This window comes from Anabrus simplex, chromosome 4 (genome assembly GCF_040414725.1).
Source record: "Anabrus simplex isolate iqAnaSimp1 chromosome 4, ASM4041472v1, whole genome shotgun sequence".
NCBI lineage: Eukaryota > Metazoa > Arthropoda > Insecta > Orthoptera > Tettigoniidae > Anabrus > Anabrus simplex.
The window spans coordinates 309,042,246-309,114,334 of NC_090268.1; positions in this window are offsets into that span (position 1 = coordinate 309,042,246).

A 72,089-nucleotide genomic window follows, 5' to 3' on the forward strand; every position below is an offset into this window, starting at 1 on the left:
TTGATGATTTAGCAACCATTACTAAGAGCAGAGATGAAACCAGATAGTGTACATCGTACAGAGTTTACACAATATAGCATCAAAGTCAGGCCTCCAGCCTATCGTACGAATGGAAAATCTACATCAATATAGCAAAAAACTCCGCTAGAGATGGAAAACGGGACAGTTTCAGATGTGTTCTCCTTCAAATACCTTCGAGAAATCACACTGCCATCGGGACTAGACAATAGGACCAACACAAAGAGCCACTAAACTCCATAAGGCGTACAGACTAACGTGGAATTTCTACAAGAGTGTCATATCGCGTAATGCAAAATTACATTACAAGACAGTTGTTTTGCTGGAAGCTTTATACGCCTCAGAAACCATTTCCCCTGGAGGTCACTGTAAAGTTATAGAAATTGAAGAGCAAGCGTCCACCTCTGTGGCGTAGTGGTTAGCGTGATTAGCTGCAACCCCCGGAGGCCCGGGTTCGATTCCCGGCTCCATCACGATTATTTTAAAAAGTGGTACGAAGGCTGGAACAGGGTCCACTCAGCCTCTGGAGGTCAACTGAGTAGAGATGGGTTCGATTCCCACCTCAGTCATCCTCGAAGTGGTATTCCGTGGTTTCCCACTTCTCCTCCAGGCAAATGCCGGGATGGTACCTAACTTAAGGCCACGGCCGCTTCCTTCCCTCTTCCTTGCCTATCTCTTCCAATCTTCTCATCCCTCCACAAGGCCCCTGTTCAGAATAGCAGGTGAGGCCGCCTGGGCGAGGTACTGGTCATCGTCCCCAGTTGTATACCCCTGACCCGAAGTCCCGCTCTCTGGGACACTGCCCTGAGGCGGTAGAGGTGGAATCCCTCGCTGAGTCCAAGGGTAAACCGACCCTGGAGGGTAAACAGATTAAGACGAAGAAGAAAAGCAAGAAGGGAAAATCTGCTTAAAATTCATGATCCTACGAGAGAAAATGGAATGTGGATTTAAAGGAAAACAGCGGACCTCGACTCATTAACTGACAAGTTCACTCTTGCTGTGGGCAAGATATGCTTGAAATTTTATGGCCTTATCTATAGAATGGACAGCGAGAGACTCATCAAAAGATTATTTAAAGTAATCAACTCAAAGAAGGTCAAAATCACTGGCGATAAGAAACTAAGGAGGGCCTCCAAAAAGTGAATATCACGGACGACATCATAGAAGATCGTGGATCCTTTAGTGCAATAGTAGTCAAGCACAAATTCGTGGAGAAACCTAGAAAGAAAACTGGTAGGAAGTGTTCCACGGAACGTAAGGTGCAACACAGTGTATTCATGACGAGTTTTTGGGGTGATAAGAAGGCGAAAATCATCAGGCCAACGAACAAGTTCAAACGCGCTCTTTGAATGGACATACAGAAGAAACAAGGAGAAGAAGAAGAAGAATGGCGAATGGCCTCCGGAGAGGCTTGGTTCAGGTCTTACGAGTTGACGCCACATATGTAGGTGACCAGCGTGTTGGTATGGATGGGGCCCTGTTTAAGGTGAATTATAATGCTACAGACGGCACAAATACCCAGCCCCCGAGCCAATGGAATTAACTTATGAAAGTTAAAATGCCCAACCAGGCCGGATATTGACCTCGGTACCCCTTGGAATAAAGGCCATAAACACTTAGCTATGGAGCCAGACAATAATAATAATAATAATAATAATAATAATAATAATAATAATAATAATAATAATAATAATAATAATTGTACCGGGCGGTACACCTCCACGCCGCTAATTTAAAAATTGCGCCAGGTGAAACTCCTCTGCTGGGGGAAGTCTGAACTTTATCTACGCTGTTAATTCTTTACCTTCTCAGAAGATGTCACCACGTGGAAAATTTTGAGTTTTTGAACTGTGTCATTTTTGATGTGTTTTTGTTTCGCTTGAAGTAAGAAGTGTAAACTTTCTCTCCTAGAGGACACTACTGAAGATCAACAATAGTGCAACCTAGTGCGGAGTCAAAGAACTATTTTGTTGGAGAAAATTTAATTTCAAGAGTTTGTTCTTTGTTAAATTTCTTTCAGTCATTGTTTAAGTTGGCAATATTCACCCCTTCTTTCCCCTCGTGTTGAACCTAACCAATCCCGAATTTCTTAAATTAATTTCTATCCAATCAGATGTATCTTCCCCCAACTTGAATATGTTGCTGTGTCCTACCCAATAAAGTGTTTGTGGGAGGGTGTTTTCATTCCCCTAACGCCTAGAAACTTCCGCGAGAGTATTTAAACTGCTGATTTTTGGGTCTCTCGGCCACTTCTGTTCCATCTTTCAGTGTATTAAGTACATAGCAGGAGGCGGGAAGCGCCTCTTTCCTCGGCAGCGGTCAGCAACAAGGTAATGGCCGATTAATAAATTCTTTCTTTGCTAGCTCAGCAGTTTAACTTTCGGGGCGGGTTCTAAGCGTTCCACTATGTAACCTTTTCCTAAAATGTAACTTCTCTTTTCATCCATTTTCTTGTAAAGCTACATACTGGGATAGAGAGTGCTAACCCTCTCGAGCTCCCACTCACATTGTCTGGAGGTGAACTTATTTTCTCAACCAATTCTTCCGTAATGTAATGTAAATTGTTATTTTCTTAAGTCACCTCTGTAGTATGGGATTAGCCCTTGCACTAACGGCCTAAGGCCAAGTAGGTCTTAAACAAAGTGTATTAGGAGTGCAAGTTCGCCTCCCCTCAAATTGTATTTTAGAGGTCATGTATTAACCTTCTTGTCATTTAATAGACCTCAGTAGGTTGGGTATTTTACCCCTGTGTATATGTCCTTTGAGGACAGCTTAAAGGTGGAGTTTGGTGTGGCCTGGGAGAGGCTTAAAATTGAGAGCGAGTGGCTCTTTTGAAAATGGTATATTGTATGCCTCGAGGAGGCTTTTCAGTGTAATTTGGAGCAAGGGCTCCTAGGTATGAATGGGGTTTTCTGCCCCTCTGTTAAAATTGTGTTTGGGGTAAAACTGAGCTGATTGCCCAAGAATTATGTTTCTGACTTTTGAAGCCCCAAATGGGGTACCTATGTAAATGTATTTTTCAATTGTGTTTCGGCTACTAAGTACCTGTTCTATTGGTTGTTACCTAATTTTGAAAAGAAAATATAACCTTGTTAAATTTTAAAATTAATTTCACTTTAGTAGCTTGAGACCTATTCACCACCCAGCACCTTCTTTCATGCATAACTACCACCAAAACACGGTAACAATAATAATAATAATAATAATAATAATAATAATAATAATAATAATAATAATAATCTGCAAAGTTACAGGTAAATATAAATATAAAAGGAAAACTAACCATGAAATAAGTAGCCTACTAGTATAAATATAATACATAGAATAGAAATAGTGCTTTAACTGAATTCAAGATGCCTAGCATAGTGCGGCCATTACTTTAACTGTGTGCCTTCTTTAACAATTTTACATAATAATTGTAACTAACAGCAAAGTCTAAATTAAGATTTACCGAGCTCGATAGCTGCAGTCGCTTAAGTGCGGCCAGTATCCAGTATTCGGGAGATAGTAGGTTCGAACCCCACTGTCGGCAGCCCTGAAAATGGTTTTCGGTGGTTTCCCATTTTCACACCAGGCAAATGCTGGGGCTGTATCTTAATTAAGGCCACGGCCTCTTCCTTCCCACTCCTAGCCCTTTCCTATCCCATCGTCGCCATAAGACCTATCTGTGTCGGTGCGACGTAAAGCCCCTAACAAAAAAATGTATGGAGTATGATGTACCATGTAATTTCCACCATCTATAAACTCTGTAGCAACTAAATTACGGTATTCCGGTAGCCTTTAGCGACAGCTGAACATATTCCTTGAGAGGAAAAGTAAGGTTGCCAAATAATTTACATTACCAAACCTTTTACAGAGGATATAATTATTTAATGTACTACATCGTTCAACGTAGACTTCAGAGGCGCAGCACGCAAATGTTAATAAGTTAGTCTGTTCTGGATATATCACTACGCTTACATGAATCAATGGCCTGCGTTGTACTTGCAAACGCTACTAGTTGCATGGAATGTCACATGGCATAAAGGTAGTAATTTTACAATCGATACGAATAGCTCTCAGTGCATGAGAAACTAATGCTACGAGCTACCTTGTCATATGCTGGCATGGATTGTTTGCAATGAAACAACTTCACGTTGCTTGGCGGCAGATTACAAATAGGTAGCACTGGAAATAACAGTAGTAGAGGTGGTGGTGGTGGTGGTGGTGGTGGTAGTAGTAGTAGTTGTTGTTTTAAGACGAAGTACATTTAGCCAACCATCCTCTAATCAGAGAAAAGATCCCCCTTTGGGTGGCGGCGGTAGATTAACACCCACGGTATCCCCTGCCTTGTAACTGATCCCAGCTATGACATCTGTAATGAGTGCTTATTTTAATGTATAATAATAATAATAATAATAATAATAATAATAATAATAATAATAATAATAATAATATTAATAATAATAATAACAACAATAATATCCTGGCTTTTGGCCAATTACGTGGTATCGGCGCTTATGTGAATTAAGCCCATTTCTGACTTCAAATCTATATGAAAGGATGCATAATAATATTATCACAAAGAACCAGTCTTCGAGCCAGTGAGAAACTTATACGCAATTAAAAACGTCCACCCGGCCGCCAATCAAACCCGCTGCGCTATGAGCTAAGGAGCCGGTCAATAATAATAATAATAATAATAATAATAATAATAATAATAATAATAATAATAATAATAGGAACTATATTGGTTTTACCACGCATCAGAATGCTGGAATGTTTCGCTAAAAAGATATTCATCAATGTTCTAGCTAATTTAATTTAATTTAATTTAATTTCGTGTGGCTACTTCTAGCCGGGGGCAGCCTTTGTAAGGCAGACCCTCCGATGAGGGTGGGCGGCATCTGCCATGTGTAGGTAACTGCGTATTATTGTGGTGGAGGATAGCGTTATGTGTGGTGTGTGAGTTGCAGGGATGTTGGGGACAGCACAAACACCCAGCCCCCGGGCAATTGGAATTAACCAATGAAGGTTAAATTCCCCGACCCGGCCGGGAATCGAACCCGTGACCCTCTGAACCGAAGGCCAGTACACTGACCATTAAGCCAACGAGTCGGACTTCTAGCTAATATTCGAAGGACATGCCATCCCATGTATACCAACACTTAAGTGTCAAATGATAGCACAGATCTGGTCCCACAAACTTTCGAGAGCACTGAAGGCGAACAACTAACATGTTTAGTGATTGTTGCGGTGGTTTATTCATTTAAGAACTTAGGGTATTGCGACTTACCGCCGGAGTGAATCAACATCTTTTGCTGAAGTGCAGATTTTCTGAATAAAAATCCACAGACTGGTTCCGGTCATTCGACCTGGTCAGAAATAGAATGAATGAAGCCCCATCTAGCGGTGAGGATAGGACTTGTGCCGGCTGCCGAAGCACTCCTCTGACTGACTGACTGACTGACTGACTGACTGACTGACTGACTGACTGACTGACTGACTGACTGACTGATGAAATGAAATGATATCGGAGAGTGTTGCTGGATTGGAAGATGACATGGAAAACCGGAGTAGCCGGAAAAGAATCTGTCCCACCTCCATTTACATTTTGAACTTTCTAATTTCATATTCTATCAAAGATTATGGTCGTGTTTATTTCAGTGGGCTTGGCAGAATGATATGTAACAGCAACTTCTGGCTCAGTGAGGAAAGCAACAGGAAACTACCTCACTACTAATTTCCCAAGTATGCCTCTTCAGGGATGCCTAGGTCATCTATGACAGCTGATGGCGGAGATGTTGAGGACCAAGCCAGTCTTCGGGCTGAATACTGAACATACATGCATGCGTACATACATACATACGTGCATAGACTTAGCAATCTTACAAGAACTTCACATCTTCGAAAACAAACCCATAAGAATTCCAATCAGATATAAACTATTTTTTTCTCTGGAAATAGAAAATATAGGGCTGTCATTGTCGTACCAAACAATTCACTCGATTCTATGATTATCAAACAGTTATCTGATGAAGATTCAACTGTTGTTGAAATCAGAAAAGGGTCCTTAAGCCTCATTGCAGCAAGTTTTTACTTTGATATTTAGCGAAATATTGAACCCGATATGATTAAAATAAAGACAATTTTGGATTCTGCTAAAGGAAGAGGTGTAGTAGCAGCAATAGATAGCAACTCGAGGTCGTGTCCTTGGTTTGACGTGTTAACTAAGGGCAGAGGGAGAACACTAGAGGATTTGCTGATAGAAAAGCAGCTATATATTATGAACGAACACAATGGTTCTCCAGCATTTCAGTCTAGCATAGGTTCCAGAAATGCCGACTGAACAATATGCAATAAACATATTATGAAAGAAATACGGAATTCGAACTGCGCCAAAGAAGAGAATTGCTCCGAACATAGTATCATTACATTTACAATAGGTCTATCAGAAACTAAAACAAACTTCACTCATCAAGGAATCAGGTATGTGGTATAATAATAATGGTGTGTGGCCTCCGGAGAGGCCTGGTGCAAGTCTTTTGATTCGATGACTGTAGGCGACCTGCACGTCGTGATGAAGATGGCGCATACAGCCAGTTCTCGTTCGAGGGGAATTAATCAAATTAACAAAATTCCCGACCCTGCCGAGAATCGAAACCGGGACCCCTATGACCAAAGGCCAGCACGCTAACCATTTAGCCACGGAGTAGGACAGGTGTGTGGTAAGGAAAGACAATTACGAATGCTTTAACGTAAATTTCAAAAAAAGGTAAGAGAACAGTACAAGTGCGGAGCAGAAGATTTCGGTCAGCTGGACGAGGAATTACAGCTCTTAGCTTTCGAACAGGCAGACACAAAATATACCATTAAAAAATCCAATTCATCGTTACGACAATTTGCAACAAATCTTTTAAAATTCGCACACCTTCAACGAGAGCAATTAAAGCAATTAATGTCAAATCTGTTCCCTGGTGGAATATCGAAGTGACAATAATGAGAAAGAAAGTTAATGCTCAAAGAAGAACATTCGAGAGACAATCAGGCAATGACGAAGTGCACCGACAGAGGAAATTAAAATATCATGAAACAATATCAGAATGCATTAGACAGGAGTAAATGAAATCTTGGAAAGAGTTCTGTAGTAATAATAATTTCGTGTGGCTATTCCTAGCCAAGTGCAGCCCTTGTAAGGTATACCCTCCGACGAGGGTGGGCGGCATCTGCCATGTGTAGGTAACTGCGTGTTATTGTGGTGGTGGATAGTGTTAGGTGTGGTGTGTGAGTTGCAGGTATGTTAGGGACAGCACAAACACCCAGTCCCCGGGCCATTGGAATTAACCAATGAAGATTAAAATCTCCGGCCCGGCCGGGAATCGAACCCTGTACCCTCTGAACCGAAGGGCAGTACGCTGACCATTCAGCCAAAGAGTCGGACAGTTCTGTAGTAATACCACATCTTCTAATACAAATAAGCAGTCGAAAAAAGTCTGACACATGTACACTCTGTCCACAATTAAGAAAACAGATGGGACCTATACAACAGGTCTAGATGACACAATGAATTAGATTATGAATCACTTTACACCTCCAGATAATGATAAAACCGACAGTGAATACCACAGAAGCATAAGAATCAATATAATGCAACCACCTAACACAGATGATGACAGGTTATTTACAAAAGAAGAAATAAGGTCAGTAATGGAGAGTATGGATTGCAAAAGGTCTCCATGAGAGGATGGGGTGACAAACAATATATATATTTGCTATCTGTTTTCGGTCGCACCGACACAGTTAGGTCTTATGGCGACGATAGGATAGGAAAGGCCTAGGAATGGGAAGGAAACGGCCATGGCCTTAATTAAGGTACAGCCCCAGCATTTGCCTGGTGGGAAAATCGGAAACCACGGAAAACCATCTTCAGAGCTATCGACAGTGGGGTTCGTACCCACTATCTCCTGGATGCAAGCTCACAGCTGCGCGCCCCTAACCGCACGGCCAACTCGCCCGGTAAGCAATATATTGATACATGTTTTAACCATAGTACCCTTGTATATAACAGCACTGTACAACAAATGCAAGAAAAAGGGATATTTCCAAAAAATTGGAAAAGAACAGCTAAAATCATCCCAATAATCAAGCCTGTAAAGAGAACTCGGAAAATGTAAGCAAATATCAACTACTCAGCTTATTAAATATAGTGGCGAAGGTGTTACGAAACTGTTTTCAGAATTTGCTTTACGTCGCACATACACAGGGAGGTCTTACGGCGACGATGGGATAGGAAAGGGCTAGGAGTCGGAAGGAAGCAGCCCTGGCCTTAATTAAGGTACAGCCCCAGCATTTGCCTGGTACGAAAATGGGAAACCACGGAAAACCATCTTCAGGGCTGCTGACAGTGGGGTTCGAATCCACTATCTTCTGAATACAAGCTCACAACTGCGCGCCCCTAACCGCACGGTCAGCTCTCCCGCAAGATAAAATGTTCATAAATAGATTTATGCATCACTTAAACTCGAATAATAAGCTTCATGACAATCATTTCGGGTTCAGGCCTCAATCCAGCACAGTGGACGCAGTTATGGTCGCCAAGGTCTACATAGAGGAGTCGGTAAAAAATAAGGACAGCGTCGCTATCATCAGCTTGGAGGTAGAAGGCGCCTTTGATAGTGCCTGGTGGCCTGGGAATCTTAACGCCTTAAAGTAATTTCGTTGTCTTAAGAACCTCTACTGCTTGATAAGAAGTTACTTAAGTGAGAGAAGATATACGTTAACTATTAACAGATTAGAGATAGAAAGGATTTTTAATCAGAGGATGCCCGCAAGGATCTTGCTGCGGACCTGGTCTATGGAATGTTCAGTACGATTCATTATTAAAACTAAACTACAAGAAGGACACTAAAGTGACTGCTTCTGCAGATGATGTCTGGGTCCTGATTAGAGGCGAAAACGCACTGAAAATTGTAAACAAGGCCAATATTGAAATGTTAAAAACCTCCACCTGGGCCAAAATAAGTAAACTATCTTTCAACATAAATAAAACTGGTGTCTAGAAAAAAGCAAACAACATATTGTAAGCATATATCTCAACAATGACAAAATAAAACCGACTAATTTAATGAAATATTTCGTAACATTAATCGACATTACGTTCCGACTCAATAGTCGTATACAACATATAGCTGAAAAGTCTACGAAAATTATACACGTCATGTCAGTCAGCTAAACTTAATTGGGGATTGCGTTCCTATTTACATCATTTAAAAAGGATCAATACTTCCATTACTCTCGTATGGAGTTTCTGTTTTGGGTATGTGCCTTAAAAACAAACCATAATGTAGGAAATACTAAAGTTACGAAAGCCTATGGAACGACGTCACATGAAGCATTAAGCATACTAGGTGGAATGACTCCAATTAATATTAAACTTTTGGAAATTACTAATTATTAAGTTATAATTAAAGGAACAATTAAATACATGGGAGGTATAACTGAAATTGACTCTAGATAGAATTACAAAAATTGGCTTCACCCAGCCGAAAAAATAATGAAAGACCAAAAAAAAAAAAAAAAAAAAGGAAGAAGTATACAGTCCAGATGTACACAGGCGGCAGCAAAACCGAGTTGGGTGTTGGTTCTGGAATAGTTATAAACAGTATATCAACTCGGAACTAACTCACCAACTTAGGTTCAGATTATATAATAGATGCTCAAACAATCAGGCCGAGCAAGTTGCGGTACTAAGGGCCCTTGGGAAGTTACAAGACATAGACAATATACATTAAAAATCTGCTGTAATACACACTGACAGTAAAATAACCTTGGATCTTCTACGAAACAGCGCAAGCACAATACATTGATAGAAGAAATACAAAGTATTTTACGATATCTTCAGCAAGAAAACTGGATCATACACTTTACATGAATCAAGGCTCATGTTAGCAATAAAGGAAACGAACTTGCAGACCATTTAAGCCAAACAAGTTGCAAACAACCTGGGCTTAGAAGTGGTTTACTACTGAACACCCATCTGTACAATCAAACATGATGTGAGGAGGAAACCTATCGATTGTGGGAGAGCGAGTGGGAAAACACTACAAACACAATGTACGGAATAGACTTAAAATTCAACTAAACTCAAGTTATAATATGACAGCTATAACAACAGGCCACGGGAAATTTGGTGAATACTTCTTTAGGTTCAAAATAACAAAATATCCTACATGTGTGTGCGGTGAAACAAATCATCAGACAGTTGACCATATTCTTTGGGAATGTAAGTTACTCAACTCCGAGAGAGATGACATTTCTAGAAGTGTTATAAATTCAGCGGGCCACTTGTCGGTGGAGAAATACGAACTCGTGTACAAATACCTAAAGGATTTTTATAAGTTTGTTAACAAAATAAATGTTGACATCTTACAACGAGATAGCAGTTAAGTGTAATATTGCAAAAGCCATATGTAAATAATTGTATATATGGTATTAATTAGTACTGTCATTATGTATATACAAGCACGTAGCATTACTTTTTGTAAGGGAGCATGCTGTTAATAAATGATTGAAAAAACTACATACATACATACATACATACATATTGTCCCCTTCAAATTTGGCCTACAATAAGTATTTTATAGTGTCTGCAAGTACAGGGCTATTATTTCATTAACACGGGCGATATTTTCCAATCCTGTGTTATAGAGACGTTCTCGCCTGTACAGAACCGGTCTTACCAGCAAGGGAGCAGAGTATTGATTTTTTTATCGAGCTGTCAGCTGTCCTACGTGACACACTGAGTGTAGTCAAGGTCGCCCCGATCTAAATTACGCATGTCCAAGTCTCCAAATGAGAGTACTTTCGAGAACTGTAATAGCCTATCAGGTGCAAGACGACGACCAATTACGAATCACTGTGGTGACACGCCCTCATTGTGAAGTGCTTAAATACCCCAGTTTCCTGAATAAACACTCTCTTATTCACTTATTCTTTTCTTACGCTCTTATTTACGAACTTCGCTTGTTGCTGTTTTCGCCGTACTCTGATTTGCGACGCAGACACTCCGTCATTAGACCTGGAATATTTCTACTTGGCAGTGCAAATCAACCATCTTCCATAACACCTTAGTCAACGAGTCTGGCAGATTTTCGCAGGCTAAGTTACGTGTCATCCATCTTCAAAACTCAACGCGTGTGTGTGTGTGCAGAATATCTTCTAAAATTACCTGTCAGTTTCAGCCTCTACTGTGTTAGAAGAATGAACAGGATCGCCACGTGTTTGCTCGAGTGCGTCAAGATGTTTCTACACCTTGCAGAGGAGACCTACCACAATTCTGCATTGAACATCACGGCTATAATGGTGTGTTAAAATGTAGGTGAGTTCTGACATGGGGAAATGGCGACGGAAGCAGATAACCCACCACATGTTCCAGATCTAAGCACCATTTTTCTAATGTTTATCTGTTCATCTTTGTAGAAATAATGCTTACTTATTCATTAGTGGTAGTATTTCTTATAGTCTTGCAGTAGTCTTGAATATTTTCCATCCTTCTTTCAGATGGGAAATGGTAGTGTTGTCATTTGTGTGTGAGTGATTATTGGTCTCTATTAGAATAGTTCGAACGTGCGTGTGTTTTCTACGATTATTCTAACTGTCCCATTTAATAGTCAAGTGTGATTTAAAAGTCATTGTCTTCATCGATAATTAATAACTTAATTTAAAAATATTATTTTTTCGGAAGTCCTACGGGACAGATTTAGGGCATGATTTGTTACGCCGGATTTCTATATAAAATTTTCTTCTTGTGGGATTTAAGGTGTGTTAGTGTCATCTGGCATATTGTCGAACTCTAGTTTACGCGAATTTGATATCTATCACATCTAATAATAATAATAATAATAATAATAATAATAATAATAATAATAATACAATTTTACACCTCGGGTTAAATGAATGAGTAAGGGTCATGAGATTAAATATTGCTTGATCTTATGTGTAAGAGGTTAATGTGTTCTCAATTAGGATGAATATGAGCCTGGAATATGGCAGAATCTTGACGGATCATTTACTGTATTTTATTGACTTGTGAATTCATTTATTGAATTTTATTTGAAGAATACGTGTGGTTAGACGTAATTTCTTCAAATGGAGCACGTGTAAATTGATAGACGCGGTGTTGAGTAATTATAAATTTTATCATTTTTGACCAAGTGATCATCCAGACTTCATCACATTTCTGAGAGACGTGAATTGATTTTTCTTTACCCGATACCGTCATCTAGAGAATCCATATGCTTAGGATGAAGGTCAAAATATAATATTCAAAGTCTAGAATTCGTTGTAAATAATGTAAATAATTCTCGTGTGCCTTAGTGTGAATGCTGTGTGTGTGTGGTAGTAATTTCATTGAATGGTGATATTTTTTTGACTGTGGTTGTGACCCGGCCACGTGTTCGTCACATTGGGTCTTGGTATAATAATTTCGTGGGCTATTTCTAGCCGAGTGCAGCCCTTGTAAGGCAGACCCTCCGATGAGGGTGGGCGGCATCTGCCATGTGGGTCTTGGTTACAAGCATCGTTGTTTGAGTTGATCTAACATTTTGAGAGTTGAACCTTTATTAAATTTTATTTAGAAATTAAGTTGAGATAAGTTCAGGGTATCAGACAGTAATGAATAAGAAGGAATTATTTCAGTGGACAAGATTCACTATCATTGTAAAACTTACAGTGCTAAAATTTCTCAAGACGTCAGATGCTAAAGATTAACGTCACGTTTTGTTCAATCGAATATTAGAGACAGTTTCATAGTAATAATCACGTTTAATTCGGTACTCTAAAGGAGTAAAGTCTTCATTTGAGGTAATGAATGTTAACATAAATGGATCTGATATTTTAGACGCTTAAACTAGTATGAGATAGACAACTTTTTGAGATTGAATTATTTTTAACATGTAAATAATAACGACATTATTGAGAGGAGGTTCTCCCATAGAAAGTTTATTTTTGTGTGTGTTACGTTGGGCCAGGAGTAGGCTAATATCCATCTGTATATTTGCAGAATTAATGACGTCAAGGCTATTGGAGGAATTAAATGCTGTATTTGAATGAACTGGCAGGGAAGAACCCAAAATAATAATTTACCATCAAGATTTGTTTAATTTAATTTGTTAATTGTTTGAGTTCTAGTTGATAATAAATGTCAAAAATCTGTTGTTTTTGATATTTTTGTATTATTGTCGCTAGTCCTTGTCTCTTTCCCTGCCTTCAAAATTAAGCAAAGCCAGACAACGAACGTCCATTCGTGAGACTCTCGTTCTCAGGCTGAGCAAGCCCGGTACAAAGGGGGCAATACATACAGTTAATTTCCATCATAGAAGATAAAGTACGATGATGATATTGGTTTTAAGTCCAACTAACTACTTTTACTGCTCTTGGAGAGGTCGAGGTGGCGGAATTTTGTGCCGCAGAAGCTTTTTTCCACGTGCCCGAAAATCTACCTTGATATACCACTAGACTAGAGTGAAGCGGAATTGAATCCGTTGACTTGAGCGCGAATGACCACTGCTCTACCGCCTGAGCTACACAGTCCGACTAAGCAGCTAGAGGAAAACATCGGCAATGGGAAGCCCGTAAAAGGCGTGAAAAACGAGAAACTAAATGATATAATATTTGTCGAGATTACAGAAACCCGTTCTAAATGTTTGAACTAGTATTGTGCAACATGTAGGTATACTCAACGTTAGAAGATACCGTATTTTTATAGTTCCGGCTTTAATGGCTAATTAGCACACGATGAATTTTAATGTCCCTACAAATAAAGTAGTGAATATGTATGAGCTAGCCACAAGTGGCTCTATACCATTCACAACACTAATGAAACGACAGAATCGTAGACACTGGCTGTAGGAAGTTTATAGTCTTTTAAAGGCCATAGTCGTTAAGGTGACTTCCAGATGAAATCTGATGACTACCAATCCCGCAATAATAATAATAATAATAATAATAATAATAATAATAATAATAATAATAATAATAATAATAATAATAATAATAATGTTATTTGTTTTACGTCCCACTAACTACTTTTTAAGGTCTTCGGAGACGCCGTGGTGCCGGAATTTAGTCCCGCAGGAGTTCTTTTACGTGCCAGTAAATCTACCGACACGGGGCTGTCGTATTTGAGCACCTTCAAATACCACCGGACTGAGCCAGGATCGAACCTGCCAAGTTGGGGTTAGAAGGCCAGCGCCTTAACCGTCTGAGCCACTCAGCCCGGCCCGCAATTATAAACGGGCACGTTGGGCCCGGGTCTGGGACCGCAAACTTCGCAAAAACGTAACAAATTATTATTTTTGCTCCATAATGGAATAGCATTATGTATGTACATTTATCCATTTTTATTTCAAATGTAATTGAAACTGAAATTAACTGCAAGTTTAGAGCCCCTATTTTTGCTGATGATGACCCTTATTTTAAGGGGAAAAACTTGATCTGAGTCCTTCCTAATATTAAAAAACATACCGTAGTGATTACTGTGAGAAGAAATAAAACTGGGCAACCAACCTCTCTAACTCGAATCATGAAAGAATTCCGATTTGCTCACGTCAGCTCCACATTTATTTTCCTATCCGATCTCTCTTGGTCCACTTTTGTTCTCTTCCGACTCTGGCCGGCACTATCAGGTTTGCAAGATCATGGGAGTCTTTAATTTTCATTGAAATGTATTTTTATTTCAGATTTCGAAATAACTTTTGTGGATCAGTGGAAGAGTGTAGACCTGAGAATCTCGAGGTTATGGGCTCAAAGCTGACAGAGGTAGTCCGATTTTTGAAGGGAGCCAAAAATGGGAATTCGCAAATTCATGTAGTACATACAGTACGATGTTGGTATGTAAAACGTCTCTGGTGACACATTTGTTCTTTACCCGACAAAATTATTTAAACTTGGTCATCGATAACCCAAGAAAGATCTGACTTACATATCTGGTAGCAAGACTGTATTGAATTCAAATGCCTGCACCGTACCTGAGTCCATATTATTATTAGGCTATTGTTAGGCTGTTATTATTATTATTATTATTATTATTATTATTATTATTATTATTATTATTATTATTATTATTATTCCACGGGGGTCCTAAGTGAATAAGATATTATCACCTCATTAGTTTTACCAGGCTCTGTATTTTCGTATTTCCTCTCCGATACCAACCAACCAACCAACCAACCAACCAACCAACCAACCAACCAACCAACCAACCAAGCAACCAACCAACCAACCACCAACCAACCAACCAACCAACCAACCAACCAACCAACCAACCAACCAACCAACCAACCATGTGTGGTGTTGATGGTGATTATTGTTTTAAAAAGAGGTACAACTGGGCAACCATCCTCAGAGGACTTATTTAATACGATAGTAGGAAGGGAGAGGTGAAACCCGGTGCAACCATATAGCCTATTCCTGTCGAATAGCACCATCAACGGCGTCGAGCTTTTCGCACACAATCTAGTGATTAGAAATTGTACACCCCCACCTCACCTGACGGCAATGTCTTTTAGACCAACGGAACTCAAACCGGCGAAGCACGGTATCATCTAGGTATCATCGTCAGAAGATAATGTATTTTATCTTACTAGAAAGGTATCCAGCGTGCAGACGGAAGAATGGTGTTCTTTCAGGTGTATTATTCACTTTGTAGCTGCAGCAGAAGACTTTCGAACAGATCTGGTGCAGGTCTTCGAGTTGACGCCATAACAAGCGACCTTCTACGAGGATGGGGCCCTACCTATGATGAATTCTAATGATGAAGACGGCACATATATACAACCCCGACCCATCGGAATTAATAAAGCTTAAAATCCCGGCCGGGAATAAAACCCGGGACCGCCTGGATTAAAGGCCATCACGCTAATCGTTTAGCCATGGAGCCGGATCATATTATGAAGTCTGTCTCCACTCATCGGCCACACACACGCACATGGTTATAAGAATGTAACCAACTCACTGCCATAACTTTTCCTCTTAGAACACTCTAGGGAATGAAATGTCGTATGGCTTTTAGTGCCGGGATATCCCAGGACGGGTTCGGCTCGCCAGGTGCAGATCTTTCTATTTGACACCCATAGGTGACTTGCGCGTCGTGATGAGGATGAAATGATGATGAAGACAGCACACACACCCAGCCCCCGTGCCATTGGAATTAACCAATTGAGGTTAAAATCCCCGACCCGGCCGGGAATCGAACCCGGGACCCTCTGAACCGAAGGCCAGTACGCTGACCGTTCAGCCAACGAGTCGGACGCTCTAGGAAACGTAACCAACTCACTGTCATAGCTTTTCCTTTTAGAACACTCTAGGGAATGTTACCAACTCACTGCCATAGCTTTTCCTCTTAGAACACTCTAGGGAATGTAAATAACTCACTGCCAAAGCTTTTGCTCTTAGAACACTCTAGGGAATGTAACCAACTCACTGCTATAGCTTTTCCTCTTAGAACACTCTAGGGAATGTAACCAACTCACTGCCATAGCTTTTCCTCTTAGAACACTCTAGGGAATGTAAATAACTCACTGCCAAAGCTTTTGCTCTTAGAACACTCTAGGGAATGTAACCAACTCACTGCCATAGCTTTTCCTTTTAGAACACTCTAGGGAATGTAACCAACTCACTGCCATAGCTTTTGCTCTTAGAACACTCTAAGGAATGAAATGAAATGGCGTATGACTTTTAGTGCCGGGAGTGTCCGAGGACATGTTCGGCTCGCCAGGTGCAGGTCTTTCGAATTGACACCCTTAGGCGACCTGCGCGTCGTGATGAGGATGAAATGAAGATGAAGACGACCTATACACCCAGCCCCCGTGCCAGCGAAATTAACCAATTATGGTTAAATTCCCAACCCTGCCGGGAATCGAACCCGGGACCCATGTGACCAAAAGCCAGCACGCTAACCATTTAGCCATGGAGTCGGACACTCTAGGGAATGTAACCAACTCACTGCCATAGCTTTTCCTCTTAGAACACTCTAGGGAATGTAACCAACTCACTGCCATAGCTTTTCCTCTTAGAACACTCTAGGGAATGTAACTAACTCACTACCATAACTTTTCTTCTTAGAACACTCTAGGGAATGTTACCAACTCACTGCCATAGCTTTTCCTCTTAGAACACTCTAGGGAATGTAACTAACTCACTACCATAACTTTTCTTCTTAGAACACTCTAGGGAATGTAACTAACTCACTACCATAACTTTTCTTCTTAGAACACTCTAGGGAATGTAACCAACCCACCGCCATAGCTTTTCCTCTTAGAACACTCTAGGGAATGTAACTAACTCACTACCATAACTTTTCTTCTTAGAACACTCTAGGGAATGTTACCAACTCACTGCCATACTGGGCGGTCGACGTTATACTGTGAGTCAGATCACCGCCCATTTCAATGCTGGGAGTCAGAAACCCATTTCTACCAGTACTGTAAGGAGGCAACTGCACCAGCCGACGACCAACTCGTGTCCCTTTGCTGATAGAAATGGGTTTCTGACTCCCAGCATTGAAATGGGCGGTGATCTGACTCACGACGTGCATGGGCCCTCGAACGTCGGCAATGGACCATGGAACAGTGGCGGCGTGTGATAGAGTCCGATGAATTCCGGCTCCGGATATATCAAGCTGATGGGCGAGTGAGAGTGTGGCGTGCACCCCACGAAGCTATGGATACTATGGTGGCCCATATCTGGTCTGGGCGGTTTTCTCATGGTCTAATTAGGCCCCATTGTTTGGCTGCAGAGAGCGCTGATAGATGCACGTTATGTGGACATTCTTTTAGACCATCTGTATCCCTTTCTGTCTCTAGAGTACCCTGATGGAGATACCATGTTTCAACATGACAATGCGCCATGACACCGCTCTGTGGTGGCACGCAGGTGGCTGGAAGAGCACTCCAGTGAAGTTACGGCTATGGATTGGCCCTCTAGATCACCCGATCTTAATCCAATCGATCATTTATGGGATGCTGTCGATGCTGGTGTACGCTCCATGAACCACGCACCAACTACACAAGACCAATTGTAGGTCACAGTGCAAAATGAGTGGGTCTAGATCCCTCCAGAACAGTTCCAATACCTTGTAGAGTCGATGCCTCGCCGTACTGCTGCCACTTTGAGGGCTCGCGGAGGAGCAACTCGTTATTAACTTCACTTTCAGTGTCTTCCCACGACTTTTGGCAACATTACTGTAGAGGCATGGTTGTTGAAGATCGTACTTCTTATGTAGCCATGGGTCGGACCGTACAGGGAACTGAACCATATGAAAATAACATGTTTTTTGTTTATTCCGAAACGTTAGGTGTTTTCGGAGAAAAGAATGTATTTAGGGTTTTTCCATTTTGCAAATGAAATTCCTCACAATCAAATAAGTGCAGTTCTTTAACATGGAATATTATGGATTTATCATTGGGTATACTACAAGATTTTTTTCAATGCAATATGCCCTCTAACTTACGTAATAATTATTGAGAATGTTTTCATTTTCAAATAATCACGCTGTACTAATCTGTTGTCTTTTATTAGGCTCGACCTAAGGTAAAGTAAATAAAATTAGTTCAATGTCCCCATTATACAGCAATAATACGGTGTCAATAATAATTCAAAGAATAACAAAATTTCCATGGAAACTAACTGAAATATTTAGTTTCCGCTATATTATAATATGTAATTATGTAAGCTGTCCGCCTTTGTGGTGTAGTGGTTAGCGTGATTAGCTGCCACCCGTGGAGGCCCGGGTTCGATTCCCGGTTCTGCAACGAAATTTGAAAAGTGGTACGAGGGCTGGAACGGGGTCAACTCAGCCTCGGTAGGTCAACTGAGTAGAGATGGGTTCGATCCCCACCTCAGTAATCCTCAAATTGTTTTACCGTGGTTTCCCACTTCTCCTAAAGGCAAATGCCGGGATTGTACCTAACTTACGGCCACAGCCGCTTCCAATCTTCCCATCCCCCCACAAGGCCCCTGTTCAGAATACCACTTCCCCAGTTGTATCACCGTCCCAAAGCCTCGCACTCCAAGACACTGCCTTTGAGGCGATAGGGGTGGGATTCCTCGCTGAGTCCGAGGGAAAACCCAACCCTGGAGGGTAAACAGATTAACAAGAAGAAGAAGAATTACGTAAGCTACCTTGAATTCATATGGTATGATTATTATATTCACGTGAACTACAATTTCACTTGAAATTCAAACCACAGGGATGTGACGTTTCGATTCAAAAATATGTTATTAACATATTAACAGTATAAATATGGACCTGGGTTCGATTTGAACCGAAATCGCTTTGCTGAGATGCGAATGACGATGGCTCCAACATTTGCAATTAATTCAACTATTTAAACTAATGCAACCAATGACATCTACGTCGACTAAACGGGCTTCTTTCTGTGAAATTGGAATATCTGAATAAAGAAGTGGATTCAAATCTCACTCGCACCCTTCTTAAAGTCTACGTTATGGTTGTACTATTTTATCCGAACATACTGTACTGTACATCACACGACTGGTCTGTTTTTTTTTTTTTTTTTTTTTTCTGATACGAGCAATAAAGTAGTTCACACAAGCGGACAAACCACAAGCACACAAAGTTAACGATAAGCTTTCGCTAATAAGTTTGGCTGGTTACGTGGCTCGAATCTGTTTATTTAGAAACGTGCGGGTACTATCCCCTGGTAAAAGATCGTTTAGAGTAACCGCTTCCGGAATAGAAAAGATCAGCCATCAGGAAATGTTTATTCATTTTCTGACGTTCAGGGTACGGCCGATTGCTTCCTTGTACAATCGTGTGCTGAAATGGCAATCTTCAGGGAGGCTCCTTTCGTGTATCAATTCTATTATTTTACACTATTATGGGTAAAGTTAAGTTGACTAGGGTAGAAAAGTCCTACGAAATGCTACTACGGGAATTTCACCCAGGCTTTTCTTTAGCCTACATAACCATCATAAGGCCAAAGGCCGCAGCCGTGTTGAAACACCGGATCCCGTGAGATCTCCGAAGTTAAGCAACATTGGGCGTGGTCAGGAGTTGGATGGGTTGCCACGCGCTGTTGGCGGGGGGGTAAGGGAATGGAGGAGCGGAAAGGAACTGACCACCCTACCGCACGTAAACTCCTGCTCAGGAACACATCTGCGGAGGTTCGGACCTGCCTTCGGGCAGAATAACCCTTACCTACCTTACCAACCATCATAAGATTATCGAACTATGTACAGTATTGTACTCTCAACTATTCACCGCTTTAGTCTAGCTGCTGCTGCTGACATAGATGAAACAAACGTGTTGTTTTGTGAATTATGTTCACGGCTGCGTGAATTTTCACTCATAGTAGTACTAACGAAAGTATATATTTCAACAATTAATGGTGTTCCCATGTTTATATGCCGGCCTCGTGGTGTAGGGGTAGCGTGCCTGCCTCTTACCCGGAGGCCCGGGTTCGATCCCGGCCAGATCAGGGATTTTTACCTGGACCTGAGGACTGGTTCGAGGTCTACTCAGCCTATGTGATTAGAATTGATGAACTATTTGACGGTGAGATGACGGCCCCGTTCTAGAAAGCCAAGAATAACGGCCAAGAGGATTCTTCGTGCAGACCACACGACACCTCGTAATCTGCAGGCCTTCGGGCTGAGCAGCGGTTACTTGGTAGACCAAGGCCCTCCAAAGGCTGTAGTGCCCTGGGGTTTGGTTTTGGTTTGGATTCATGTTTATGTGGTATTCTTATGTATAAGCAGGTTCCTATTAGCTTGATAGAAATAAACATGGTTTTTATTTCTTAGGGCATGGTTTTTTATATTTTCTGGGCCCACATGTTCTCTGACAGATGCAGAATTGGACTGTTTTTGAATTAATCTTCTAAATTATTATTATTATTATTATTATTATTATTATTATTATTATTATTATTATTATTATTATTATTATTATTATTATTATTGCTAGTTGTTTTACGTCGCACTGACACAGATAGGTCTTACGGCGACGATGGGACAGGAAAGGGCTAGGAATGGGGAGGAATTGGCCGTGGCCTTAATTAAGGTACAGCCCCAGCATTTGCCTGGTGTGAAAATGGGAAACCACGGAAAACCATTTTCAGGGCTGCCGACAGTGGGATTCGAACCTACTATCTCCCGAATGCGAGCTCACGGCTGCGCGCTCCTAACCGCACGGCCAACTCGCCTGGTGTTATTATTATTATTATTATTATTATTATTATTATTATTATTATTATTATTATTATTATTATTATTATTATTTATTACTAGTGGTTTTAGCGTCGCTTAAAACATCGAAGTTTTTCGGCGACGCAAGCATGGGAAATGGCTAGGAATGGAAATGAAGCGACCGTTGCCTTAACTAAGTTACTGCCCCAGAATTTGCCCGGTGTGAAAATGGGGAAACTACAGAAAGCCATATTTAGGGCTGCTGACAGTGGGATTCGAATCCACTATCTCCCGAATGCAAGCCCACAGGAACACGAACCTAATCGCACGTCCGACGCACTCGGTTTTGGTAGTCTTGGGGCATATAATTTCTTAGAAACTAACCAAAAAAACAAGGGGCCATGAAGCAAGCAGGCTTCATGTCCAGGGTGCCCTTAAGTTATACATTCATATGTTTCTTTTAATATTCGTTTTCGTTATTTGGTGAATTCACAATAATTTTATCGTATAATTTTAGCGTAGCTACGAAATGAACTCGTTTGATATACCCGGTTGAAGTCGATCGATTGGAGACACTGTTAGGATGGCAGAAATGTTTCTCGGTTCTGGGAATGTGAACTGCGAATAAAAACTTTAATTTCACTGGGGATGAAGAAGAGCAGTTTTAGGCAACGTTTTAATTAATGCGAGAGGCAACTGTTGGCATACGAATGCCGCTCTGAATTACGCGACGGACGTGTTCGGCGTCCAAATGCGCCCTTTTGGGTCGTACCGCGGACCGCGGTGGCTCAGACCACTAATAAGACGTCAGTTGTAGCCACCGCAGAGACAGCCTTTTGTCCACTACATTGAGCCTTCCTTACATATTACTATACCTCGGATTTTTAGGTGGTAGTAGGTTAGAATGCAAAGTAATTTGGTTTGTAGGAAGTGTCATACAACCCGTTGTACCATAATGTAGGAAGAGTAGAATAAATTCAAGGAGTTCTATGGGCTGTACCCCTAACATCTATGCAAATCTCATAGCATAACCGTTGTACAGTGTAGGATATACTTGTTAATGGCTTAAGTAAGTTTGCATTCTAACCTATCAGTACCTAATATTCCGGACTCTACTGGTATTACATTAACATGCCATAGGAAACAGCACACTTGCCACGCATTTTCTACGCCTGTCATTTGATCTCATTGCGAGCACTGTAATTCATAATTTGGAAGGCGATCATTGTTCATGCCGTGAGCGTCACCAACGGCGGAATTAGAATCCACTTTCCACACGAATCTATGGGTAATTTTAATCGTGGTAGTGATGATTATTGCTTTAAGAGGTGCAATCATCTTCCTTTAAAACAAATCAGATGAAAAAATGGAAATATTCGACCCTTCCAAGAATGAATATCAGCAAAAGTAGAGAAAGGGCCATGAAGGGCGTGACAGTGAGGCCAGGCAAACCTAATTAATACTATCGGGATCCGAAAATAATAAGAGTTGACCAAGTTGATTTACTTATTAACTTTGAGGAAACTGACACAAGTAAGTGGAAGCAATGCCACACTCAGCTAGGGTACCGTAGTTGCCGATTCGCGATTCCACGATGAAAGTCTTCGGGTTCCCCTTTTAGTCACCTTTAAAACAGGCAGGGGATACACTGGGTAGTTTCCGCTATGGCCAGTTATTAAACTCATTGAACACTCTCTCTCTCTCTCTCTCTCTCTCTCTCTCTCTTTCTTACCAAGCGAGTTGGCCGTGCGGTTAGGGGTGTGCAGCTATCAGCTTCCTTTCGGGTGATTGGTTCGAACCGCACGGTTAGCAGCCCTGAGTATGGTTTTCCTTGGTTTCCCATTTTTACACCATGCAAATGCTGGAAATACAGTTAACGCCATGGCCGCTTCCTTCAAACTCCTAGCCCTTTCCAATCCCATCGTCGCTATAAGACCCAACTGTTTGGGCACGACGTAAAGCAACATGTAAGGAATAAAAAACTCTCACTTTCCTAGCGTTTAACGCGACGTACGTGGAGCGCTGTTTTGTTATCTCTCCTCCATTTCGGTCTGTTGATGACATCTTCAGATTTTAAGCCGTCACACATGTCGGCCTGGATGTTAACGGTCCACCGCTTTATTGGTCTTCCACGTGATCGTATCCCACCCGGGTCTAATTGTAGAGCAGGTTTTACAACTGAGTAGTCCTGCCTTCTTAGTGCGTGACCGTATCAGCGGAGATGAGTTTCCCCTACTTTTTCTACAATTGGAGCAACGCCAAATCATTGTCGAGCGAAGCGCATTGAACCATAATAATAATAATAATAATAATAATAATAATAATAATAATAATAATAATAATAATAATAATAATAATAATAATAATAATAATAATCAAGTAAACTCGTGTCCTAAATCCGAGGTGGTGCAGTTCTTTTCAGGTACATTTCCAATGAAGGTGAGCTGCATGTACCATTTCAACCACATTCCAACTCTCCTATCATTCTTAAATTCGTGGCAGTACTGGGAATAGAACCCGAGTCACTGAGGGCGGCAGCTAATGACACTAACCGTTACGTTACGGAGGCGGAAATAATAATAATAATAATAATAATAATAATAATAATAATAATAATAATAATAATAATAATAATAATACGAGAATGAAGAATGTTTTAATTTTACGTACTGTTAGTCTGTAAGTACTTTTACGCTTTTCGGAAAAGCCCATGTACTGGAAATTTGTCCTACAGGAATTTTCTTTTATTTGTCGGTAAATCTAAGGACTCGAAGCTGGCATATCTGAGTATATTTTAACACCACCGTAATGAGTCGAAATCCAACCCTAGAGAAGGCTCTAACATCTGAGCCTGTCAGCGCAGAATTATTATTATTATTATTATTATTATTATTATTATTATTATTATTATTATTGTTACCGAGTTTCCGCGGTTTACAGAGGTGTAAGAAGGTGCTGGCATGAATGGGTGGAGAGACAAAAGAACAAAGTATAACTTAAAACTCTAAAATTTAAAAATTTTTACTTTCCGTTTTTTTTTAAATTGAAACTAGATGAAGAACATTAAATGGCGATTGGATAGACAAGGGTTAACTCGTGAGCTCTAGTAACAATATTAGATAAACCTAGAACAATCATGTACACAATAATTGTACAGAATTAGCTTGAAGCTCCCAAGTTACAAATTTCAAAAGAGCATCATTGCTCCACACAATTAACTCTCTAAACTTATTACAACCAAGCCTCTCCAAGGCAAATCTAAATTTTACATTATTTCCAATACAAACGATTGTCACTGTCTTACTCACTTGACAGTCTAAGTTACATTTACATAAGAATAGTTAAACTTTAACAGAGGCAATAAATGCCCATTCTACGTGGCCTTAGAAAATTAGAATAGGTTAAAGTTATTGGCCGTAAATCAAAATGCTAGGAGTCGAACTCTTGCACTCCTTTGAAATTACACTTAAAGCCTCTTAAAAACGTGGCTAGATGGAGAAAAATTATTAAGTTCCAAAATAAGATATATATATTTTAAATTTTACAAAAAGAGAGTCACCCCTAAAACCAAGCTGAATGGGAATTAAAAGATGGTTCACACTCTTATTCCCTATGTTAGAATGAAGTCCTTCTTAGACTTGTTTGAAAAACTACATAGAAAATATTGAGATTTACATTAATAAAGAATTTTGAAACCTTCTCCTCAAGTTAGCTTTCTGAGACTATTACACAATTAAAAGATGTCTGCCATTACCTTGAGCTGGTGGACCTTGCAGAGACGGGCAAGGCTTGTCCCCTGCCTCCTCTACGAACACACTCTAAATCTATTGACTGGAGCGATGGAAAGATGACATGGCCCAAAAGGTTCCAGCTTTTATAGCGGAGAGGAAGGTTCCAGAATTCTCTGGGTTGAAGCCCTGTACACATACTCGATTTCTATTGGTTAATTTAATAAGTATCCAAAATTCCTGATTGGTGGAAAACGTACATGAAGAAGGAAGGGATAGCAGTGCTAGTAACCTAAGAACACCAAAAATTATCTAAACATTACAGTTTAGCCAACTGATAAATACCAAAATTCTCTTGAAAATTACTTGTCCATCCTCTCACCAGAGTCGTCAGTAGAGTCACCTTAAGATAAAGTTCGAAACTTCTTCAGCTTGGCTGTTCACTGTTCAAATTACAGAGGCCCTTCTGAAAGGCGCTCAGTTTAAATGAACGGACTAGATGTACCTCCAATACAATCATTATTATTATCATTATTTTATTACCATTATTTATTAATTATTTAATTATTAATTAATATTATTATTAATTACTTATTAATAATAATAATATTGTTATAAACTCGATACCAATGGACTTTTTCCACTTTCTGTGATCTTATCTTTAGCTGATTCTCGTTGTTTTACCTCTAAATCAAATCACGTCTGAATTTACAACACTTACTCGACATGTTCGTATTTCTTCTCGTAATTTCATTTCAACAGAGGTCATAACAGTTTACTTCTTGTCGCTCTCGATGCTGACAACAGCCATGAGCGCAGTTTCATTCAAATATACGACCTTTTTTGTGCGCAATTTCACAGAAATAAATGAGTGCAGCTTTCCGAAGATCCGTTTGAGCGCTATTTCTGTAGTGTTTGTAAACAAACCTTCACGGACTCTACTTTGCTATTCTGTTTCATTTTATTTCGTAGTTTTCCGTTCGATGCGAGTTATGTATTTACTTTTGTATTTTGTTGTATATTTTGTGTCTAAATATGGCACCTTCACTCCATTACGGAAAATCAGTAATGAAGTAGTGCGAAATTTGTTGCAAGATGAAAGTGACGCATCTGACTTTGAAGTTGTTGATAATGAACCGACAAATTCAGAGTCGAATTTGCAATGTTTATCAACTATATTTATTCACATCAAATATCGGAACGTGATGACGAACCTTCCGTTAAGCAACGTGGTCTAAGGACACGCCTCCAAATGATTGCATGCCAATACATGTTCCCTAATATTTTCAAGAATATACCTATCAGATTGACGAAACTTTTTCTAGTGCTTTATACATACATTATTGACAATCTGCCGTAGCCGTGTTCAAACACCGGATCCCGTGAGATCTCCGATGTTAAGCAACATTGGGCGTGGTCAAGATTTGGATTTGGATTTGGATGACCGAGCTCGATAGCTGCAGTCGCTTAATTGCGGCCAGTATCCAGTATTTGGGAGATAGTGGGTTCGAGCCCCACTGTCGGCAGCCCTGAAGATGGTTTTCCGTGGTTTCCCATTTCCACACCAGGCAAATGCTGGTGCTGTACCTAATTAAGGCCACGGCCGCTTCCTTCCCACTCCTAGCTCCTTCCTGTCCCATCGTCGCCATAAGACCTGTCTGTGTCGGTGCGACGTAAAGCAAATAAAAAAATAAAAATAAAAAATAAAAAAATTAAAAAAAGATTTGGATGGGTTGCCACGCGCTTTTAGTGGGGGGTAAGGGAATGGAGGAGCAGAAAGGAACTGGCCACCCTACCGTACGTAAACTCCGGCTCAGGCACACCTCTGCGGAGGTTTGGACCTGCCTTCAGGCAGAATACACCCTCACCTATTGACAATCTGGATATCTCATTTTGTTTGTGACATGTTCCAGTTTTGTGTACATATGATCGACAAATTTATTACCGGTATCATTATTTTGAATTTAGGAATTCCACTTTTTGAACAGTCTGTACATTTTTCTAGTCAAAACATTTATGCAATTTCGTGTCACCACGGCAATCCTCAATGTAAAAATTTCGTGCAGCCCTTGTAAGACAGACCCTCCGATGAGGGTGGGAGGAATCTGCCATGTGAAAGTAACTGCGTGTTATTGTGGTGGAGGATAGTGTTGTGTGTGGTGTGTGAGTTGCAGGGATGTTGGGGACAGCACAAACACCCAACCCCCGGGCCATTCGAATTAACCAATGAAAGTTAAAATCCCCGACCCGACCGGGAATCGAACCCGGGACCCTCTGAACCGAAGGCGAGTACGCTGACCATTCAGCCAACGCGTCGGACAATCCTCAATGTATTAGTTATATAAGAACTTCGCAGATTTATTTCGTATCTTGCGGGTATTTTTTATTTTATATAGACAAGTAAAAGTTACCATATATGGCTGCCACCACAAGAATTAACATAGCCAGTTCTACCGTAAGGCTAAACTCATTACCGACCGAGTTGGCAGTGCAGTTAGGGACGCGTAGCTGTGAGCTTGCATTCGTGAGATAGTGGGTTCGAAGCCCTGAAGATGGTTTTCGGTGGTTTCTCATTTTTCACCAGGCAAATGCTGGGGGCTGTACCTTAATTAACGTCACGGCCGCTTCCTTATAGCATCGTCGCCATAAAGCAACTTCTAAAAAAACAAAAGAGAAGAAAAAACCTCATTTGCAGGAAGCTGGCAGTCTAACTACATTGGGCATGTTTTGTATCCAAAAAACGCGTTGAAAATATATCATACCTTAGTCATTTCCTCACGACACCCTAGCGTATGAAATGGAGGCCTTGAGGTAATACGGCTGGTATTAGTTGGATAATTAACGTAGGTAAAAGTCTGCATATTTTGTTCGGTTAATTCTCCCCAGCTCGTGCCTCAGCGAGTGACGTATCTCTTTGGGTTTTCTACATCACACATACACTCAATGAAATGAACGTGCCGTCACTCACGATAAGCCGACCCTCCCCTCCCTAACCCTCCTGCTCTTCCCACAGGGGATGTAGTGCCAGCAGTGGTATTAACGGTTATTTTATTCTCGGGAGAGCGGCGCTCCGCGTGGAGAACAGGCGAGACGGTAATGAGCGCTCCTCTGAGGAGGGGGGAGCAACTGTGACACCCACAATTTGGTTAGTAGAGAGGTCGCCGGATCTAATCCCGACCAAAACAGCCTTCGGAAATGAGGGAATGAGAAACTATAATGTGAGCTGTTAGTGCAAACCGTGAAATATCTCAATGACTCGACCTCTGTCACCCCACAGTTCCTCCCTAGTAGCAATTACACTTTTAGGGTCAGACTGCAACTATTCTCGTAATTGGAAATGTTATTCTGCTTTGTAACTACCACAGGAAAAGGTTCAGCACCGTCTGAACATGGCTACTATGATTCTGATAACGTCAGGAGTTCAATACTGTATTATATTATTCATTAACTCACAACGCCCGGCTCTGTAGGCTAGCTGGTTAGCATGCTGACCTTTAGTACAATGGGTTTCTGGTTCGATTCTCGGCCGAGGCATAGATTTTTCCTTAATTGGGTAATTCATCTGGCTCGGGGTTGATGATGGTGGTGGTGGTGATTATTGATACAAGAGGAAGTACAGCTAGGCAACTAGCCTCTACAGTATATAACACTAATCAGAGAGAAAAATAGAAGGGATCCGATACTTTGAAAAATGAAGGTATCGGCCAAAGAAAACCAAGGGCCACGAATGGCGTGAAAATGAAAGTCTCCCTGGGCCTCAAGTGCTCTAATACCGTCAGGGTTGAAGAAAACAAGAGTTGACCAAGGGAGGTCGGATAGGATAGATGAAAGTGAGGAGCCTGGCACAAGTAAGTGGAAGCAATGCCAGGATCATTTTAGGGCCCCGTGGTCGCGAACCCAAGCTTCCAAGTTGAGAGCCCCTGGGGCCTATTTTAGTTGCCACGTACGATAGGCAGGGCATACCGTGGGTGTCTGGCTCGGGGGATGGTTTGTATGCTGTCTTCAATATCCTTACATGTGCGCAGGTCACCACGGGTTTCAAATTGAAAGGCCTATATCAAGCCTCTGAGAAGGCCATATGCCATTATACCTCACAATCATCCAATCATTTATTAAGTAACACATATCTAACTGCAAGTATCTGAATTAATAATTAAACAGTTTAGAATTAAATGATTTACATTTAATGCCATTTACGCGTGTCAGTTTCGACGTTCTTTTACTCTCGCAGGCAGAGAAACGGGCCTCTGGTGGGATATTTGTCGCTAAATTTTAATTGTTGATATTGACGGGTAAATATCAGATGGGTCATCAGAGATCTTATACATACCGACATCGTAAGAAATAAAGTATCAAATAGACTATAGTTCCACTCTTTAAAAATACGACTGTCTCTGCTGAGTTGGGATCTGTGATCTTTGGATCCGGAGGCCTCCACTCTGTCACTAATCCATAACTAAATCGATGGTAGAAGAGAAATTGTGCATGAATGACCTTTAGTATTTAGCACGTACTCTGAAAAACCGTAAAGAATAATAATAATAATAATAATAATAATAATAATAATAATAATAATAATAATAATAATAATAATAATAATAATAATAATAATAAACAAATCAATCAATCCTACAATCAATAAACATTGATCTGGATTTAGGGCAGTCGCCCATGTGGCAGATTCCCAATCTGTTGTTTACCTAGCCTTTTCTTAAATGATTAAAATGAGTAATAATAATAATAATAATAATAATAATAATAATACCAGAGAGCGATCCGTCGTGAAGCCTTAAATGCTGCAGGAACTCTTAACCTAGTGAGAACAGGAGTACTTAAGAGATTAGAAATGGTGGAAAGAAAATTTCTCAGGAAGATATTTGGACCACTAAAAACAGAAGACGGTCAATTTAGTAGACGAGCGAACCAAGAAATCTTTACTAAGATAATAAATTCTCGCACACATCCTGTGAAAGGATTATGGGGGGTTAACACTGCAAAGAAAACGTTTCATGTGAACAAGGGAACCAAAGTAATCTGGAAATAAGAGATGCAAAGGGATCTAGAAGAAATGTTTATACAGGTATGGCTAAAACTAATAATAATAATAATAATAATAATAATAATAATAATAATAATAATAATATGTAAAATAGTGTACATGTTCTGTACTTTATATTATTTTACATTCTTATGCCTTTCAGAAGCAGTACGTTCATAATCTCTTATTTTTAAATAGATGTACAACAAAGAGATTTATAAATCAAAAATTCAGGCTTACACAGGTTTTCAGGATAAAACTAGGCCCAGAACAAAACCATTATGGACACAAAAGCGAAGAAGTTTGCAAAAAATTAAAGAATGTTGGACAAGGAGAAAGACCAGAAGAAACGAACCTGATACGAATTAACGTGGTTCCAGGTGGCCAAAATGAAAACAATAATAACAATAATAATATTAATTGTACCGGAGGTACACCTTCACTGTAAATTTAAACGAAGTGCCTTTTTTGAAGGCCACCTGTGTGGTGTATCCTGAAATATGTATTAGAAGAAGTTAGGACCTTTAATCTTCAGATGTCTTTACTACCTCTGATGGGAGGACAATTAATTTTTCGAAGGGAATTTGCTAGTGCTTTAAAACCTTATGTGTTTGTAAATTGTTTTCTTATGTGCTGAACTTGTTAGCCCTTCTTCTACTTTCTTCTTCCTTAAGTTTTTAGTCAATCTGGAATTTATGTAAGCATTTTTGTAACCAATTAAAATTGGGGGTGTATGTATAGGCATTCGGCCTGGAGAGTTCTGGAACTTTCCCCTCTGCTATAAAAGCTGGGAGCTGTTGGACCATGTTGGCTTCTTCATCGCTCCAGTTTAGAGTGCATACGGTGTTAGTGGAGGCAAGGAAAAGCCTTGCCCGTCGTCGGAAGGCCCACCAGCTCAAGGTAATGGCAGAGATCTTTTAAATATGTCGCAGCTCCAGAAAGCTGACTTGAGGAGATGGTTTCAAAATTTATTCTTCATGTAAATTTCTAAAGTAATATAGTATATATATTAAATATATATATAGTATTTTCAAGCAAGTCTAAGGACTCCATTCAAATTCCTGTTTTTCTTTTTTTGCTACTGTATTTGCTTTACGTAGCACCGACATAGATCTTATGGCGACGATGAGAGATGAAAGGCCTAGGAATGGGAAGGAAGCGGCCGTCGCCTTAACTAAGGTACAGCCCCAGCATTTGCCTGATGTGAAAATGGGAAACCACCGAAAACCATCTTCAGGGCTGCCGACAGTGGGGTTCGAACCCACTATCTCCCTGAGGCGAGCTCACAGCTGCGCGCCCCTAACCGCACGGCCAACTCGCCCGGTATTCAAATCCCTGCTGGGAAAAATGTAACTTTGGCAATAAAGAGTGTTTACCTCTTTTAATTTCCATTCAACTTGGTATGGGGGTGTCTATGATTTTCTAAAACTTTAAATTTTAACTCTATTTTGGAACTTAATATTTTCGCCATCTAGCCACCCTCTGTAGTATAGGCTTAGCCTCTCTAACTTAGGGCCATAAGCCCATATAGGATCTTAAGTGTTTTTCAAAGTGTACTACAAAAGGAGTGCTAGTGTTTCGCCTCCTAGAATTTTGTTGATGGCCGATTTCTTAAACCTTTTCTTTTGACAACTAAAAGCATTTAGAATGGACTCTGATTGCCTCTATTTGAAGTGTCATTATTATAGAGCCCGGATATTCATGCATTAATAGGTTAGAATGCAAACTTACTGAAGCGAGTAGCAAGTATAGTCTACCTTCACAACGATTATGCTATGGGGTTTGTCTGAACATTAGGGGTACAGCCTTCAGAACCCCTATAATTTATGTTATTCTTGCTACATTATGGAAGAGCGGGTGACCGACACCTCCTACTAACCAAGTTAGTTTTCAATCTAACCTGTTACTGCACAAAAATCCGGACTTCGGTCATTAACTATAGATGAGTGTTTATCTCATGTAACATTTGAATAAGAAACGTGTGCCTTTGAGAGGCCGGACTGTAGTATAATTTGGAGCTGAGTGGAGCAAAAGTGCTGTTTGAAATAGTATAACTTTGGAGCTACGAGCTCATTTTGTAAATTATTGTGTATCTGAAGTTTGATTTAAGCTTTTCCCGTTATCAGAGTTGACGAGATCATCGTAACTCTACTTGACTGTTATTTCTTGCTCACCAAATTTTAAAGTCAGGAAAAAAAGGAGAGAAATAAAATTTCAAATTTGTGTGTTTTAAATTATGCTCTCATCTTTTTTATGTCCATCCGTTCACGCCCGCAACTTCTTACACCCCTGAAATTCACGGTATTCCAGTAATAATAATAATAATAATAATAATAATAATAATAATAATAATAATAATAATAATAATAATAATAATAATGTTAAATACAGTAATTGTAAAATAGTGTACTTCGTACCTGTACTTTTCTGTACATTAAATTATATTATGTTACTTCCTTATGTCTTTCAGAGTTAGTACGTTCATAAGCTCTTATGTTTAAATAGCCCTGTGACCAGTTGTACCTGTTACACCCCCACACTTCGGTTTCTGTAGTACTCCATTGCCAAGTTCAGCATTCTTCTAATGGCGTGAAATCTGAGGAGCTTTGCGATACGATAGGTAACGGATCCGGTCAAGAAAGTTAACCATACAACACTCCAATAGCTGCAACCATCTGGCTGTACAGCAATCATCTGGGCAGTTGGATGTAGTTTAAAAGTAAAGTTCAACTGAGACGAGCAACCAGTTAAAGTCGCATTATTCTCTACTAAATAGGCTATAACACCATTTATGCACTTCACTAATATGTAGGAATTATAACCTCGTTGAATTCGGTATATTTTAAACTGGGGACTAGAACGTGAGAATTACAGCTGTGTAGAAATGATACGATTCAAAACTAAATAAAACGAGAGTGTTTTAACACAGCACAAAGCCGGTGGATAATAGTAGACCCATTGCATGGAAAGGTTCAAGTGGGAGTATAATGTTTGCGTGTAGCTATAAATACACTGCGCGGTATATATTAAGTCCAGTAAAGAAGTAATAGCCCGCAGCCTTTTGTTTATTTGTTATCATCAGGTGACATAGGTGGTGTATTTTTAGACTTACTGTATGACTCTGCATTATATTAGCATGTGATAAAAGATTAGTAATATAAATAGCTAATGATAAACCGCGCCAGAAATTATTAATACCTGTACTGTTTAAATATTAAAACTGCAATTGCCTGCCGTATTACGGGTTATTCACTCTCTATTTATAACACCAGAGAGAAAATAAGTTGCCATAGCGCAGTACGAGTTCTATTTATGGTGGTATATCTGAGCACACGATTAATGCCATTACATGGTAGATTAGGGTCTCTCCGAGGTACCCCGCGGCAAGTCCAGGCGATTAGGCAAGGAGGTGGGGTTGAGTTTATCGGCTCTAACATGCCCCCGGCACATACGAACGTTGTTAATTCAGAGACCAGTGACACTGATATGACATCAGGACGTTGTGCCGATGTATGTTATCGACTGATCGGCTGAACTGTTCATCGCGCTATTTGTTAATAGGGAACCAAACCAAACCCCATGGCACTATACAGCCCTTGAAGGGCTTTGGCCTAACAAACGACAGCTGCTCAGCCCGAAGGCTTACAGATTACGAGGTGTCGTGTGGTCAGCACGACGAATCCTCTCGGCCGTTATCCTTGGCTTTCTAGACTGGTGTTAATAGGGAAATTAGAAGAAAATCCCTTTCATGTCGATAGTAATACGATATTCACATCAAAGTAGTAAAATAAATTACCTATATGAACAAATACTGAGTACTTCGTTTTGAATGTGTTGGAAGCGCCTGGAAGTGTAGCAGTAGATATTTTTCATTTATACATATTTGGTTGCTTTACCTCACACAAGTCTTAATGGTGACGGCGGGAGAAGAAGAGGCAAGAACAGATATGGAAGCGACCGTGTACAACCCTGCGGTGAAATTGGGAAACTATGGAAAATCATCTTCAGAGCTGCGGACAGTGGGCTTCGAACACACTAACTTCCAAATGCAAACCTACAACTTTACGGCCCGTACCACGCATGAGTCCCTGAAGGTTTTAAAACTAAAGCAGGAAGAAGAAAAGAAAACACATGAGTATAGATACATCGAAAAATGGTAGTTTAGAAGAAGACAGGTCCGTGAAAAGAAAATAATTTATACCTTAGTTCTCATAAACCTAATATTGTGGTGATGGTGGTTAGCAGGGACTGGATTTTTATAACCTAACAAATACCATAAAATGACCTATAAACTGTCATTTAAAAGCTCCGGCAAAAATGAACCAATATTAGCAATGTTAGCGGAATAGGAAGTAAACTTAAGAAAGTAAATATGTACTTTGTAGACATTAATTTTAATTGGTGATGGAGTGAACAGAATTTAACACAAAATAATAATAATAATAATAATAATAATAATAATAATAATAATAATAATAATAATTTAATAGATGTATAAACATTTGAGACAATAATGTTCGTGATTTCGTTTGATATTATTAGGTCATTACGTAATCCCTAAGTGGAAATTACAGTCTTTTAAATAAAGAAGATAAAGTTTCCTATTCGTAATTAAAGTTTTTACCGGATGCATCAAGGATAATGTGTATTCCGTTCCGTATAAATGTTATTATATACCTCATTCTGCATTGCTATAGGTGACGGTGATCATGCACACGTTCTCGAATGAAAAAGAATGCCGATTGTCTATCAGCACGTTCTCCTTCCATTTAAGAGTTCTGAACTGAGTACTAAAACTTGATGATCAAGCTTTATATATAAATTAACTAGCAGTCGATATATCATGTTTCTCATTAATATCCCCACAGACGTACTGGCAAAAGTTTCTAGATCATGAAATAATACACATGCACAGTTGTGGAATGTAATATTATATCAACAAAGTTGTGATTTCTCCTAATGATGGAGTTCAGGTGAAATATTCAAAGAAGGCTTTCCAATTGCTACTGTCTACGACCAAAACGCAGTCTCTACAGATTGGAATAAACAGAGTACAAAATACGTAATAAGGGCATTGTTTTAGAATTGAGAAGCGAAGAGCAATGCAAAACTACGGTACTACGATTGAAGCAAGCAAGCAGCACCCGAAAGCAATAATTCCATACTCATTCATGTAATAATATTTTCAGAGAATGAATTCCTACATTGTATCCTAGAACAAGCTCCAGTTGTAAAGTAAGCTAACTAAGCTGAAAAATTAAAGAAGAGTTTTTGATAACGTCGATAGATGGCGCCACAAATACGCAGTTGTTGAAGTTAGCCCCGGAATTGTTTGGGCACTGACCCTTAAAGAGATAGAGGAGTTGTTGAATGGGACATTTTGATCTGGCCAATCCTTGATCAGTTTGTAAGAGTGGGGAGGTTTTTCTTTTGAAATACCCCGGAAATGGTTCATTTAGGGTCTAAAAATTTTGTTTCCAGGGTCCCTTTTGGACATGATGAGTATTGTTTCTCGCAGTGAGGGGCATAAAGTGAGCCGTATCAGGTCCGCCTACGATAACCTGGATATTTTGCCTACATTATGGATTTTGTTCCTTTTGGTTTGTGCCCTTTACAACATGGAGTTTAAATTTGAATTTGACTTGTCTACCTCTATTAACCGTCCAAATGTCTCATGCGATCTGGTGTATATTTTGGTACTAATCGGCGGATGAGTGTACATTTGTATAACGAACAAACGAACTTATTTTTGATTTGATAATGTTTAAGATATACCAGTTCAAAACACATGTCTTCAAATTCCAGGCCCTATTGATTGATTTTTATTTCTTGCTAGTGATTTAATATCGGATTTACTGCGATAGGTTTTCGGTGAAGGTAGAATAGAAGAGGAACACACTGGGAAGGAGGTAGGTGTGACCTCAAATAAGACACAGCACCAGCACATACTTGCTGTGGAAATAAGGAAACACAGAAAATCATCCTGATGGTTGCTGATGGTTTGGTTCGAACCCATCAACTCCCAAATGCAAGCTTAAAGCAATGCGGCCCGTTCTGCTGAATAGTAATTTAAGAGAAAGATCAAGTAGAAAGCCATTCCATCTTTACTCTAATAAGACGAAAACGTGAAAGAATTCAGACTCTTCGAAGAGTGAAGTATCAGCCAAAGAAAGCCAAAGAAAGGTGTGAAAATGAGGCTCCCGAGACCTTAGGAAACATAGTTCCATCGAAAAGAGACCGTGACTGGAACAAGGGGTGTAATAATGTTATTTTATTTTACGTGCTAATAAATCTACGAGGCTCACGAATTTGAGCACCTTCAAATACCACCGGACTGAACCAGGATCGAACCTGCCACTCAGCCCGGCGAAGAAGGGATGTCGGACAGACAGACAGACAGACAGACAGACAGACAGACAGACAGACAGACAGACAGACAGACAGACAGACAGACAGACAGACAGACAGACAGACAGACAGACAGACAATCATGAAAGATAAATTCTTGAGACATGCAATGCTCGACTCACTTTGAAACAGTGATTGACACTCACGTGAGACTGGAACGTTAGTGATGTTATTGTTGTGGTACCTATGTGAATATGATCATAGATAGACCTAACTAGGAAATTGATTGTATTTAACAAAGTAGTGGGCTTGAGATTACTCCTACCATCATGTCCCAGGCACATAGGAACGCTCATTGTGCATTAGGAAAAGAGTAACACTGTTTAGTATTTAAATAGCTCATGATAAACTAGGTCAGGTAGTATAAATACTAGCACTAATTAAATATTAAAGCTGCTATTGTATGCCGTAGTTGCGAGAATACAATTAATCACTCACTATTTTAAACATTAAAAAGGAATGAAGTGATAAACACAGTAATTATGAGTTCTACACTTGTTTTGAACATGCACTTCGCTGCACGAAAATTGCAATGTATTTTACCAATAGAATCGACCATGGTATACACAAAAACATGATTAAAAACCAAGAAAACAGGTCCATTGTATTCTTAAAATTAAAGGACCAAAATAATACAACAAATAATACGTAACCATGATGTTAAAAATCTAACAGCATGGCAGTTGCTTGAAAACTTGTTTATCGCACACCACTATGCAACATAGGAACAGATGTGCAAAGGGCTTATATTAAGGATAAAATTCTTCTCCAGTTTGCGTTTCGTAATTGTACCATGTAAGTGCACCGTAGTCTTCAGCGTTAATAGCATATTTGACTGTAACTAACCAATTGTCAAGGCATAAAACTCCATCAATTGTTAGGCTAATGACAACAACTGAAAGAATATCATGAAAGAAAGGTTTTGTTCTCGTAGTGCGAAACTTTATAGTGTCTATTGAACTTCGCAGAATATGGAAACAGGAGGCAAGCAGCCTATATCGATCATTATGGCTAATGCGTAATTTTGGATTATATCTTCCATAATTACAAAGGGCAGCTGGTTTACATATATACATACATCTTTATTATACACTGTTATACTTTTCAGAGTTCAGTCTGCAAGCCTCTGTGAATGTATTAAAGGCATACATAATCATCTATTTGTAACTTGAAACTAGAGGATTATGTATGCCTATATAGCCTCGTTCGGAACCGTACCTCTCATCTCTACATCATTAGAAAGTGAGTCTAACCATCGCCTTCTTCGTCCCTCTCTACATATCTTACTCTCCATTACCAAGTCCATTATTCTCCTGGGTAACCTACCCCCCCCCCCCTCAACATTCGGCTCACATGGCCGCACCGCCGAAGACGGTTTATACGTACAGCTTTATCAGCCGAGCTTAGCCGTTCCTAATTCCGAGCACCCTCCTGCCATTGTTATCACCTGTTTGTATCAGCTATCATTCTCACTACTTTTATATGTGTTTTTTCTCATTTACGTATAAGATACCCTGAGACCGCCCAACTTTCAATCCAGTAAAAGACAGACCCGTGTAAATATAATTTCGTCCGGGATATGACTTTCTTCTTACAGAATACTGTTGATCGCAACTGTGAGCTCAGTAATTAGCTTTGCTGCACCTTGATTTAATCTCATTTACAACACTACAATCCTGGGAGAGTACAACCCCTAAATACTAGATGCGATCTACTGTAACTACTCCTCATTTATTTTACAATATGAAACTGAAATAAAATGAAAAAATATAAAAATGTTCATGAAATAAAATACTTAATCGTCGAACTATGTACTCACACCTAGTATTTACCTGATTACTTACACATACAATAATTGATGGGCGCCAGCTACAAATCAATGTAACAATAATAGAATGAGAGTCTTGATTATCTCTAGGGTGTAGGGTAATAAGCTTACTTTGACAGCATAACATATAGTTTCTGGGAAAAGGAGATTGACGTTCTGTTTCCCCATTAAAATGTGAGGTTGTATGATCTACTATAGAAATGAAACACTTAATTTATTTGATACTAAACAAAATATATTCTTTAAATGCTTATTTTAATGAGTGAGATTTACTGCGATAAATCAGAAGATAATATAAAACTCTGACATTATAACTGAAGGAAACTCCAGACATAAAAATTGAAATCCCCTTGACAGGACATTTAAAAGTTGTACAAGAAATTAATCAATCGCTGGTTCACTTATTGTACCTTGAACACTCTGAGTGTTATTACTACGTAGTCCTTTGAATTGGTATCAGCTGTAGGTATCTCAAACCTAATTTGGTGTCGTGCCCTTTTAGTTTCACAAACGAGATATAGCATGGCTTGAAATTGTATTCACACTTCACAATCAACTTTACAAGTAATTCACTGATAACTGTTAGTCTGCATTACGACGGCTGTCACCGAACTGACACAAGAACTCGACCGAACAGGTACATGAAACACACTACGAACATATAATATATTTGGTCACTGATGATTACGTATCCATATCACCGTTCGCCCATTTGTCTCCTTCCATTTGACTCCAATTGACTTCATCTCCTTCCAACCAACCGAACTATTCAACTGACTGCCGCTATAGGATACAGCCCATATATATACAGAAATAAGTTGTCACATGGTATAACACTCAGGTCAGAGCTCAAAATAGATATGATGTCACTCCCACCCAGTTGCAAATGTTACATTTTGTAACATTCCATTTCTTCTGGTGGAAAAATTATTGTTCTTGGGAGAGATTTCATAAAGGTTTTGTCTGTTTTAACACATGCTTCCCACCAAAAAAATGATTTATTTATAAAACAAATCCCCATGGTGTAACAGCCCCGAAGGACCATGGCCTACCAAGCGACCGCTGCTCAGTCCGAACGCCTGCAGATTACGAGGTGTCGTGTGGTCGGCATGACGTATCCTTTCAGCCGTTATTCTTGGTTTTCTAGACGGTACTTTTTATAATTGCATTAAATAAACTCCTATTTGAGCCTTCTTAAAATACGCCACTTAACTTACATAAAAATAATCTAGTAAAATCACAATTATTTATTTTAAAATTGGAGCCATAATTATGCTCCTTAAAAATCGGAACGTTTCCCAACAGCTCCTAAACGGAACCAGATTAGCGCGTAATTCTAAGAAGTATGTACGAATATTGTTTAGTATTAGAAAAAATAATTGAAGATAAAGCCGGGAAAAGAGCTCTGATCCCTCGAATTGACTTAACAATATCCGATAAAACACTTCCATTTTCTTTCAAGTGGCACCAATTTCCAATTAACTTGGCATTTTGTTTCACGATCAATAGACCTCAAGGGACGTGAAGGTCTCTGTTTTCCTCAGCCAGTTTCAGCCATGGCCAGTTAAAAGTTGCAATATAAAGAGAGCGATATTTTAAAGTTGCAATAGTGACGAAAGGTACAAGGTTTGAGGTGCAAGGAATGCACCGAGCAAGGGGCTGTGTGGTTTGAGTCACGCAGCTATCAGCTTGAATTCGGGAGCTCGGCAGCTCGGAAGATGTTTTTCCGTGGTTTCCCATTTCTGCACCATGCAATTGGCTGTAGATTAATTACGTTTACGCTCACTTACTTCCAACTTCTATCCATTTCCTCTCCCATCGTCGCTGTAACACTTATACATGTCCGTGTGACGTAACGAAAATAGCAAAAAATGAAGTACAAGAATGTCGTGTATAAGGAAATCCTTCCGTGAAAATATATACCAATGACCGTCATGTCTTGACGGGTTTTAGCTAGTACTAAGTTAATAGCTATGTAATTCCTAGCCCCAGTAATATCTACAACCATATGAACAATTAGCACAGGAAGCCGACTGAGAATGAATCATACTTCATAAAGAGCGTATTATTACACTTCGTATTCCACTCAGCTGATGTGCTTTACATGAAACGTGTGAGAAAGAGAAAAATCGCAGGAGGGACAGTTTTATCAATGTGTGTGCAGCCATGACCTTAACAACAAACACATAAAGAAAAGGAATCTAAATAACAGCTCAAATCGTAATGTATGATAACCTCGATATTTCCACAACACTGCACGACTCCTTCCATTATGCCATCCAAAATTATAACATCTAAAAAGCTCGGCTTGAAGCCATGAAAGCCGCATGTTTATGAAGCCCATTATGGCAGTTTAAGAGTAAGCATCCCGCTGTGAAGTACTTCCACATTGTATCATAAAGGAGGAGCGGCGATGATCAATGTTTATGTTCCTGGTCACAGGCATCATGAGTATGGAAAATAATGTTGTCCAAGCCATTGCCTGTGACATAACCTCTCCTAACAAATTACTATATTTCTCCCAAGTTTGTTTAATTAGAGCAGTTAACATGATAAATAGCGGTTGACCTATTAAAGGATTCAAAAACTCTGTATCCCTACTATTAACGAAGTCAATTTTTTTACAGTTTGCTTTACCTAGCACCGACACAGATAGGTCTTATAGCGATGATGGGCTAGAAAAGGGCTAGAAGCGGCCTTAATTAAGACACAGGCCCGTCATTTGGCTGGTGGAGAAACATCTTCAGGGTTGTGGACAGTGGGGTTCGAACCCTCAACCTCTCGAATTCAACCTCACAGCTCCTTGACCCAAAATGTGCGGCCACTTGCTCGGTTAACGAAGTTAAATTGTGAAAAGGAATTACAACAGATATAATTTTAAAAACTGGTGTATTTTATTTTACCTGTCTGTTAGGTCATCAGCCCAGAGGCTGGTTGGATCCTCAAATAGCACCACCAAAGGTTATGCGGTTATAAGGAAACCGCAAAAACCAATGGGAACACTAAAATGAGGCGTACTAGACAAGACGAGGAGTGAGGTAGTTTGCCATTGCTTTCCTCACTGGGTCAGAAAGTGCTATTAGCACGACTGACCCTATGAGCAACATCTTTCATAACACTCAGATGCACTAGTCGTGCTCTGAATGTCAATACTCAGCACCACTCATACCCCAGCAGCTTCCATATTGACACAGCCATGGATGAGACTGGGACTTCGGTGAAAGCTACACTTTACTCTGGCCTGTGTCAAGGGATGGATACAAAAGTACTGTATCCATCAAGAAGTGGCAGCAGGCAATCATTTTATCTATGTGACAAGAATGTTATAAATTATGTTATTGGTCTTACGACCAACTAATCACTTTCACGTTTTCAGCTGTTCAAGTGATGAAATTTTGTTCCAAATACTGGAAAGACCTGACTGCCTAGTAGTACTTTCTCTTAAAACAATTATCACCAGCATTACAACCTCCGCCACCACCACTGCCTGTGTGTAAATATAATTATTTCGTGGCATAGATTGATGAAGTAATCCCGAATGCTGAGAAAACGTTCTAGTTTCTCGAACAAGCACAGGCAAAACCATAGCAACTATAGAGGACTGAGTGAGTTGGCTTCGCGGTTCGTGCCTTATAACTGTTAGCTTGCATTTGGGAGATGGTGAGTCCGAACTCCACTATTGATGGCCCTGAAGATGGCTTTCCGTGGTTTCCCATTTTCACACTAACCAAATGCTGGGACTGTACCTTAATTAAGGGCATGGTCACTTCTTTCTCACCACTAGCCCTGTCTTAAACCATTGTCGCCCTAAAACCTAAAACGAAAGAATAAACAAGAAAAACATGTTCGAGATAATGCTGTTAAGTGTTTACCCTTAAAACACTAATCGCTACCACCACCATAGTAATTGTGCTTGAGAATATTCATAATTTCTTATGATCTTGAATATATGTCAGTATGTTGAACAAAAATATGCTCAACATTTGCCGAACTGGATACTTACCAGTAAAAGGTACAAAGTGCCAAACATAAATTTATTGATAAGTTTCTCTGAGGAACAACTTAAGGGATTTATAATTAAATCAAAGGTACAAATTACAAGTTTTGATTGATCTTTAACAATACGTTGAGGATAAAGTTAGAATTACTACCCTGAGAAATAAACAAAAACCACAATTTATAAAAGGTGTTACATCATGCAGACACTTCAGACGCGCTCAGTTTACGTTTATAATCCATAGATCTTGAAATAACACTTTTTACAGTTAGTGAATCATTGCTTTAAATTTTTTCGGGTGACATAGAACGTATGGGGATGATAATCGCTAATTGTATGTATTTTACACGTTTTCCTTTTCTCAGAAATGTTACCTTACAGCCAATCTCAGTCGCACTACATGATTCTTTCAGATGGACACATGCTAATTTTGATTATTCAAAACTGACAACTTTGGGAATATTCAGTGTTATAATTATAGTGATTCCGTAAAATAGAGTTTGCATACTTTTAAATACTTTTAAAAATAATGTATTCAGTATAAGCCCGTAAATACATATGTTTCAATTATTTGTTATACATGCTCATTTTTGCTATGGGCTTTACGTCGCACCGACACAGATAGGTCTTATGGCGTCGATGGGATAGGAAAGGCCTAGGAGTTGGAAGGAAGCGGCCGTGGCCTTAATTAAGGTACAGCCCCAGCATTTGCCTGGTGTGAAAATGGGAAACCACGGAAAACCATCTTCAGGGCTGCCGATAGTGGGATTCGAACCTACTATCTCCCGGATGCAAGCTCACAGCCGCGCGCCTCTACGCGCACGGCCAACTCGCCCGGTATATATACATGCTCAAAAACGATTTTCTCTATATCTCGAAATTTCGATTAATTGAAATAAAATTTAGCTCCCAAGGTTATTCGAGATATCTAGGTTCCATTGTATTGGTTTGTATACTTTATACGTCTTTAGGTCATAAACTTCTGACCCCTAGTTATCATGTACCTACTGTCAGTGACGAGGTATCTAGTGGTGAGATTGGTAATTCCAGGAATTAACTTCAATATTTAGTTCCAGGTATTCTACTGATAATATCAGTAGAATAATGAATGGCATTTTTCCATTGTTCGCCACCGCGTACCCACGCCACTGACGTTGTAGAGAAGCTATAACACATTGTCCGGTAGGATCCAAAATTAGAAGTCTATGCATATTTAACTTTGTTTATGGCTGACTGATACTGTGCGTTGACAAAATATATCCACGAAATAATCTAAAGCACATGTGCGAGGTATTCCTGTTCGCGATGGCGTAGTCCGGCTGAAACTAGAAATAGCCAAATAACTTATCTCCCTGGCAATTTTAATGGTGGACATTTCGATTGGAAATTTTAAGTTCCCAAGGAGGGAATTAGATATTTTTTCATCAATAGGGCATGTAAAAAAACAGATCATATGTAAGGTTTTTCAGTTTTTTGACATATTCTATTGGTGAAAAAATATCTAATTCCCTCCTTGGGAACTTAGAATTTCCATTCGGAATAGCTAGGCGGGCAATAATTCCATTGTGGATTTTTATCTCCCGTATGCAGTTATCAGACTGTACCTCTTATATAGGGCTTCTGATAAGTTCACCTGCATACACCCCAGCGTCAGTGGGTAGGGTCTGATACATCCCACTCTGATGAGTCTAGTGTCAGACCTAAGACGAAACGCTGGTTAATAGAGCAAACGCCTGAAAAACCTTACATCTGATTTGGACATTTCGATGCCAATTCGACTTATTTCAAGACACATCTTCATTCCATCCACACTTCATTCATGGGAGGACAGCAGTTTTATTGTTTTAAGAGGAAGTGAAGCTGTAAAAACACCCTCTTCTAATACTAATGTAATGTTCATGATGGAGGTCTTTTAAGTTGAATCCTATGGGTGCCCTACGCGTCTATGAGAATGGGGCCCTACGTAGGATGGTATCTAATATTTAAAACTGTACAAACACCCAGTACCTGAGCCAGACGAATTTACCAGTGAGATTAAAATTCCCAGCCCAGCCGAGAATTAAACCTGAGACCCCATAGGCCAATGAACCAAAGATCAGAGGTGTTGGTGCTGATTATTATTTTAAGAGAAAGTATAACTCTGTAACCATCGTCTCTCACAGGGAAATAAGGAAATAAAACTGGAAGAGCTGCGACACTACGAAACAGAGCGAGAAGGGCCACGAAGGGCATGAAAATCAAAGACTATCTAGGCCTTGCAAACCTAATACCGTGAGGGTCGGAAGAGAACAAGAACTGACCAAGGCAGGTCGGATAAGACAGATGAAAATGAGGATTCTGACACAAGTCAATGGAAGTAATATTAAACTGAGCTACGGGCCTCTTGGTCGCTAAATCCCACTCCCAAGCTGAAAGCTCCTGGGGTGCCCTATTAGTCACCTGTTACGATAGGTAGGCCTAGGAGATACCGTGGATATAATCTTCCACCCCCATCCTCAGGGAGAAAAAGAAGAGGTTCGACACTTCAAAAAATGAAGGTATTGAAGGTCCATAAAGAGCGAAAATTTGAAAAACTCCCCGGGCCTCACAAACCCAATATTTTTAATTTTTTCTTAGAATTTGCTTTACGTCGCACCGACACACACAGGTCTTACAACGACGATAGGATAGGAAAGGGCTAGGAGCGGGAAGGATGCGGCCGTGGCGTTAGTTAAGGTACAGCCCCAGCATTTGCTTGATGTGAAAATGCGGAAACCACGGAAAACCATCTTCAGGACTGCCAACAGTGGGATTTGAACCCACTCTCACGAATGCAAGCTGACAGCTACGCGCCCCAAACCACACGGCCACTTTCTCGGTAACCCAAAATCGTCGGAGTGGAAGAGAAGTTGATCAGGGGAGATCGGATAGGAAAAATGAAATTGAGGAGTCTGGCTCAAGAACGTGGAAGTAATGCCAGGCTCAGTTAGGAACCCCTGGTTACCAACCCACTTATCTAATTCAAAAGTCTCTGTCGCCTGTTACGTCACACAGGGGAGGGGATACCATGGATGTATTCTACCATCTCCACCCATAGGAGGTTCATTGTTAATTCGCTTATGAACTTTCTTAATGCGTACATTTAAATAAACTGGTGCAAACCATTAAGGAAAACGTCCCTGTTTCACGGAAAAGAATCCTTAATTATGCACGTGTTTGTAAGACAATTGATTTAGGATGCAGAAGAGCAGGGCAGACAGAGACAAATCTGATGGTATTTTTCACTCGGCAGTGAAACAGAATTGGGCTGGGTTTATCCCGGACAGCCAGAGCTATTGATCACCGCAAGTTTGAGATAAATAAAGCGCTTGTTGCTTGCGGAGTCTAATCCCTCACCTACAAAATTCAAAATAAAATAGAAATGAGGATTCTTTTAATTGGTCACGTAGTGTTTCAATTGGCCACACGCAAACGCAATCATCGTTATTGGCATGGAAGTTGAACTTAATCAATATCCTTTAAGGTTTTATTTAATACAGCTCAAACATTGTCAGTCGTAACCTTCTATAATAGGTCGATCAGCTGCTATTTTTCTGATGAAAATTCTGCCTGCCATTAGCCCATAGGCTGGTTGGATCCTCAAATACAATAGTAGCATCGAAGGTTATGGCGTTATAAGGAATCTTCAAAAACCGGTGGAGGCGCAATAATGAGGCTTTGTGTGTAAGATTAGGAGCGACGTAGTTTACCATTGCTTTCGTCACTAAGCCAGAAAATATTTTTGTAGCACGAGTATCAGTAGCAAATTTCACAGCATCCAAACACATCTACGAGTGCTTTGAATGACATTACTCAGCACCATTCATGCCTCAGCAACTTCTGTACTGGCACAGGCACTAAATAGGACTGGAACTTCAGTGGAAGCTACATCGCCAACCGATTGATACAAAAATACTGCATTAATCCATAAATAGCCATCTGCTTCTTATCTTATGAATACGCCTAAAACTGTCCGTCAATTAAGGAAACTCGTTAAGAAATTTAATATTTCAAAGTACTAGGGGGTAGACCCAGCTTAACAAAGGAAAAAACATAGGTTAATATTCATTCGATTGTTAAATATGCTACAATTGTTGTTGACAATTGCTGCACATATTGGCATGCTTTCTGGCGACCAGAAGCAACTTCAATAATGTCAGAATTTTAATAATTTCCCGCCTTTTTAACAGTATATCACTGTTTTCTTTATAAATTCCACGTTTATAAGAATTTTCGTGCGTTTACTTTTTTAAAGTGTGCATCAAAACTCCAGCTACAAAATGAACCTCAATCATTAACATAGACTGTGATTTGGATTTTTTGTCGAGTTTTTATTCCGAGCATAAGAAAATATTAATAGTTTTTAAAATAAAAATGTTATATAAAATCGAATTTTAATCCTATTGATCTGAGTGAGGTACAGTTTGTACTACAACATTATGGGAAGAAACTCTGAAAAAAATCATAATTATCCGTGAATCAGTAAGAGAGTTATGAAGGAAACCGTGATATATTGTTAAAAAGGCGGGAAATTTTGAACATTTTATTTTAAAATGTTATAATTAGAATTTTGACATTAATGAAGTTGCTTCTGATTGCTCTTAAGCATGCCAATACTGGGATATGTGTAGCATTTGTCAACAACGTTTGTAGCATATATAACAATCGAATGAATATTGGCCTATTTTCCCCGTGTTGAGCTAGGTCTCCCCCCTTCAGTCACAGCCTGACATGATAAAACGATTCAGTTTTTTATTTCATGGTTTTCTTTTAGTCTATTTAGTAGCGGCGGTAATGGTGATTATTGTTTTAGAGGAAGTACAAATGGACAACCATCCTCTATTAACACGAATCAGAAGGAAAATGGAACAAGTCCAGCACTTCGAAAAATGAAGTATCGGCAAGCGAAATACAAGTGCCACGAAGAGCATGAAAATGAAAGAATCCCTAGACCTCGTAAACCGTCCGAGTCGGAAAATAACAAGAGTTGACCAAAGGAGGAACGTGCCACAAGTAAGTCCATAATTCAGCTAATAGTCCCGTCGTCGCCAACTCACCCCTCTTTACGGAGGTAAGAGTGCGTGGATCTTCCATGACTTATCCTGAGCATACGCAAAACTACGGCCTCCCCATGATGGCACACAGTAGTTACCTTCTTAATAGTTCTCAGCTTATTGGGAGTTCGTCATGTCATAACAATAATAATAATAATAATAATAATAATAATAATAATAATAATAATAATAATAATAATAATAATAATAATAATTTTTGCTAGTGGCTTTACGTCGCACCGACACAGAGATGTCTTATGGCAACGATGGGATAGGAAAGACCTAGGAGTTGGAATGATGCGGTCGTGGCCTTAATTAAGGTAATAATAATAATAATAATAATAATAATAATAATAATAATAATAATAATAATAATAATAATAATAATAATCTTCGTACCGAGCTCGATAGCTGCAGTCGCTTAAGTGCGGCCAGTATCCAGTATTCGGGAGATAGTAGGTTCGAACCCCACTGTCGGCAGCCCTGAAAATGGTTTTCCGTGGTTTCCCATTTTCACACCAGCCCTTTCCTGACCCATCGTCGCCATAAGACCTATCTGTGTCGGTGTGACGTAAAGCAACTAGCAAAAAAAAAAAGTAATAATCTTCGTGGCCTTTGCCGAGCTACCTGGGATCTGCACTTTGAATGGATTTAGCCCGATTTTACGGCTGGATGCCTTTACTGGCGCCAAACCTATCTGGAGAGAAATATTCACTATTGCTTGTTTCTGTGGTGGTTTGTAGTGTGACGTCTTTTGTGCAGATAAAGGTGTGTATTGAGACAAAGAGGAACACTCAGTCCCGCAACCAAAGAAATTAAGTATAAGCAGTTAAACTCCTCCACCCGGCCAGGAATAGAACCCAGACCACTCCGAACCGAAGACCACTGCACTCACCACTTTCCGCCAAGAAGTCCGACATTAATAATAATAATAATAATAATAATAATAATAATAATAATAATAATAATAATAATAACTCCTTGTTAGCGCTATAGCTGAAGTGGGCCTTGCCTACCAAGTGACCGCCACTCACCTTAAAGGCCTGAAAATTAGGTAGATGCGTGGTCAGTGCAACGAATCGTCTCAGTCATTGTTCTTGGCTTCCCATTCCAGGGCCGTCAGATAGTTCCTCAGTTGTTATCACGTACGTAGTTTGAGAGGAGCTCGACCTATCCCTTCGATCCAAGTAGAAATCCCTGACATGGTCGTGAATCGAACCTGAGACTTTGTGACAGGCCAATTCACTACTCCTAGTCTGTTGGACCGGAATTAGTAATAATAATAATAATAATAATAATAATAATAATAATAATAATAATAATAATAATAATAATAATATGACCTCGGATCTGCGTGTCAAATTCGACGTCCAGGTTCACTCTACCGGATGGCAGACAAAATGGAATACTGTTGGACGATCTGTAGTTGAGTTTTAATTATGTTTATCAGATAAACACTGACAAGAGAAATGTTTTGCATGACGACAACGTACGACACGCAGTGACGAACCGACTCTTATTCCGTCCTTCAAAAATGCGACTACTTCTATCTAGTTTTAATCCATAATCTCGGTGTGTGGAGGCCGACAGTGGAAGCTAATTTACGTAAGGGTAGCTCCTGTTCCCTTATTTATTAAATCGCTCACTTATTACCGACTGAAACCTCCGTCGTTCGCTTCAGAATCTCTTCTCACGTGAAATTCAATTACTGAACTTTTAGTTAGGTAGTTAGTTTGCTGCTTGCGTGGCGGTCTAAGATCGCTCCTCACAAATAGTTAACATCCGATGGGGTAATCAATCCGGTCTCTGGCTAATGGACGGCGATATTAAGCTAGTACCTTTGTGCTGTACTTCGCTGGAAAGGAACTAGGTTGCGAATTACACGGTTAACTTAGCCGGGAGCAATTTCAAAATCTCGACATCTGTTGTATAGGCAGTTCTTAACACAGATGTGCTCGGCAGGCGGCCTATACAGTTATCAGTGAGAACATTGCACCTGTAGTATAATAATATTATATCATGAATAATATATTTTTAATAAAACCTTCGTGTGCCAAAAATGTGTATACCAGACTTTCTTCAATAATTTTTAAACTATAAAAACCAGAAAAATATAATAACTTATTTCGAAAAAGTACAAAGAATCTATCAAATACCTTTCAAGATTAGATAGCCCATTAGTGTTCGGTACAAATCGGGACCCCAACGTCGTTAATTTAGTCTACGTGAGATATATTGCTATTCATGTATAATACTTATGAGATGGTGATGGTAGTGATTATTGTAAGTACAACTGGGCAACCACCCACTCCTAACACTAATCAGAGGGAAAAAATGAAAGGGGTCCGACACTTCGAAAAAAGAACATATCGCCCAAAAGGAAGACAAGGGCCATGGAAGGCGTGTGTCTCTAGACTTCGCGAATCTAATTACCGTTGCGGTCGGAAAAGAACAAGGGAGGTCAGATAGGATTGATGAAAGTGAGAAGCCTAGCACAAGTAAACTTAAGCAATGCCTTAACTCAGCTAAGGGCACCGTGGTAGCTAACCGACGCTCCTAACTTAAGAACTCCTGGGGCGACTTTTATTCACCTCTTATGACAGACAGGGGATACCGTGGGTGTTCTTCTAACACCCCCAACCATAGAGGTAATTACTTGTGAAACAACTTGACTACCGAGCGAGTAGCCGCATGGTTTGGGGCACGTAGCTGTGAGCTGCATTCGGGAGATAGTGGGTTCGAATCCCACTCTCGGCAGCCCTGAAGATGATTTTTTTAGGTATCCCGTTTTCACACCAGGCCAATGCTGGGGCTTTACCTCGATAAAGGCAACGGTCGACCCATTCCTAGCCCCTTCCTACCGCATCGTTCCCCTAAGTGTCTGTGTCGGTGCGACACAAAGCCAATTTTTTAAACTTAACTAGGTGCATGGAAAATTGTGGTTTAACTGAGTATTATCTGGAAACCTCCAAAGTGTCGGTCTTTGTACATATGGATAAAATGACGTGTCTGTCAGTCAGTCAGTCAGTCAATCACTCAATCTCTCCGTATGTCTGTCGTCTTCCGAAACGACATCACGTTATCAACACAGGGTTGAGTTTCGCGAAATTTTGCACTAACAATCTCGGAGGAAACTGTCGCGTGACTATTCTAACAATATTTTACTTTAAAATATTGACATGAAAATGTAATATTTAAAAAATTATTTTGAAAATAGCATAATAATCTATGTGAGGTCTTTCTGTCTGTCGAAAATAATGCGCCACGAGCCATAACCGAGTACATCTACCGGCCTCTAGATACAGATATGTTCGAACTCACTCATGAGGATGTCATTGAGTCGATGGAGTTTGGAAATAATAAGATTCCATAACATTTGAAAAGGGGAAGCATTGCCCAAAAAGAAATCCCTAAGCCTAAGTTCTAAGGATTCACACGTCCCTATTGCCCACGATCACGCTAGAGATTTATATTACGCACAAATGACCCGCGGACATGGCTGCGACACAGCCCCTGTATTTTCTATTTACAAACCAGTAGAATATATTGCACCCGTCCACCTCCCGAGTCCCAGACTAGCATTTATCTCAGGGGTGTCGGTTCATTATTTAAGTCATCAAATAAAAATATAGCGGCATAAATGAACACGGGAATGAACGGAGCAATTTAAAATTAAAATGGGGAAGGTTCGATTGTAAACTTGAATTTAAGGACTCCATGATAGGACTAGGAAGTGACTGTTAACTTTAAAATGGATCTCATCTAACTACAATAAAAAGATTATGAGAATGGTTTCCTTTGAAATAATTTGCCAGAAGGAGCAGTTTATTACGCCATCCGACGTACGAAACTTTGATATATTTGGCAACGATATTTAAATTCCCACACATGTTACATAAATAAATCACTTGCTATACCGCAAGTGGTATCAATATGTTGCTGGGTTGCTTCTGAAAGAAATTACAAGTGGAGTATAACTTATGGGTCGATTCCATTTGAATCGAACCGTTGTTCAAGGATATTGCTTCCTTCTATCGGGAGCCCGAGCATAACCCATGTTACGGTCGGCTTCCCGATTTAACTAAGATGATGTACCCCGGCTATATACATTTTTCCGAGACCGGTACTCGGACTGAGTAATGTTTCTCGTGAATTACGAAAAATGGATTACACGGACAGTTCCTATCTTACGATGTCCAGCTGATGCCATACCACTGAATTAGCATTTATATTTTATTTACACATGATCTGATATGTTACAAAGTAGCCTCAGTAGACTACTGCCACAGATGAGATAACGAGAAGCGGTGGGAAATACCGTGCTGAAACCGTACGATAACGATGTAACAAATGACTATAATATATCTCACTCGTATTATTCAAACATACGAGTAGAGGGATGTTGTCACCAAATAATTTAATCCACTATCGTCAGAATATTCATTTATCCATGAAATTATCATCCTTGAAATTATTATTATTATTATTATTATTATTATTATTATTATTATTATTAACGATTCCTGGCACTGTCACGTTTGATTAATATCGTCATTATTATGCGGGACGCAAACACAGATGGTTATTAATGTTATCATTATTATTAGTATATCCCTCTTGTGGTTATTATTATTATTAATGAATAGGTGACTCAAGATATTATTATTATTATTATTCACGTCACTCAAGAGGTTATTATTATTAATGAACCGGTCACTTCCGCCAAAAATGCATTAGGATATCGGTCGCAATCACAATTATTTCACTGATCAACCAACGGCATCATTACTGTTATTATTATGACAATTATTATTAATCTGACCGCGATGATTTAACATCGTCCTTACATTGTTATTATTATTATCGGTTGCATATTATCATTTAGATTCCCGTTTAACATCTTCATCAACGCTCAATTTAATAAGGTGGTCCAATCCTTTATCTGCAATATTAATTATCACGACATCATGATTGTCATCGCTCGTCATTACAATGATTACACTATACGATCATTTATGTGGACTCTGAACTCTCATTATCCTTAGATCCGTAGTATCTCAACGAATAGTGGTGCAGTCTATTTATTTCGTACATGCTGTCACGGGTTCGAATTCTACCCGCTACGTAACTCAGTATTTCTCTGTGACACTGCCCGTACATTCTACACTCATTTACATCCTAAGTGTCTCTCGTACGGAATTTATATCCCCTTCTATCTCAATATTCCTTCATTCATTTATTTCTCACAGAATTATCAACTGACTTATGTATTCACTTCTGACATCGTACGACCTTTTATTATCTGACGGCAGATTCTTTAACATTTTTCTATCTCATTTTGATCTACGCCTTAGTTCGTTCTCCACAAATAATCGTAACATCTTGAAATTATATTTACCAAAATTTGACAATCATGGTTTCGTAATATTAGTCCTACGTGTTCCGGCTACTGAATTGCAAATTTAAGACACGACATTTATACGTAAAAATATATTGGACCGTAATTTAAACCACACGTTCATTAACATGTACGGATTATTAGCACCGATCTTAAATTTCAATATTATTAATTTTTCAAGTTAAATTACCACACACTTTAATTCCGAATTAAAAACGACATCCCGTCATTCAATGATTCCCGATAAACTCAACACCTGATCACTTAAATTTATTATTACGCACGGCTCACTAAATTTCCGATATCACATGGATTATTATTATATCCAAATTATATTTTTAAAAAATTCTTCTTCAAAAAAAAGTAGTTTTATTTTTATTTATTATTATTATTTTTTAAAAACATTAATTTTCGCCTGTTACACGGTAGTCCACTCTTAATATGTTTAACGCATAACCCCTTTTACAATTTCGATTTATTCTGGCACTAATCAATTCAGATATGTTTTACTTGGAAATTTTATTATTATTATTATCGCTTCTCCCAAATTTTAACAACTTCACTTTGAAAATATGAACATACTAATCAACAACAAACACAACTGGTATGACGAGGCTGGACTTTCCTTCAATGTCATTACATAGCTCGTTAAAATGACAAACAAAAAGACATATCGGGTCTATTTAACTATAATAACCAAAATCAAATGTAAAGAAAATTATTCTTGACTACAAAGAAAATATGAATGCATGCATGACTTAACGTACTACCCTATATCTACAAAATTTACATCTCCAACAAACTGAATACATAAAAAGACCCGATTATTTACATTGTTATATTAACTACTGTCCGTGCTACAAATTTAGGATGGGGTCGTTAAGTGACTCATCTTGTTACAGAAGGTAACCAAGTCTAATCAAATTATGCCCATTTTTCCCAATCACGCTAACATTTCCCAAATATTATTTACATTATGTACTCATCTTAGTTTCTCGGTATTCCATTACAGCTTTGCAGATGAGAGGCTCCTTTCGGCCCCTCTCTGCTATTTACTCCTCCATTCTTGATGGCGTAGTTCCATAAAAGATTTCCTGGCACATTACCATTTTACACTAATACCTTAATTATCACGATACTTCACCATTGACAACGTTAACACTGAACACTTTAACTTTTATACAACAAATTAATATCCTAGACCCAAAAATTTAATATTTTACACTATTTTATTCTTCGTCCAATTACCGCACAATGGACCTGGACACGTACGACGAGGTGTCAAATTTTACGCCCGTCGCGATTTATGTCGTCCGACGCGATACGCCCGTTTCATACGGCCTTCTTGAAGTGTTCATGATAGCGGTTCGATATTGCAAAGTACAAGCTATTATTCCCTTAAAGTACTGTTCGTCACACAGTATGTTATTTGCGTACTTTGTGCGGTGCAATTTATATTACTCTCTTACAGTGCAATTAATTTACTTCACTGATATTTATAACTGGCAAACACTGTCCTACGTTAACTATTTCCAGTTCATGTTGCTTGAGCGCGATCACATTTTCTAAACACTGGCGGATGCTCGCGCCATTAAATGTTGAATTACTGTATGCCCGTAGAATTTGAAGTTAGCTGCGACCGACGGTTCAGCTCCAGAGCTACATTTCAAGTGTGGTGGCGAGGATCCCTTGTCCCGTATATATGGATGAAGCTTTCCCTCGCGGATTCATTGACGTCATACCCCTGAGGGAGGGGGTGGATTTTTAATATCGGTACTTGCACTCCGAATTGGACGTTAAAATTTACATCAAATTAATCCACTCCGCTAGCATATTTGCTGGATTAAATATGAACTCCTGGTGATCACAGATTTAGGAGATACGGGTGGATTTAGCTCCTCACATTTCGCGCCTTCGGAAGCGTCCCTTACAACGTGGTCTTCGTCCAGCCAATGACATTCAAGCTGTCTGGTTTCCAAGAAATCCAGCTTCCAATTTATTTAATTTGCCAATAATTATTGATTATTTTTCCATGCGTGACATCTAATAAATTCATTACATCGATCCGTGTACTCACAATAATTTATTACTGATTACTTTTGAAGTTACGAGAATATCTCATCCATCATTCCTTAAGATGGTATCCCTGGGTCTTCCATCAAATTTTAGCGATTGGCCGACAAGCGGTCACGTGATTTAAATCTCCACCTGCCCGAACCTAGGCTAGCGAATGTCCTCGCGACCGCTGTAGCTTTCCATGACGTCACGGGAATCTCCGTCCTGCCAAAAATATCCCAGCGCATTACTCATGTTGCGAGCTTCCTTTGTATCACCTACCCCCTTTCTCTTTCTGACCAAGACTTATTTGTGGACTTGTATTTCCCTGTTCGCCAACTAATGAGATCCCCTGCTGTGAAGTAGCTAAATGTTGTTGTGTCGAGCTAATCCGTCAGGCTCCACTCTGTCGTCTTTCCACGCTCATATTTCGACATTACACAGATGAAATATTTTCAACTACACTTCTGTATTTCAATAAATGTACCATATATTATTTTATCAATCAAATCATGACTGACTATGGGCCTAAGTCGCTCGGGTTCATCATATTATATTACAACCACCTTTGTTAATGGTTAGAAAGTAAACAGCTAAACATCAGATTATTTCCTTGTCCTCTCACAGTTAGATGATTTGGCAGGTTGTCCCTACGATTCCCAGAAAATCAGCAAAGAGCATATTTGAAAAATATATTCCTAGTAATGTAATGATCGTGGTGGTTATGGTTTTTTAAGGTGCAAAACAGGGGAACCGACAGCTCTCTCTGTAGACTAGTGGTAGAGATCGGAAATGTGTGGGTTCAAACCCGACATAGGAAATCATTTTTTTAAAGGCAGAAAAAGTCCATTTGGCACACCATATCGCTTGATGTCAGCATTGAAAAGATCTCTGGTGATAGATGCAGTGTTTATCCAACGAAAATAATTAAAACTCAGCCATGGATCGGCCAACAGAGATCTGTACCTCTGCCTTTTGGTAAAGTAGAAAAGGAACGTCGAAATTTACACGTAGGTAGCGTACATGGTGCCAAATTAAAATGCCTGCACGTGTTAGTTGAGGCATTATTATTATTATTATTATTATTATTATTATTATTATTATTATTATTATTATTAGGGGGCGATCAACCTTACATATCACAAAACCAAACTCCATGGCACTACAGGCCTTGAAGGGCGACCGCTGCTCAGCTCGAAGGCCTGCAGATTACGAGGTTTCGTGTGGTCAGCACGACGAATCCTCTCGGCCGTTATTCTTGTCTTTCGAGACCGGGGCCGCTATCTCACGATCAGATAGCTCAATGCTAATCACGTAGGCTGAGTAGACCTCGAGCCAGCCCTCAGATGCAGGTAAAAATCCCTGACTTGTCCGGGAATCGAACCCGGGGCCTTCGGGTAAGAGGCAGGCACGCTACCGCTACACCACTGGGCCGGCCTTACCTAAGAAAATTGTACGCAAAAGCTGAAGAGCTGTGAAATGTGGCAGAAGTAGGGTATCGGTAAGAGAAAGGGAAAGACCATGAAGATAATAATAATCATAATAATAAAGTTATTTGCTTTACGTCCCACTAACTACTTTTTCGGTCTTCAGAGACGCCGAGGTGCCGGAATTTAGTCCCGCGGGAGTTCTTTTACGAGCCAGTAAATCTACCGACACGAGGCTGACTTATTTGAGCACCTTCAAATACCACCGGACTGAGCCAGGATCGAACCTGCCACGTTGGGGTCAGAAGGCCAGCGCCTTAACCATCTGAGCCACTCAGCCCGGCAGACCATGAAGATTGGAGATTTGAAGTATTCCTTAGAGCAAACCTTGTACCGCCTGGGTTGAAAAGAACAGGATTTGAAAACGAGACTTTGATGAGAAAAATATGAAAGAGAGGATCCTGGAACAAATAAGTGCCGACAGTGTCAGCTTCGTCTTCTGAATCTGTGATGATTGGAATGAACGCAGAACGCAGAAGGAATATGAAATGGGGAGAAACGAAATACTGTCCAGATCTCGCTAACAAACATGTCTAGATTCTGAAAATAATTCTAGTTCATCAAAGATTAGACACGATTGATAAAAACTAGGAACCTAGAGGAGGAAGTGAATAATAATAATAATAATAATAATAATAATAATAATAATAATAATAATAATAATAAATAATCATAAATGAGTCGATGACCTAGATGTTAGGCCCCTTAAAACAACAAATCTCGGGCAATAATAATAATAATAATAATAATAATAATAATAATAATAATAATAATAATGTCATTTGCTTTCCATCGCACTAACTACTTTTACGGTTTGCGGAGACGCCGATTTGCTGGAATTTAGTCCCCCCAGGAGTTCTTTGTGCTAGTAAATCTGCCGACACGAGGCTAACGTATTTGAGCACCTTCAAATACCACCGGACTGAGCCGAGATGAAACCTGCCAAGTTGGAGGTCAGAAGGCCAGCGTCTCAACCGTCTGAGCCATTCATGCTGGTGGAGGAAGTGAAAGTCAAGGTCCCTAATAAGGCCACACGGGTCTCCAACATTGGTGAGCCGTTGGACCTTAAGGACCGGTATGAACGAAACAACCAATGAGTAAGGTAATGATTGAGATGTGATCACCATCTCCCAAGTTGCAATTACTTGTCTTCGAGGTAGATGTTTCTCCTTACATACCTGGGCTATGGTGTTAAAACCTCTGGTCTCTCGGACATTATTACCAAGTCCCCAACGTCGAATAATGTCAAACCTCGCATCGCATATCAAATATCGATGCAGCGTATAATAAAGAGGTAATCCAGAATGCAAGAGTTGCAGACTTGGTTGTTACAGGACCCTAATAGCCATCAATAGCGAAAGTAAAATATTTGTTTATGGAGGGATAAACGTTTCACGATCGCAGCCAATTGAAATCTTCTCCCTCTCTCACTCCCTCTTATACGTGCGTTTTGCTCGGCTTTCAAACGAATGTTTCCCTAGCGTCAAATAAATGATGTTATGTTACCGCCACTCCAGCAATGTCTCCTCCTCCCACACAGTCCAGCAATTTCCGCTTCACTTGCACACGACCAGTATTGATTGTTGTCTCTTTCTCTCTTCCTGTATTGACCTTTCGTCCTTAAAGCAAGCGGTTCACCAAATATCCTACACGCTACTCGTCGGTTGTTATTATAATTACATTACAAGGCGATATTCAGGATTTTAGTTAATCACGACACGCGGGAAAAGTAATTGCACGCACAAATTGGATTACCAGCACATTTTCTGTGGCAAAACATCCTGTGTTATTAGGGTACCATATTGGTATTTCTAACTACCCCTGTAGATCAGTGGCAGAGTGATCTTATCCAGATCCCTATATCGTGGGTTCCAATCCGGCAGAGGTAGTCGGATTTTTGAAAGACGAAAAATAATACATTTTGACATAGAGTCGTACGATGCCAGGAAAAAAAAATCTGTTGACACACTCCTTATTTTCAGACTAAATGAACTATAATTCAGCCATAGATCGCCCCATAAAGATCCGCTCCTCTGCCACCTGGCAGAGTAAATCGGAAATACAAAAATGTCACGCAGGCAGCGTAAATGATATGAAACAAAAATTTCTGCAACATGTTAGTCGTGTCCATACGATTATTTATTTATTTATTTATTTATTTATTTATTTATTTATTTATTTATTTATTTATTTATTTATTTATTTATTTATTTATTTATTTATTTATTTATTTATTGTCTTTTCTGCACTTTTGCTTGTAGGCTACTTTTCCACAAACCTTCATATTTTCGTGAAATGATTTTTACTAAACTCTGCTGAAGGGGAAAGTGAAAATATATAATATCATAAAATTCAGTTCCTCCTCCCTTAGTTAGAATCCTTTCCTGTAGAAACATCTGAACAATGGATTAAATATTTAGGGACACCTTTTTGAAGACTGCATTACAATTTTTCTTCATGACGTGAATATGAATAAACCTTGTAATACTTTTTTTTTTTGCTATTTGCTGTACGTCGCACCGACACAGGTAGGTTTTATGGCGACGATGGGACAGGAAAGGGATAGGAGTGGGAAGGAAGCGTCCGTGGCTTTAATTACGGTACAGCCCCAGCATTTGCCTGGTGTGAAAATGGGAAACCACGGAAAACCATTTTCAGGGCTGCCGACAGTGGGGTTCGAACCTACTATCTCCCGAATACTGGATACTGGCCGCACTTAAGCCACTACAGCTATCGAGCTCGGTGCTTGAAATACTAGGACTGGATTGTGATGAAGGTAGCAGTAATTATTGCTTTGAAAGTCAAGGCAATGGAATCCTCGATACCTCTTACCAGGAGTCGTAGGAGATGTTTAAGTTCCCACATTGTAACTGTTCGCTCTCCTAATCTTCACACTTGAGGAGACGAAAGTTAATAGCTGGGGACACATGAATATAAATATAAACTATATGTTGCTTGCCCGCAAATTGAGTCAATTATCACTCCATTGTTTCCCATTTCTCTATGCAATGTTTGGGCGCCAGCGTTACAGTTTTAAACAAAACTGTACAGCAAAATTTATATTTAATAGCATAGAGACTTATACTTAAATCACAGGGGTAGGATTTTAAATAATAAACCATTAAGTATCGCTTTGAGAAATAAAATTTAACGCAATATCTTGTCAAATGAATATGTTGAGCAAAAAAAATGAGATGAGTCAGAAAAGTTCCTTTTAGCTTGGAGGGAATTAAGAATTTAACGTTACTGTAATTTACTGTTGCTTGCATTATCTAATTGGGGCTCACCAATTGTAACTTCCGTTGAAGTCATCTGTATTCCGTGGTTACTCGTTCCCTTTCTCCCCTTGTAGACTGGCTCCATGGACATCCTTCCTTCCTTCTGCGATATGGTTTGGGCTATCTGGACTAGCACTCCCTAATTGCCTAGCCTTTAAATTAGACATTGGCCCTATGCTTCTGAAAATTGATCACCGTTGATCTTATGAGGAGAAAATTCACTGTTGTGAATTTGTCCATGTTATCAGAAATCTCAATCCAACTTAGCTATTCTACTGATATAATACAGTCTTGTACCAAGTACCATGGACTTGAACTAACGTAGTTCTTCGTCCAGAATAATTATGGAATATATCACAAGCCGTATGCTTGTTTCGTCTCACCCTGATCCGATAACATCACAGCAGCTACGTACTGTGTCTTGAAGCGACAACTCACTGTCCCGAAAATAACTATGTCTCGAAGCGACCACGCACTGTCCCGAAATAATCAAGTAGTTGTGTGTTTTGAGGATTGCTCCGCGCAAGATAATATACAGGAGCTCTCCCCATTCTTAGTAACTGCCCATACCCAGTCTCTATACAACGGAGCATCTGATTCGTAGATCTCATATCATATCTTCCCTCTCTTCATTCTCACCCGTAACCAGTAGGCGTGTCGATGATGTAGTGTCCTAGCTTGCTAGCCTTGCACGCGGGTCGCTGTATAGTACAGTACTCATGAGTTAAACCCAATGACTCATCATAACCTTCCCGCTCCAAGAATAACTTTTCCGTGTACACAATATGAGATGAAATGACACAAACCATACTCAACATATTGACCACATTTACAGTACATAATGAATTCCTATCTTATAATTTAAATAACAAATGATGTTCTAATATATACAATATGATTCCAAAAGCCTTATTTACAATTGATTGAAGTTAAATTAATATGTGTTAATGAATAATTTGCGATGACGGATAATCTTGATATCGAGTGATATCACGTAATAGGACAGTACAATAAATTAGTATGGCTAGAGAAGCCAGGGCGGTTAAAACACTTCGGAGTACGAAATAATCGGTTAAAGAAAAGAAGATGTAAGGGAATCGCGAAACTGGAAGACTTCTTAGAACTTGAAAACTTGGGGTCAGACGAGTAAAAGAACTGGATGAGGCACAACGGATGACAAGATGAAAGATAAGAGCCTCCATATGTAAGCAGATGCAATGGAAGTTTAAGTCGGTGCCCCGTGCTCGTCAATCGGAGAAATTCTAAGCATGATTTGAGTGCATAAGCCAATATTTATTCATTTAATTCAAGGGCCATTAAAATACAATTTATCACAAGGATTGTCAGAGAAGAATATATCATAGAAACGACATGAAAAGTGGAAAAATTAATTAATGGTGGTGAGGAAGAACAACTGGGCAACCATCCTCTATTAACACTAATCGGAAGAAAAATTAAAGAGGTCTGACTCTTCGAAGAATGAAGGTATCGGCCAATAAATGACTAAGACCATGAAGGGTGTGAAAACAAAAGTCACCCTAGGCCCCAAAAATCTGATACCGTTTGGGTCGAATAGAACAAGAGTTAGACCCTGGGAGTTGGATCTTTAGGGGAGGTGAAGGCGATAAGCCTGATACAAGTAAGTGGAAGCAATTTCAGACTCAGCTACAAGTTCCATGACCGGCAACCCACGCTCCCAAGATGAAATCCCTTGGGTGGCATTTTAGTCACCTTTTACGGCAGGCAGGGGATACTGCGGGTGTATTCTACAGCGCTGGGAATAGAACTCATAATACTTACGCCAGATGTAGACTCGCACGGTGCAACAGAAAACGGATCTCATCCCTCCAGACGCCACACTTTCCTGCGTCTAAAGTTGGCTGACGCTTTTCTTGGGCCTACACGAAGCGTTGTATGCGATGACATTGCGTCAACCGGGGTATCTAGTTGGTCTACGGCAATCAAACCCGAGACGATGCAACGTACGACGCATGGTCATTGATGAAACCGGACGTACATGCCTGCGGTTGTACTGGTCCAATAGGTCAAATATTCCATTGTGGAGCGACGTAAGCACCGTATGTGTCACCTGAGATCTTTTACATGCTGACGTTGTACAACATGGAATATCGAATGGGCCGTTTCCTGTCCATCAAAAATCCGATTACATCAGCCGGCTTTGAAACCGCGATCTTTGTATCTAGAAGCCAACACACTACTACTGTTCCACAAAGGGAGATTTGAGAGACAGTGAACTTGATCAATAAATCTAAGCAACATGACTGGAGAAAGTCGTCTTGCTGTCCTTGGAAGACTTAAATACCTGTAGGCCATTTGGCTAGGTAGCAGTCGCCTGCGTAGAACCAAGAATTTACTCATCTCTATACGACGAGTGTAAATAAACAAATGGAACTGGTAACATAGTATTCGATCGGGCAAGGCTGGCGACACGGGAATTGGAGGGGAGGCAGGTAAGCATGTGCAATGCCATCAATATGTGTTGGAACTCTCTAGAGTCGAGTTGGGATGTCCACAACGATTGTTTTAGTGAAACAGGTTTTGCTTGTGCGTTCTGACAACGAGTGGCAAGAATTTTGAGCTGCGGTGTGCGATCAAATTTTTGCTTCAGACTTGGACACAGCGCAACTGAAACTTTAGCAAAACTTCGGCAGGCCTAGAGAGACAGTGTTTTTTCAAGGGCCCGGGTGTTTCGGTCGTTTAAGGCATTTGAAGAAGAGAGTCTATTGAAGATTAACCTAGCAGCGGAAGGCCTTCATTTTCAAGAAACGATGCAAATATCGACAGACACCGGATTGTACGCGTTCAGCTAATAGGTTGAGAGTCAGCATGATGAGACAGAGTTGAATTTGAGTTACACCACCGTTTATCTGATTTTGACCAATGGATTGGGGATGAGAACAATCTGCTCAAAAATGATTCCGAGAAACCTAACGCAGTACCAAAAAAACATGAGGAGGGACAGGTGACTTAACTTTTGCTTAATTGATTAAAAATGATCCCTATTTTCAGGAACGTGTCATTACCGGTGAAGAGACTTAGGTGTTTAAGTACGACCCTGAAATCAAGCGCCAGAGCATGGAATGACACACTACAAGCTCTCCAATGCCAAGAAAAGCAAGAATGAGCATGTCAAAAATCATAATCATGCTGATTTATTTCTTGATAGCCAGGAAATCGTTCACAAAGACTGTTTGCACCTAGGCCAAGGAGTTAATCAACACTTTTACCGAGAGGTTCTTCTAAGACTTCAAAAAAGGGTCATGCACTTGAGGCCAAACATATAAAAGAATTGGCTGTTGCATCACAACAGTACGTCTTGTTACACAGCAGTTTCAGTAAACCGTTCTTTGGTCAGTAAGAACAAAGCTGTGGATCTTCAGTCTCCGCATTCGCCCGGTTGAATCCTTGTGACAATTTTATTTTCCCGAGATTGAAAAAACGCCTCAAGGGACGTTGTTTTGGGGGCACTGTACAATATTCATATTCAAACGGCTGTAATAGACCAGCTGAAGGCTTTTGCAGTATACGAATTTCAACACTGCTATGATGAGTGAAAGGTGGTGGTGGTGGTGATTATTGTTTTAAGAGGAAGTACAACTAGGCAACCATCCTCTATAACACTAATCAGAGGGAAAAATGGAAGCAATCCGACACTTCGGAAAATGAAGGTATCGGTCAAAGGAAGACAAGGGCCACGAAGGGCGTGAAAAGGAAAGACTCCCTTGGCACACCATGCGTAATACCATTGGGGTCGGGAAAGAACAAGAGTTGACCAAGGTAGGTCGGATAGGACAGATGAAAGTGAGGAGCCTGGCACAAGTAAGTAGAAGCAATTCCTGGGCTCAGCTAAGGCCCTGTGGTCGCCAATCCAGGCTCTAAAGTTCAGGAAGTACGTCTCTAGCGCTGTGTGACATTCCATGCAGTTGGTTTGGAGGGGACAATGTTGAATAGTAATGTTAGGTATTGGAAACAACAAGTGAATAAATCAGTCTCATTAGTTTATATACACACCTCGTATATCATTAGCTTACTTTTCAACTGAACATTCCAAACTTCTGGATTGCAGGACAGCCAACATGTAAAGTTTAGCATCAGACGGGAACATGATGTTGCAGTTACTCCTTCTTACCTCTGTATGAAACTTTGCTGTAGTCTGAAGACATCCATAATCCCCTACAACGATCAGCGCAGTGAAGCAGAAGCTGGAAGTAATGTTGCGAGGTGGTGTTATTAGCGCCCTCTTCTTTCAGTTACACAGCTCAGATAGCGAGAATTAAAGCACATCCCCGCAGGCGTTCTCTGTGTGTGTGCTCGTGTGATTAAAGCAGGCCACGGCGTTCTTTACACTCAAATGAAACTAACACCGCTGGGATAAGCCAGATTTGCTCTTGCGCGCAGCTTATGCCAGTATTTTCAACCTGATCTCCTACGTGGAAGAGCTATTAATATTTGTACACACCTCCAAGCGAAATTGGCATTTCATTTTAATTTGAAATAACGATAAAAATAAATATGAAGGTTTTAAAAATCGATGCACAGAAAGATCTCTGCAATTAACTAGTAGGTGTTATTAGATTGTCTGGAATGTTTTGGAAGTCCTTCCACACTTGAATGTTTGAACTCTCCATACCCAGTAGAATACCAAATAAACATATAGGCATATTGCAACAATTTAAAAGTTGGTTAAGTTGTGGTGATATAGATTATTGTTCAACTAGCAAGGTATTTCTACCGTATTTAGTTTGCTGAGAGCTATTAGCGACGAAAAGTATAGATCACCGTTGGTAATCGTTCAACTTCTTCTTTTGAATTATTTAGCTCGCTTAGGCGCTCATACTACAGTTGAGAGTTTGGTTCATCGTTAGGAAATACCTCAGTGAACTTGCTTTTTGCAGGAAGACTAGATCTAGTGTTTCATTAACTTGTCTCGTATTTTTGGTCACTGGCTGAAAGATGCACGGGATTGGCGTATACGTCCTGAAACTTGCTCCATATGAACGGAATGCAGTGTGTTTAAGAGATTATATGACCTTGATACTAATTTTAGAAGGAACATTATTAAGTCCAACCCTTCGAGGAATTAATGTAGTGGTAAAAGAAAGATAAGGGCTATTATTGGCAGGAAGATGAAATGTTCTCTAACTCGCAAAACTTATACTGTTTGTTTGTTTGTCCAGCCCTTGTCCCGTTTCCCTACGGGGTCGGGTATGAGGTGAGATGAATCTGTCGTGGCGGGTTTTTATGACCGGATGCCCTTCCTGACGTCAACCTCATCAGAGGAGTTAATGAGAGATGAAATGAATGACGTGATATATGATAGTAGGGAGAGGGTGAAACCCGGTGCCGGCACATAGCCTACTCCTGTCGAATAGCACCAAGGGGTCTGCTCAAGGCTTAACGTCCCCATCCGACGGACGAATCACCATCAACAGCGTCATATGCCCTCACTCCATATGAGCACTGCGGAGAGGTTTGGAATTTAATCCAGGCTTTTGGCACGCAATCTAGTGATTAGAAATTGTATACCACCACCTCCCCTACCCTGCCGGCCAACATTCTGATGGTGAAAATTTTTTCGACCAACGGGACTCGAACCGGCTAACCTCGGTGTTAGACCGTTTTAGACTTCAGCGCCTTAACGATCATGGCCACCAGGCGGGCTGCAAAACTTATACTGTTGGGGTTAGAAAATAAATTTTTACAACTGAGACAGGACAGGATAGTCGAAAAGGAAGTATTTAGAAGGAAGTACTATTTAGAAGTAAGTGGAAGCAATGCTCCGTGATCACAATGTGTAAAGCCCTTGAGACTGAGTAAGAGTTGACCAGGGTAATCACCATAGATGGACTGAGGACGATGATAGTTTTGTCGATAACCATGATTTTCAATAGTTTTCCAAGTCCCTCTCGTTCGCCATGGTTCTATTCCAAATTCCTGCAAGCATTAAAGATCCGCCCATCAGTGTAATTACCACAACAACGCAAATCAACGAGAAGTGTCCTCGTAGAAGGTATGCGATAATCAATATCATCATTTTTCTAGGCAGTATGTCAAGTAACATAGTATACTATTTAGAAACGTGGACTTAGCAAGCTGGTTATTCATGTTTATTCGTGGACCTTAGTGGTGGCGGCATACTGATACATTGAAGAGAACGAGAGTATCGCTTAAAGAATGGCACATGAAATGTACAAAGCAAGGAAAGGAAACGTCAGACCTAAATGTGTCCCCAACTGCCGTGCTCATTTCGCAAAGTATTATCGTCGGTAATTTATCATGACTATCTCCACCATCCCTCAACTAGCATTGTGCTCTCCTACATTCAATAATGCTACTTTTTGTTTGACCTTTATTTATGAGGATATTAGGTACAAAATGATCATCTGTTCTCTAAACTTATACAATTTATTGGATACTTGAACAAACTCCATTCATAGGTTACCCGAAATGACAAAGTATGCCAGTGAAATTTATGGTTGGGAAAGAAATGAGTCTCACAATCAGCACAAAGAAAATAAAATTAATAGTTTTCAGTCGAGGAAGAGAAAAGCTATTCTGAAACCGGAAAGTCAATAAATCCAACAATATGACAAATTTAATTAACTTGGTTGTTGGGTATCAGATGATTTAAATCCATATTTTGAAATTAAGACTCGTATAGAAATGGCAAGATTAGCGTTAAAGAAAATGAAGTCTTTATTGTGTGATAACGCATTAAATTTGAAACTGAGACAGAGCGTCGTTAAATGTTATCTTTGGTAAATTTTTCGTCATGGAGTTGAAGCTTGAACTTCGAAATCGACCAAGATAAAAAGGCTGGAGCTCTGGAAATGTGGTTTCATAGCAGAATGTTAAAAGTCTGCTGAATTTCCCTAATGCACAGATATTACAGAGAGCAGACTCTAAAAGAAAAGTGCTGACCTCCATCATATGCAGAAAAATTGTATACCTGGGGCGTGTGCTACGTGGTGAAAGTTAGTCAAATTAAAGGACAGCATAGAGTAGGCATAAAACCTTCTTGTCTCCAGAACATTCATGCCTGGACTGGCATAAGAAAGATCGAACAAATCTACCTTGTCTGGACTGTCCATACTTATCTCCAACGTCCGGAAAACTGGACACGGCATATAGAAGAAGATACAAATGGTGTCTTAGTATTGAAGTATAAACATTCAAGGCTAACAACCACGCTCTTTAATGATACAGGAAGGTTAAATCTCGTGGAGACATTTTGAAGTATGCTCTGCTTCGTCGCGAAGCCTGCCCGATTTAGTGGAAATACTTCCGAAAAGAAAGCAAGATATCCTTCCAACATTAGTTTCCAGAGTGGGAAAGTTACATGTTAACTCTTTATCTTCCTAGCGAATGGACAGGGAATAAATTAATCTGTCATTAGATCATCTAAATGAGGTATTTACTTATTTCTTCTGCACAACCAACAGAGATCACTTTCCAATTATAGGTGGTTTACATAGACAGACATACAGACATGAAAACAAACACAACGAATTCATTAATACTGTCCTCCTCCGTAGCGTAACGGTTAGTGTTATTAGCTGCCGTCCTCGGGGGTCCGGGTTGAATTCCCGGTACTGTCAGAAATTTAAGAATGTCAGGAGGGCTGGTATGTGGTTGAAATGGTACATGCAGCTCACTTCCACTGCGGGTGTGTCTGAAAAGGGCAGCACCACCTCGGGATGAGGACACGAATTTACTCAATAGAGGGAAATTGTTTATAACAATTATAGAGTACAGGCAAACAGAGTTACAAGAGCAATCAGTGTCAGGATATAATATTAAGGACTTAAATGATTCATCATATAATCTTTAATACTAAAAACAATGTGCCGGCCCCTTGGTGTAGGAGTATCGTGCCTACCTCTTACCTGGAGGCCCCGGGTTCGATTCTCGGATTTCTACCTGCATCTCAGGGCTGGTTCAAGGTCCACTCAGCCTACGTGATTACAATTGAGGAGCTATCTGACAGTGAGATAGCGACCCGGTCTAGAAAGCCAAGTATAACGGCTGGGAGGCTCCGTCATTCTGAGCACACGACAAGTCGTAATCTGCAGGCCTTCGGGATGAGCAGCGGTCGCTTGGTAGGCCATGGCCCATCGGGGCTGTTGCGCCATGAGAAAAAAAAACACGATGTGTACATACGATTTTAAAATAGAGAAATTCACTGTCAATACAATGTTTGACCTTTAGCATAATGAGAAAGAGGAAGTGTTCTTTGTGTGCGGTCTGACAGGTATAGTGAACAATGTGAACCGCAGATTTCACAAACACGGTCGCTGGATACCTGGTGAAAAATCGTTCTTATTACAAATACGGTGATCAATGCCGTGAATTGCTCCTCTCGTATAAAGGTGACGTAGCTCAAAATTGGCTGATTCCCATTCGTCATTTTTCATGGCGGGAGTATTAAAGAATTCTGGGTCTATTTCTGCAGTTTCCTGGAGTCGTTCGTCCAGGAACCTTTTAGTAACTGGGGTTGGTGTCAGATTGTAAGTTGTCATCAAGTCTTGTATGAAGGAAGATGTTTCTGCTAGCTGGTATACAGGTGAGCCGGCCCCGTGATGTAGGGGTAGCGTGCCTGCCTCTCGCCGAGAGGCCCCGGGTTCGATTCCCGGCCAGGTCAGGGATTTTTCTCTCGACCTGAGGGCTGGTTCGAGGTCCACTCAGCCTACGTGATTAGAATTGAGGAGCTATCTGACGGTGAGATGGCGGCCCTGGTCTCGAAAGCCCAGAATAACGGCCGAGAGGATGCGTCGTGCTGACCACACGACCCCTCGTAATCTGCAGGCCTTCGGGCTGAGCAGCGGTCGCTGGGCAGGCCAAGACCCTTTCAAGGGCGTTAAGTGCCGTGGGGTTTGGTTTGGTTTTGGTATACAAGTCGATTTGTTGAAAACTTTGAGATTCAGATCTCCGCATGAAAGGAGCTACCGGTGCAACTTTGAGCTTGAATAATGACATTGCTGTTCTTGGTGAAAGAGATTTGAGATTGCCAATCTCCACTTCAGCCTTTATCGCAGCCACTGTTCTGTCTTCAATGTGCCTAGTGAAAGTGAATCCAGTGACTTGTAGGGTCACCCCTAAATATTCGAAAGATTTTTACTATTTCTATTGTTTGGTTTCCCCTGGTAACTCTATCCGTTGATGACAGTTTCCCTCCTTTTCTATGCCTATCATTCTTTTGAGACAATTCCACTATTCTATTAAGAGCTTCCTGTAAATGAGCTCTTGCTCAATATAACCATATCATCTGCATGTAAGTACATATTCACATCTCCAGTTACTACATTGTCAAGTAACATTAAAGAAACTACCATGTACTTTTTATATAATCTGCAAAGTTACAGGTATATATAAATATAAAAGGAAAACTAACCATGAAATAAGTAGCCTACTAGTACAAACATAATACATAGAATAGAAATAGTGCTTTAACTGAATTCAAGATGCCTAGCGGCCATTACTTTAACTGTGTGCCTTCTTTAACAATTTTACATAATAATTGTAACTAACAGCAAAGTCTAAATTAAGATAGTTGCAGTCGCTTAAGTGCGGCCAGTATCCAGTATTCGGGAGATAGTAGGTTCGAACCCCACTGTCGGCAGCCCTGAAGATGGTTCTCCGTGGTTTCCCATTTTCATACCAGGCAAATGCTGGGGCTGTACCTTAATTAAGGCCACTCCTAGCCCTTTCCTGTCCCATCGTCGCCGTAAGACCTATCTGTGTCGGTGCGACGTAAAACAACTAGCAAAAAAAAAATTAAGATCAGGAAAGTTATGAACTGTGATTTTAAATGTTGTGCACATTCTAAACAGTGGTTGGCTTCAATAAAATACTGTTTTAGAAATAGGAAGAAGCAAAAATATCTGTGTCTTAAACTTCTTTCCGGGTTTTGAACGAAACTTGTTGTAGAAAGTAATTGTTATCTACCACATTATTGATAGCTTATGTTGCAGCACCTGTTATAATATGAGACAGTTGCAACTGAACGAGCAAAGTAACTTGGATATAAAACCCTATATAAAGCCGGACATAATTATTGTATGACGCTATATCCTACGTCAACATTTTTCAATTGATGATCCGATATGGTCACAATTCCGAACCATAATACCATGAAAAATAGATATTTAAAAACTCAAGTACTCCAGATGGTTATTAATAATAATGTTATTGATTTTAAGTCCCACTAACTACTTGTACGGTTTTCGGAGATGCTGACTTGTTGGACTTTTGTCTTGCAGTATTTCTTTTACGTGTCGGTAAATGTACCGACACGAGACTGGTATATTTGAGCACCTTCAACTACCACCGGAATTGACCTAGCCAGTTTGGACTTGAAGGTCAGCGCTCTTTCACTTGAGTCAGTTAGCCCAGCTCCAGACAGTAATTAAACACTGAGCTAAAGTAAAATCACGTCCTAGTATTCTTCGAGCTAGTGAAGCACTTTCTGGTACATCTCCAATGAAGGTAAGCCGTATATACGTTTTCAACCACATACCAACACTCTCTGTCAATCTTAATTCTCTGAAAGAGCCAGGTGGTGGTCAGTGGCGTATACTGAGGGCTACCAAGGCTGTCGGTGAAGCCCGATCCTCAGTTGAGAACAATGGAAGTCTAAAGGACATTATAATGTAAGCATCTGACACATTGTTCCATATTCAAAACTTGAAAGCAGTGAGAAAAAAATTCGCACGTATTTCTGAGAGACTGATATCGCAGCCCAGACTCTCGTCCCTCTTCCCTCTACTCATCCATAGCGGCTTGCTGCTGTATATTGGTTAGGAGCGGGGACCGAGTGGGATAGGTGTGCTAGGCTTCGGTCCGTCACATCGCCACTGCTAACTATCAACCATGCGTTACTCATCGTATATACTTCCTCACCTCATACTTCTGACTTAATCATATAGATAACAGAGTGCTGGTATTTCACTCCCGTTTCCTTCTACATCCTTGTAGGAAGACACTACAGAGCTGCTGTTATAGGAGCAATATAGTTTTATTTTTACAGGTACAACTATTAAAATTAAATGCAATCTTTCAGGTTCTTTTTGTTGGTTGGAATCGAACCCGTGAGCATGGATCAGACACCACAACTGATCTCCAGAGGAAGCTAACAAAGCAGTGAACGATGGGTACGACAGCTGTAAAATTGAGCATTTGTATTTAATAATAATAATAATAATAATAATAATAATAATAGTGCATGGTATCTGCGTAGCCTTGGTGGTGTCCTAATGAGGATAAAATGAATGGCAAAGACGTCATAAACAACCACTCCCCAAGCCAGGAGGTTGATTCTGAAAATTGATCCGGAGCCATCGGGCCAAAGGCAAGCATTCTATCCATTTAGCCACAAAACCGGACTTTAATTTGCTAAACCTTCGGCTACCATCTCCACTGATCAGCTGTTGAGCATTGGCAGCAGCTTGTGAAGCAGCCTTCACAACACAGCAGGCTTCTCCGTTGGCTTTTGGCTGCAGCTCAAAAGACTGAAGGCTTGACGTTCACTAAGCCAACCATCGAAAAGGGGTAACCTAAGTCTACTGCTAGCCCACGTCTTGATCCCAGCGTAAGCCACTGGTGGTGGTGATTATTGGTTTAAGGTGAAGTACAACTAAGCTCAACTGGTATTGCTGGTCCCTATTCGCTGGACGAGACACTCATGTCTTTCTTGCTCGCATGTGTTTCTGTTGTTATGAAACGACAGGTTGACTACTTTTTTTTCTATATGTAGTGTAGTTCGATAAAAACATCATTACGTATATTTCAGTCATTTGCACTCATCCAAATCAACCTACTGTACCTTCGTTTCAAATCCGGGGATTTGGACACTGCATAAGCGGAGTTAAATCCTTCTCATCTTCATGTTTATATTCACTACCCGGTATGACGATATGCAGTATGCAGTTTCTCCCACATTATGGAATACGATACCAGAACGCTTTGAAGCTACCCATAGATTTATTAATACATCGGCAGTGAATAGGAACTGAAGCCATGTTTGATTACTACCTGCCAAGTTGGGGTCAGAAGGCCAGCACCTCAACCATTTCAGCCACTCAGCCCGGCAAATGAAGCAGTTAATATGACAAGAACATATTCTGTAACATTATCGATGCTAATTTAGGTGTTTGTCATCTCCTATTTTACAAATAATAATAATAATAATAATAATAATAATAATAATAATAATAATAATAATAATAATAATAATAATAATAATAATAATAATAATAATAATAATAATAATAATAATAATAATAATAATAATAATAATAATAATAATAATAATAATAATAATAATAATAATAATAATAATAATAATAATAATAATAATAATAATCGTATGGACTCGGCTACCGTGTGCAGACATTTCAATTTGGCGCCATCTGGCTGTCTGCTCGTCAATTTCGACGTTCCGTTTTACTCTAGGCCCCCACTAGATGGCAGACCGAGTAAACCGAAACTCTCTTGGGCGTCTACGGCTGAGATTTAATGAATTTTGTCGGGTAAACACCATATGTGTCACCAGAGATCTTTTACATGCCGACATCGTA